Source organism: Amblyomma mixtum, chromosome 1, assembly GCF_055824585.1.
Source record: "Amblyomma mixtum isolate Tamu chromosome 1, ASM5582458v1, whole genome shotgun sequence".
In the NCBI taxonomy this organism is placed as follows: Eukaryota; Metazoa; Arthropoda; class Arachnida; order Ixodida; family Ixodidae; genus Amblyomma; species Amblyomma mixtum.
Window position 1 is genome coordinate 189360943 of NC_143012.1, and position 51029 is coordinate 189411971.

The 51029-nt window shown below is 45.2% G+C and overlaps 1 protein-coding gene across 2 annotated transcripts; it reads left to right on the forward strand.

Moving 5' to 3' along the window:
• The first annotated feature begins 359 nt into the window (after positions 1-359).
• LOC149370289 (alpha-tocopherol transfer protein-like) lies at positions 360-24314 on the forward strand. Of its 2 annotated transcripts, none has more exons than XM_089582956.1 (5): positions 360-676; positions 8791-9033; positions 17354-17547; positions 20159-20269; positions 23196-24314. In XM_089582956.1, the coding sequence occupies exons 1-5, from the start codon at positions 472-474 to the stop codon at positions 23424-23426; spliced, it is 984 nt and encodes a 327-aa protein (XP_089439082.1). In that variant the 5' UTR covers positions 360-471; the 3' UTR covers positions 23427-24314. The 2 variants fall into 2 exon arrangements, with proteins under 2 accessions (XP_089439082.1, XP_089439089.1); XM_089582963.1 differs by lacking the exon at positions 360-676 and adding an exon at positions 7075-7301.
• Positions 24315-51029: the final 26715 nt, after the last annotated feature.

The following is a 51029-nucleotide window of genomic DNA, read 5'->3' on the forward strand; positions in this document are numbered from 1 at the left end:
TTTTTTGATGGGCCGATGCGTACAATAACTCGAAAAATGTGTTTTGGAAAGGCCGCATTGCGTAAACTCGCGTACGTGTGTTGCCACAAATTTTGAAATGACATTTTCTCCATTCTTTTGCTCTCAGCTTTCCGCTGAAATGATGTTTTGAACATCACTCGTTGAACGGTATGAATGCCTTTGAGCCGAGCGACCTTGTCACTTCATTGCGGCTTTTTCAACGTCAAAAAAAAAAAAAAACAGACTGAACGATGATCTGAACGTAGGCTAGCTGGCTCATATCGCAAATATAACAAGAGCCAATGAGGGTCACCACACAAGAAGGAGACACCACGCGCGCGCGACTAACAACGCAGCCGCGTGTCCTGTACTGTGTGGTGTGCCTCAATAACGGTTGTCATATTTGAAAAAAAGTAACTTTTTTCAAGCACACTTGTTGGTCTAATCGTTTCCTCAAAGATACACAGCAAAATGCGCAGCTCCAAAAACGCGGCTCGTGCGATTCCATCGGTCTCTGTTATGATAGGCGCATATACTATGAAGCCCTTGGACGACGTCATCGACACTTCAGAAGGAGCGCTTCCTTTCAAACTTCAACATGCTGCCGAGGAAGAGCTAGGAGAAACTCCAGCGAGAAGAAGGAATTCTCTCGCAAAGCTGCGGCAGCTTCTCTCAGGTAAGAGAATAAGATATTGCGACCGTTTGCTTTGGGTGTTAAGTCTAGCGTGGTTGCCTTATCTTCGCACTCATCCAGTAGGCGCCAAAATTAACAGGATAGCACAAAATCACCAAAGCAAAGATTATTTTGGTTTTCGCCTCAATCGAAATAAAGCCGCCATGGCAGGGATCGAACCCGTGGCATTCGGGTAAGCCGCCGAACTCAATAACCACTGATCCACCAGGCTGTTAACAACAGAAAGAATACTTATTTGTTCATGTCATCTTTTATCTTACCCGACGGAGAAAGTGGAAGGAGAGTGTTTTTTTGCCTCTACTCAAGAAAAGTTAGGCAGCGGTTCAACACTGCCGAACCGAGTCTCACGTAGCGAAATTTGCATAAGCATGATTAAATATGGTTTATCGTTGGAACATTTTTTACTGTGTCTTAACTCCCCCCCCCCCCCCCCCCCCACTTCACAGCCGCTTATTCGACTTCATTGATTGGCTTGATGGATACAAAGACTCATCCATTGTCAGGCCCATACTAAAGACTAAGATTTTGACGCCGTTACCACAGTCCGACTAAGGGAACGTGGATATTGCACGCGCAGGAGGGTTGTTAAGAGCAAACATGAAAGTTTGCATAAGCACATGTGCACACGGCACATACACTGACAAACGGGTTATCGGTAAACTGTTGGTGAAACTATCTCGTAGCCGTGGCACTTACACTTAAACGAATAGCATGATTCCTCTTTCTGTGTGCAACGATGTTACTGTCAGAGTCGGTGGTAGAAGTAGTTGAGACCGATGTGTCACCGATGGCTTGCCTTCGTCGCTTGTCCGCCTATTTAAGCCGTCTTTTGGCAAGTCGCTCTTCTCGTTTTTCTGGAGTTTCTGCTGCTTGTTTAGCCTAGCCAGTCTAACTTTTTCATTAAAGGGCCCACTCCAAGGCGAGCAATGTCTCCCAGTTGGTCAGAAGCGGCTTGCCGCAATGTTAGAAGGTGTAGTTTACTATACGTGCGCTCCTAAGCACGCTATCTTTCCTCCATAGCGTCTAAGGCAAGCTCTGGTTATATATACCCCTTACCAGAGGTCGCAGCGGTGGAGTCGCATGACACAGTGATTACCACGTGGTTTTCTTACTGCATCTGCCGACAACCTGCAAGGTCAAAATTCAAGATCAAAGTTCAAGATACAAGTTTAAGGTAAAATGTCAAGGGCAAAGGTCAGAGTTCAATTTAAAGGGCGGTACACTAAATGGACCACACATGGTTAGGTGTATGTGCATACCAACACTAGCAATGACTTGTCGCAAGGTCGTTTCAAAGTCACTCGGAGGCTCACGATGAAATGCATCTCAGCTTTAGCAGTGTAGCTTTCGCTACAAAACTTTCCGCTTTGCTATCAATGCTCACCAACCCTCCCCCCCCCCCCCATCATGTTAAGAACAGTTCACAGAACAACACAAATAATAACTGCGCGAGGACAAATAATAGCAGTTATGAAAGAATATCGGTCAAAGAAATTAGATTAGATAAGATGGCAAATGCGAGCATATGTCTAAGGCTAAAGAAATGGGCACGGACAGGACATGTGATATACAGAAATGGTTGCAGGTGGCCTGTTGAGAGTATAAGCGGATGACAAGACAAAAGCAACAAAACAGAAGTTGAGGGCCAATCACATGAAGTTACAAGTTTCATAAATTTGCACAATTAATGTATCTCAGCTGGCACAGGAGATGAAAAGTTGCAGGTGATGGGGAAGCGTTTTAGTCTTGAGATGATTGGAACTGACCTTCCGCTGTCGATGTAATGTCGATGAAATGCAGAAGTGCTCGACTAGTGAGATTTTGTTGTTAACAACATAGGCCGCTGTTGTCAACCATTGAAAGACCTTATTTCACTTCACTTTTTCATCCCGTTAAAAACTCAATTCAACCATAAACTGAAAAGGTTTTGCCATTTTAAAGCAGCTTGATTTTCAGAGAATTCTTGCACAATTCGAATCCATCTATTTTCGTTGGCAATAATTGCAATAATTTCCTCTTTAAAGAACACGATCCTTTTATCTCCGGAAAGTAGCGTTATTGTGACAAAATGTGTCATAGCACAAAACGAAAACGGCACCCAAAATTTCGACAGTAACTTTTTCCTTCAATTCACGCCTAGTACATACCACCACATGAGGGCTGAAGGTCAGCTTCTGATGGATTTGTTCAGCCATCCTTCTTTCAAGGATTCTTGGTACAAGAAGTTTATTATGTCTTGGCTTCTTTTCTATATCTTTAGTAAACCTGCCCATCTTTATCTGATTTGATTTGTACTGCCCATGAATTTCCTCATCATATGCCAGGCGTAAAGCCGCCATACTTGCAGGCGCGCCCACGGAAGTACTCGCAGTATCAAAACTGATATGTCGCCGCGAAACCATTACTAAAATAGTTGAATAGTTTTCTTCTCTTCGTGAGCGATAACTTGATTTTTTTACCCGCAGAGCAAGATGGCTGAAAAAAGCCAGCTGTACATCTCAGAAGCTGCGAAATTCGGCTACGATATCAATGCATCGACCTAGCTGGAAGAGCACCAGATTTTTATGGGATCGATTGATCACCACGGCAGCCGGATTTTAGCGGTGGTGAAATGCGAAAACCAACTTACGTTGTGTAAGCTCAGTGCACACAGTGAACCACATGCTATTGAAATAATTCCGCAGCCCAGCACTGGGGCGTCTATCGGGGCCCAATGTGGAGATTAATTACGTTAAAAGCCACGTACAGCATACCAAATGCCTCCGATTGAAAGAGATTCATAAATTATGAATGAAGAAATGTTCCTTTGTTACGCTCCCATCTGGTAAAATGTTTTAGAGGAATCTATCAAGGTGAAGTAAATTTCTAATAAGGGATCAACTTACTGATTGGCATCAACCCATGTGCAGCCCACGGCTACAAAGGAAAGCTATGCAGCTTCCACAAAAAATCCATAGTAAAGAACATTTCGTCCTGGTCCGGGGTTCCAACCCAGGACCACCGCTTCACCGGAGCAGTCACTGGTAAACAAGCTGATATGTAAAGTCTCTTCGATCGAAACAATTCTCCTGGCATTCCCAGTGATTTGCCAAGCTATCACAATGAAAGGTGAGCGTTCACACATCAATTATCTTCACAGTTTAGAAACCTTCGGCATGTAGACTAATATAGTCGACATTAATTGTAAGACAGTAGTGCGGATCTCTTTGAAAGCGGCGGGATCTGATTTTCATGGTGCGAGCATGTGAGTGCGAGCGCAAGCGAAACAATAAGAGAATGTAAAAGTTTTTTTTTTCTTTTACATCGAGAGGCTATTGTAGAGTTGTTACGTCGAATGAACCGCAGGGGCTGTATTCTGTAACGGTCTATTTCTCGTCCATATCGATTTTTTCTCTGTAATTACTCGCTTCTCCAATGAGCCGACGTACAAATCACATACTGCTGGGAGCTGGCATGTAATAGGCGCCATCAGGGGAGTGTGCCGCAAACCGGTCGTCTGATCAGGTGCGATAAGCCGGTCGCGGGAGACTGCAAAGTTGACGTCCCTATTTAGTTCCTTATAAAATATGAAATACATTATAAATTTGTCTTATAAAAAAAGAACCTTGTGAGTACCCGGCCGAAACGATGCATTCCGTGCAAGGGAGAAAGTGAAATGTGATACGCTATGAACACTTGCGCAAAGGTCCTTTAGCGCCTGAGCTGGCGCTTAACGACTTTGAAAGAGGAGTCTTGAGGAAATATGGCGACTTATGGTGGCCACATGCACCACGAATACACCATTGATAGTGATTCCTAACAGGCGTTGAGCTGTGAGAGCAATGTCTTTAAGGCCACCAAGGAGGGGGAGGGGGGAAGGCGGTTGAGCGCCTATATTGCAAACGGAAATAGTTTTAACGTCGCTTCGAATATCAAATGTATTTCTGCGACCTTAGAAACCAACGCACACAAAGAGCAAGAGGACGGGACGTGCTAAGGGGCGGAGTTCAACTCATCGTTTCTTCTCGCCTTTTGGCTATCTTTGTTTATACGCCCGCTAAAACGCATTCTACTTTGAGCTCTCAACTAAAGCGCCTGTCTGTGATAAATAAATCGATAAATAACTCCACGACACTGTGATAGAATGCCTGCGAAGCTTTCAAGTTTCATTTTTGTTAATTTTTTATTAAGTGCCGCTACTCCGCAGCAGCTGCTAGCTGTAATCGCGAGGCGGTTGTCTCCAGTAGGCATTATTAACCCCAGATTCGTCATTTTTCCAGTCATGGCAGCACCGGTCTCTGTTCCATCCATTTAGTGTGAAGATGGCTGTTAACCATGAGTATTGTATTCTCACATCTCTGGGCGAGGATGTTGTGCGTATCACGATTATGAGAATTCTTAGTGGGCGACCGCGAAAACAGAAAGGTATTTACATCCTCTCTATAAGCTTTTATGCAGCACTGCACACTCTATTGTAAGAATTTCTTTTCTTTTTTGTTGTTCATTTCCAATTTTCGCTTAGTTTTCCCTGCGTGCACCGGATTTTTATGCAGAGCTGAAGCGCATTAGGATGACGCTTAACTTTTTGAGGGGCACGCTGGGAGGCAGTATGGAAACAAACACATCACAAAATACAACATCAATAAAACTTCCTGTTGGGCGAGTTGGTAGTTCATCTTGAAGTAGAAATGTTATAGCGCAAACAAAGACAAGGACAGAGAGAGACTTGTGTGTGCGTTTCGTCTGTCTTGTCCGTGTGTTTGTCTGCGCTATAACACTTCTACTTCAAGATACAGCATCAAACGTGCATGAGACTTAGCTGGGTGCTTCACCAAAATTGAGTAAGCTCTTGGATATATGGAGACACTCAATTTGAGGATGGAACATAGCGCGCATTGTCTGGTCAATTAGACATCTTAGAGTGTTTTTCTACCTTAATGCTAATAACAAACTAATTTCATCAACTAACTGGTAATGTTTTGAATTCCGGAGAAGCCTTTAAGCTAGAAAGTTCCGGAGCGTCTTGGCAGCCATTCATTTTAGGAAGCTTGACACATTTGATGCTTTTTTGTCCTGTGTTAAAAAAAAAACCTAGAAAAATATGAAGCTCATGGGGAAACGGCGCATGTCCAGTGCGCGCCCTCATAAAATCAAGTTCGGTTGACTTGGTTTGGTGGGGTTTAAGGGCGTTTAATGTTCCAAACCGACTCAGGGTCAGAGGGACGCCATAGTGGAGGGCTCCGGATAATTTCGTCCGTGTGGGATTCTTTGACGTGCTCTGACATCGTAAAGTACACGGGCCTCTAGCATTGCGCCGCCACCGAAATGCGACCTCTACTGTCGGATTCAACCCGCGGCTTTCGGTTCAGCAGCCGAGCACCATAACCACTGGGTCACCGCATCGGCGCTCAGAAAAGCAGCTCATTATATTTTTTCGCTCTTGGCTTCGTTTGCTGCGCTCGAAACTAGATAGGCCAACGAGGTACTCGCAATTCGTGTAATTGCTGCAGGTAACCCGGTTCACATGCTCCGATTAAAGCAACTCCAGTGACGTATCGCTCAAGCGGTAAGCCAGTGTTTTAGCTAAACCGCCGCACGATGCCGACAGTCTGTGATGGTGCCACTGCTTGGCTCGACCTTACAGTGATGGTGACTCTGGAATTTTTCAAACGGCAAGCACTCAATGCCACAAGAGCAATTCGCTCACGAAGCTGATCATTTGAGAGAGCCGATAAGGCCGTGCGCAAGCCGATTATTACGTGAATATTACTTTATATCTTGCATCCGTTGGCAAAACGCAATTGTTAATTATAACACGATGAAAACTACCAAATTATTAGTCGTTATGCTGGACTATCTACGCCTTTCCAAGCGAGTCTTGCCAAGGCTGAAAACGTCAGCCATTAAGCACCTGAACTTATCTAGCACAAAAATATCATGGTTTCGTCTAGTGAGTAGCGAGCGATTAGATTTACGTTTCATATTTTTTCACTGAATTCGCGTATTTTGGCAATACTTACGTGGGGCAACCAGCATACAAAATATGTCCGCTGGTGCACGCACAGACCGGCAGCTCGAAAGAGAGTTGCACATCGGCAGTCATTTTCGCGCAGTTTGCGCCAAAAGTGTATCTTGCTATTGGATGGCCCGGAGACAATGATTTACTCTCATGACGACTTAGCTAACTAGCCTCAATTTTATTTTTCGCATGCAGCCCATTTTCTCGTAAATGCTGGAAGAATCATTTTCTCATAGACATCAACCACATAGCCAGGCGTAAACAATATGGAGGAAAAAACGGCTTTCGGCTGAGCAATGATGGCATTCTACACGTGTTTTCCCAACGACAGCAAAGAGAGAAAAACGCAGTTGCTTTTGAAGGCCACTCGGTGGGTCCTCCATTACCCGAAGGACGCGAGTGGCGAGCGCTGTACGGGAAGGATACTTCGCACATGTCTATCGTTTTCCGTCATGAGCGGCGTGTATGCTCGGAAGTTCTCTGAGGATGTCTTCGCCATGCCGGAAGGCTTCCTTCCTTTCAAACTGCAACGCATCGCAGAAGATCAGCTCAGAGAAACTCTGGTACGAAGAAGGGAATCGCTTGCAAAACTGCGGGAGTTGTTAACAGGTGAGAGACATGGCAGCATGAAAGTGTGACCGTTCCCGAACAAGTGCTTAGCTGCGTGTTGCCATGGCCTTTTTCAAAATAATTCAGCAGGCGTCGCAAGTGAAGGAGGTGTATTTATTGCTTACCTCAGGACTCTGAACAAATATCTTCCTGTAGCCTTACATAACTGGCAAAGTTAAACGCTAGCTGGGGCAAGCAAACGCTCAGCAATGGGGAGAACGGGCTTTTCATGGAATTGGTATGAGGTGAGCAATGGGACTCTTGTGTTTTTAAGGCGAAAGCCTTTAATGGCTCATACTGTCGTGACCAAGACGTGTTAGCAAATTTATCTGAGTGTCAGATTGGTCGAAATGGTCGTGACGTCACTGCGCGCGAATTTTGATGGGTGTCCACCGAAATATGTGAGACAGTTACTGCGTAATTTCCTTTCCTTTAATACAATTTTCATTTTCTTCATTACGGCCTCTCTTTGCCTTTCTCCTTTCACTCCACTTCCTCCTTTCCTGTACGGTGCGGTTCAGGTGTCCACCGAGATGACAGAGAATTACAGCGCCATTTCTTTTCCTCAAAAAGCGTGGCGTTCAAGGACAACGCATCGCGCCGAACGGGTGGTGGCGTTCCGTGGACACCCTCGCAACGCTACAACACGCTGTCGCGTTCGACTCCTAACGGCAAAAATTAGGCGTCATTATTTCGCAGTTAATTAATGCACCAACAGAATTTGAAGTGAACAATCGCGTAGCAGAATGCAGCACTCAGGCTTTCGCCTTTCGTCACTTTAGCCACTAAAGTTCCTCTTAATTTTTACATTTCAGTGCTCACAAACCCGGAAACTGCAGTGACTTCGGCGCTACTAATGGTCGTGCCATTACCAATCGAGAATTTTTAAGGCTAACTTTAGACAAAAGGACATGAAATGCTTGCGGACAACCAACCCGCGCTGCAATTACTCCTTTTGTTTTTATGATCGTTGAAGAATGACGAGCATTGTATGCGACGGGTGACTCTAAAAGCAGCATTGCGACAAATTCCCTTCAACAGGGGCTGAAGGAGTAAAGCAACCAGAAAAGTGAATGACACGTTTTGGAATGTGGTGACATATTTAGTTAAGAACCGCGCATAAGGACTAGTTTTCTGGCTCGAAGGCGCGCAGTCAATCCCGTCCACCTTCTCCAGGATGTAGAACCCGAGTTCTCGGGATCAGCAGCTGAGAGCGCTAACAAATGATCCACTTAGACGGGCCGGCATCGAGATTCGAGGCACCCTTGAGGCAGTGAGCTCGCAACAGTTCTCGGAATCCTGACGCGATTGAGAAAAGTGTGAAGTGCAGGTGAACAATGCTTTGCCGCATTAAAGCCTGGACGGCCGCATTCTAGCGATAGCGAACAAAATTCACAGTAACCGATCCCATACTACTTTTAAAAACGCACAGACTACCGCTATTGTTAGCAGTAAGCGTAACTAACTACTCGTGCTGTCGCTTTTCTAGAGGAAAGTGAGAGTCTCAATGCGAGAATGGACACCGCCTTCCTTCTGCGCTTCCTACGTACGCGGAAGTACAACGTCCCGGCGGCCATGGACACCATCAAGAACTATTACCGGAACCGAATCGCAACCGGGCCTGTCTACCGAGACTTCTATCCATCGAAGGTGTCGTCAGCAACACGCAAAATCATGATGGTTCTACCGGAGAACGACGTCCATGGTCGGCCCATTTTTCTCTTCAAAATCGGTGGGTACTCTCTAATAGAATTTTCTACTCCCAAGAGCTTAAGAACTGGAGAGAGAGGGACAGAGAAAAGCTTTATAACTGGATCAGCATGCACTTTCATAGTATAAGTATACAATGAAGAGCCTAAGGCAAGACTAAGTAATTAGGGCTGTTTATTTAAATGTATTGACAACCCTGAGAACATTTCACACCAACAAACTTGCTCTAGCTGATTTTTGATTGTGCAAACTAAACTTCATCTACACCTGTGTCTTAAGCAGGCAAAAAAGAGGGGAGGGAAGAGGGGTACAGTTTAGACGAGCGCATCGTTAGCACTTCCTAACAGTGACTTGTCCATTAAAGGGCTGTTGCAAAAGGAGACAGACGACTCCACAAATTCAGTCTATCGTATTCTTGGAATAGTAATTGTATTTATGAGACACTATCAGAACCAGCCTGACGACACCCATTGTAGGGAAGTGACCTCTCTCGTATCTTTTAATTAACCTATCGTGTGCCACCTGAAGTCACCCCATCCCCAGAGATTTCTTAATCTCATCCGCCCACACAACATTCTGGCGCCCTATGCTATGCTTTTCTTCTCTTGAAATACACTCTGTTACCGTTAAAGATCATTGGTTACCTTGCCTTCGCATAACATGCCCTATCCAAGCCCATTTCTTCCTCTTGATCTTCACTAGAAAACCATTGACCCCGTTTTGTACCCTGACCCATTCTTCCCTCTTCCTGTCTCTAAGGTTACATCTGCTATTTTCCTTCCCATAGGACGCTACATTGTCCTCAGTTTCAGCTGAATTCTTTTCGCTAGCCTCCATGTTTCTGCCCCATGTGTGAGTACTGGTAAGGTATTGCTCTTATATACTGGGGGGGGGGGGAGGGGTTAACGTCTCGAAGCAACTCAGACTATGAGGGACGCCGTAGTGAAGGGCTCCGGAAATTTCGACCACCTGAGGTTCTTTAACGTGCACTGACATCGCACAGCACAGGGGCCTATACTTTCCACTTGAGGGATATTGGCAAAGTGTCATACATGATTTGAGATAAGCTGCCATATGAGCTCCATTCTTATTATTCTAGTTATTTCACTCTCCTGATCAGGATCGGCGGTCACTACCTGCCCTAAGCAGACTTATTTCCTTACTACTTCCAGCACCTCGATACCAATTGTAAACTGCTATATAACTTATGATTAAACATACTCGCAACTTATCATACTGAGCCTTCGGAAACCACGGTTCCGTGCCAAGATCATTATAACAGACTTATAAATGTGCTGCAGGGCAATCACTTCTAGAATGGCTTGTGTTCTGTCAAACATACTTAAGCCAGACATGCTCACCATATTCCTGCAATTTTTTTTTGTATGGTAAGTGTCAACCTGCGACGTGTCTCTTACGGTTTAATTTTTTGTCTTTAACTTTATTCTCTTTCCTCGCGTTCTAATTGCATATAACAGAAAGAATGACCAATTTGGTGCTACTCGGCAGGCGCCTGTGCACTTTACCGTTCATTCTCCTGCGGCCACTTGGTAGTAGTAGTAACTGGTACGGTAGGATCAGTTGGCTTTTGTACCACTAATGAGGAATAGTATACATATGCAGACATATGCGTTAAGAGCCACAGTTTAATATCTTTACAGTATATGCACTTCCAAAATTAGACGAAACCTAGTGACGTCACTCCACTCATCCCTCACGCACACGCTCGGACACACAATCGCGCAGATCGGTTCCAGCCCGTTTCTCCCTGCAGCTCTGGGACGCACAGGTGGCGTCCTCGTTTGTATAAAAGCCTGCACTCACGCACTTAGCAAGAAAAAGCATACTCAGACATACAGAAACACGCCCACACCGCCGCAAAAGACTGTTTGCCGCTTGCCATTCTTGTTTCCTTTCACTACCTCTCAGCCATCGGAACACGGTTTCTTGCACGTGTGTCGTCCCATAGGCGGCTGCAGAAGTGCGACGGCACCAGGCTGGTGTCAGTGAAGGTTGCGAAAATTCTCTATATGTACGCACTGTGAAAATTCATAAATTTCACTCCTCTCGAGAGTGAGACACCAAAACACAATCACCCCTTTACACTGAAATTAGAGAAAGGGATCTAATCCGTTCGTCTCCTTATGGCTTATTGCGTCACCTCTGGATTAAGTTTGTTCATTCCGGGTTTATTACCGCGCACTCGCATCGCACAGCAGATGGGCGTTTTTGAATTTCTTCCGTAATGATATGCGGCCACCGTGGACAGCATTAGATAAAGCTGCTTCGAATATGAACGAATTGGCCCCCATCATTGCCACCATCGCTTAAACACCTGTAGTCATTATTATTATCATCATAGAAAAGTTATCCGTGGCTCCTAGGTGTGTCTTCGTTTGGTTAGGAGAAACGCTGCGTGCTCATGATACTCTACCCATAACGTCTCTCGCAAATAGTTTCTTTCTTTATACTCATTTATGCTGGGACAGATTGAACTAGCCTTTGACGTGCAACTCAAGGTATGTTATAATTATCGCAAGTCGTTATATTTAATGTATTCCTTAAACCGCACCCCCGGCAGAACTCCCTACTTTTTTAATACCTACCACAGAGTAGAAGTTTAAGCATTCAAGTTAATGCTGCTAGAATGCCGTGCTTACGTTCATAATGCGCCTCAAAAAATTAAAAAAAACGCGATATTTATCGTGTGCGGACGCTTTTAATACGAGGGGGTACCCAAAAGAAACCGGACTAAATTTTTTGGTCAGCAAAGCTTCTGTGGTGCCGCGTTTTGCCACTAGGAGCGCATAGAACGAACATTCCAGAGTCAGTAAGCCGAGTGCCGTCGTTGAAGGAGGTCAGAATAGTTTAGGCAGAGTTTTAGAGTGACGACTGTTTTGTGCGAATGTCGTTTTTGCAATGGCTGATTTTCGTGAACAGCGTGCGCCGGTGATATTCTGATTTTTGCTCGGAAAAAGTTGAATGGAAACTCTTGAAATATTAAGAAAGACGTACAAGGACGATGCTATGGGGACAACTCAAGTGTTCCTGAATTGAATCCTGAATCAAAGCAACAATCATGCCAATGGAAAACTTCAAATTCACCTCGCCTCAAGAAAGCTCGTCAGGTGAAACCAAACCTCAAAACAATGCTGATTTGTTTTTTCGACGTTAGAGGAGTCGTCCATTGAGAATTTGTTCCGCATGGTCAGACAGTTAGCCAGGCTTTCTACTTGGATGTTTTGAAAAGATTGGGCAACAGTGTGCGGTAGAAGCGGCTAGATTTGTGGCGGTCGGGTGACTGGTTTTTCCATCATGGCAACGCCCCTGCTCACACAGCCCTGTCTCTACGACAATTTTGGACCAAAAATGGCATGGCCCCTATTCCTCAACCCTCATACTCTCCCGACCTTGCCCCGTGCTACTTTCTTTGTTTCCTAGAAGTCAAAAATAGGTGAATGGAAAGCGTTTCGCTGATGTTGCTTAGGTGAAGAAAAAAACGACGGAGGCACTGTCAAGCACCACAAAAGATGAATTTAAACAATGTTTTGAAAAATGGAATGAAGGATTCGACAAGCGTATCATTGCAAGTGGGGAATACTTTGAAGGAGATTGAAGGTCTCTGCTTAAAATGTGAACAAATAAGTTCAAACAAAAATAAGTCCGGTTTCTTTTGGGTACCCCCTCGTAATGCTCCCTACAAAATACATTATTCCCTACGCTATGATTACTATCACGCGCTTCAATAAGCCTTGATGTCGTGACCAAGACAGAGTCATTCGCTCTTCCGCTTTCAGTATTTCATTAGCAACATGAAAGTCTTGCTCAGTAGCAAAAGTGCTTGCCTTCTCCTTGGTCTTCTATATATAATGCTTAAAACTGCAGGAATGTTCTCTATTTAGAGGCTTATTGGCAATCTTTGCAATTATTAATTCAGATTTCTTCGTAAGGCAATTTGAAACAGCGCACTCAACGCTAGGTAAATCATCATCATCATCCTGAGTATGCCCACTGCAGGACAAAGGCCTCTTCCATATCTGGTAAATTAAAACTGTAATGTGCCAGCAGCAGCTACCCTATGCCCAAAACGTCTTAATCTCATCCGTCCATCTACCTTTCTGCCGACCCCTGCTGTGCTTGCCTTCTCTTGGAATCCACTCCGTTACCCTTAAGGACCGTTGGTAATCTAGCCTTTGCATTACATGCCCTGCCCAAGCCCATTTCTTCATCTTTATTTCGACTAGGATGTCCTCAACTCGTGTTTGATCCCTGAACAACTCTGCCTTCTTCTGTCTCTTGAGAGAGAGAGAGAGAAAACTTTATTACAGCAGGAATTCGGGGCACACCCCAGGGTCCCCACACGACCTCACTGCACTCAAGTGTTTATGTTCCTAAGTTTCACAACACTGGCAGCCCGGCCGGTGGCGGTGGTCTGCACGGCCGGGTCCTCCGAGCGCAGCAGGGTCTCCCAGTCCTCCCACGTCTTCAGGTTCTCTAGGTCCTGCGGGGTAGGGTCCGCCGGGCAGGGGGAAAGGATGTGCAGGGAATAGGCTAATGGTTCTGGGCATAGGGTGCATGCCGGATTGGGGAAGGAGGGATGATAGTGGGCTAGAGTAAGGGGTGAGGGGAGAGAGTGTGTCTGTAGTCTGCACCAGAGTGTTGCTTGTTTGTTATCTAGGGAGGGGTGCGGCGGGGGGTAGAGCTGGCGTGAGGCTCTGTAGGCCTGCGTCAGCTCGCTGAATGAGTGCATGCGCTCCTTCGTGAATCCCCGATCCGAGGCCACCTGAGCCTGGTCTAAAGAACCTCGGGCTAAAAGGTTGGCGGCCTCGTTCCCGGGATTCCCGGAGTGCGCAGGCACCCTTGTAAGCTCCACTTGGCGGGGTGGGGGTGCATCGGGTGAGTACAGTATGTCAAAAGCAGGAACATGGAGTCAGCCTCGAGCAAAATTTAGAATCGCAGCTTTAGAGTCACTTAAATAGTACCGGGCTTCCGTGCGGGTGATAGCAAGTGCAATGGCGGCTTCCTCTGCAGCCTCTAGGGAGGTGTCTGGAGGGAGATGTAGTGTGAGGAGGGTGGATAATGTTTCTTGACGTTAAAGCTATTTTTCTTTGCTTAGCTCGCTGAGCAGTCCAACTTAAGCTGAACCCTTTTGTTGCGGAATCAACACTACGCTAGATGTGAGTGATTTCGGAGAGGCCCGGAGAGCTCCAACTTCGCGCATGCGCGAAGAGCGAGTGTCAGACAGTTACTGCGTAATTTCCTTTCCTCAAATACAATTTTCATTTTCTTCATTACTGCCCCCTTTCTCTTTCTTCTTTCACTCCAACTTCCCCCCTTCCTGTACGGTGCGGTTCAGGGGCCCACCGAGATGGCAGAGAATTACTGCGGCATTTCCTTTTCTCAAAAAGTGTTGCGTTCAAAGGGCAAGGCATCGCGCTGAATCGGTGCTGGCGTTCCTTGGATTCCCTGGCAGCCCTACAACGCGCTGTCGTGTTCCACTCCTAAAGGCGAATCTTAAATGTCATTAATTAGCTATTAGCCTTTAGTCAAAAAACAGTGATTAGCCATTAATTAGTAATTTGTCATTACTTAGTAATAAGATACAGCCTGCCCCTTACCTATTTGGAGTAATTTACAGATCTCTGTCACTTAGAATGCTTCATGTAACATGCACTGACAAACAACGGAAGAGGTCCGTTTTGTAGCAGTAGCTGCACTACGCCAGCCGCCTCGTCTCTTCAGCATGGTCGCACTTTGGCCGTGGTCGCACCTCGGTGGACACCCGAACCGCACTGTACGGGAAGGGGGGAAGTGGGAGTGGAACAAAAAAGAGAAAGAAGGGCCGAGAATGAAGAAAATGAGAATTGTATTTGAAGAAAGGAAGTTACACAGTAACTGTCTCACATATCTCGGTGGACACCTGTCATCTGTTTGAAGATGAAGGGAGGAAGAGGGAGTGAAAGAGGAAACAGAAAGAGGGGCCGTAATGAAGAAAATGAATTTGAGGAATGGAAATACGCAGTAGCACAACCACGTCCAGGGACAAACCCGCCGCGGTGGCTCAGTGGTAAGGCGCTCGTCTACCGAGCCGGAGTACCCGCACGCGAACCCGACCGCGGCGGCCGCGTTTCGACGGCGGCGAACCGCAAGGGGCGCCCGTGTGCTGTGCGATGTCAGTGCACGTTAAAGATCCCCAGGTGGCCGAAATTGTTCCGGAGACCTCCACTATGGCACCTCTTTCTCTCCTTCTTCTTTCACTCCCACCTTCCTCTCTTCCCTTACGGCCCGGTTCCGGTGGCCGCCGATATAAGTGAGACAGATACTGCGCCATTTCCTTTCCTCAAAAACCAATTTATTTACTATTACGAATATGAAGAAGGAACGCCCGGCTAAACGCAGTGGCGAAAGATTGACTTTGCTATTCGACTCAGCGAGTTCCACTTGGCCAGCTGTAGCTATCGCGTCACTCCAGGTTTAACTACATTGAATAGATTGGGGCGACCTAGAAGGAAATAAAAATAATAAGCCCCTGCCAGCACCACATACGTACAACAAGCTTAATCCCATTCGAAAATAAAAGAATAGGTCGGTGGGCAAATGGTAATTTTACAGGTTTAACCACAGCTAAAGCACAGTAAACTTATTCTGCCAGTTGGAGATCCAGTACTTGTACGCAAAAGCTTTTAAAAATGAATGGCTGGGTAGCCGCCACTAACTGGTCGTTATTTTCTTCTCACTTATGCCACATGTGGTGGTGGTGAAAACCATTTATCGTGCATTAAATTTTTACAGAGAGGTGATTGGGGTAGGCCCTATTGCCCCTTTCCCCTAACAATACTAGGTGGAGCTCCTATTCCGGGGCCCCATTGGCAAGCACGGCCGCCCGCGTCCGGTGAACCAACGCCTTTTGGGTCTTTAGGTCCTGACAGCCGAGCAGGGCTGCCTCCCAGTCCTCTCTGGTGGGTTGGGGTTGGGGGGGATAGATGTGTTTGATTGATACGCCCAAACCATGTGGAAGGTGTCAGAGACGTCCCCACAGAACTGGCACGTGCCATCAAAGGATGTATTGAAATGTTTAAGTACCGCCGGGCACAGTACAGTGTTAGTCAGAATTTTGATGATGAGGCGCTCGTCAGCGCGATTCAGTCCCTTACAAGGGGCCGGGTAGCGCCGGTGCTCCTCCTTGTAGTAATCGGTGATGTGTTTGAATGTAAGGGCCAGATTGTCTGATTGGGAGTAGGCTTCCAAGGACAGGAAGATAGCCCGGGGAGAGAGTGCGCGGGTGGCCTGATCGGCCTGATCGTATCCTTGGAGTCCAGGGAAGACCATAGCGGTCGTCGCCAGGCGCGCGCGGAAGCGTTGGATCGATACTATGGTAACCACATGTGGAAATCATGGGTTCGGCAACTACCATTACTAATAAATTAAGAAGTAATCTGGCACTGGGTAGCCATGATTTAGAAATGGACGCAATTTTCTGTCTTTGTTTTCTAGCCGTATGGCTGCGCTTGGGTATATGCTAATAAGTAGTTAGTCCGTGATTATTTGTAGTCTTGGGATAATGTGCAAAAATAAGCTACTGCCATCATCGAACAGATATGCCTTTCTGGCCGCCCGCGTGTCGTAGGTGAATCAGATAGTTCTCCGTCTAGCCGTTACCCCCTATCGCTAAGGGCATTGGGCGTAACACCCCGAACTTTGCAGAAAGCTCAAACTTTCCTGTCACGCTGGCGATTTAAGCTGCATTTAGACATGCAAAAATGCCGCCTGAGAATGGAAAAGAATGCGGCCGCTTCCAACCCCCAGGGGGCGGCGCACTCCGTGTTCGTATGTTCCTAGGCTGGGTCCCTGATATATGTGGATTTATCAAACATGCAGTGCAGCTTAATGAAGTAATAGCGGTAAGTTTGGCACCAGGAAATTTCTCCTGCTCTTCGCCGCTGAACATCCCCGTGAAGGGATAGTGTACTGCGCAAGTTTCTTGTCCCCTACCCCCTCCGCATAACCCACCAAACAAATCTGCCAAAACGCATAAGTGGCAACCTCGGCATGGGCTAGGCGGGATGATTTAGTAACCTCATGGCGCAGGTGCCAACAGAGGGTGCGTAACGGGTCAACGCGCCTTGTTTATAGACTGAAGCATGCCTCATACATATTCGTCTTTGAACATATGTCTCATACCTCGCTGCGACTAAGAGGCCAAGCTTCCTCCGAGAGACACGGCTGCTGCCAACTCAGTAAGAAAATCAATCGCAACTTCTAGGAAGCAAGGCTACACAAATTCGGCACCAAGTATTGGTCCGAGACGCAGTTCATTTTTTTTCCTGTATCTTGTTTTTCAGGTTCGTGGGAGCTCACAGAAACTTCGTTTGTCGAAATGCATCGGGCAGTCATGATATGCCTCGAGTACATAGCAAAGGACCCGATAACACAAACACTGGGGATGATCATGTTATTCGACTACGCTGGCTTGACAGCAGAAAATGTGCTGGCCATCGACGTGGGGCTCATCAAAAGAGGCTTCGAGTATTTGCAGGTATGCGTGCGGCCTTTGAATACTTCTGCCCACAGCGCGCTTAGCACATGAAGCGTATTTTGTTATCTTTCGATTAGATTTCCTTTCGCTTGGCAGTGGCGTCAGTAGTGGCGAAAGCAACTGAAGGAAGGCTAGCAAACAACCAAGCAGAGGCAGGGCCTCTCTGGAAGCAGCGGCGCTGCTATAGGCTGTACCACTCCTGCCTCCAGAGCGGCCTTCCCCGCACCGCACAGCCAGGTCACAATCCTGGCTGAATTTCAGCTCACTTTATCGAAAAGGTACATTTACACCATTGAGCTGCTCGGCACGTCGGTGTGAGTAGCAATTCCTTTCGGAAAGCAGCTGAGCGGTAAATTCCCTGGACAAATGGACCGCATCGCGACACTGAATCCTTTATACCGAGAGGAAAGATGACATGGGGCATCGGTGTGGACTTTCGAACAGACGTCGAAAGAAAATACGGGGGGCCTTCATCAGACCTCGCGCCAAGGATTCGAAGAGAATTGGAAAGTTAAAAGCGTAACGGATAAGTTTCGAGTAATTTTGCGCGTACAATATTTTTTTCATTCGAATAACAGGTTAGCAGAATATTCGAAACTCCGTAAGAAATTTTGAATATTCGCACACCCCTAGTACCTGGTGCTTCACTTGAGATTTTAGACATTGTTTAAAAAGGCTTTTCGACTTAGAAGAGCACTTTTTACGGCACAGCATTATCAGTGCTGTAGTACATCAGAATACAGCTAGGGAGTGCTAACTAGCAGGCTGGTTAAATAATACCGAATAATTCAGTTTTCAACTATTACTGTTCGGCTCCTTAATTAGTGAGAGGCGTGTACCCCACCGTTAGCAAATATCCATATCAGTTTTTAGAATTTCGAAGGCGCGATTAGCCTCGGCGCTAGCGCCGTACAAATTTTGGCTATTCCAACGAGTTATGTGGACTGGAGAGGTGGCTTTGCCTGCAAGCGCCTCAAAAGAGCATGTATTTAGGCGCGCTGTAGCCAGAATTTATTGGGCAACACCGCTTAGGGTAACCGTGTTTTCGAAATTCTAAAAACTGATATAGATACCACTTACCCTGGGCGAAACACCTGTCAATAATTAAGGAGCCTAAAAGTAATTGTGAAAAAGTTAACTATTGAACATTAGTTAACCGGCCTGCTAGACAGCATTCATTTGCTGTACTCTGATGTGCTACACCGCTGACAATGCTATGCCGAAATAGCGTTCGTCTAACTCAAAAAGTCAAATTTTAAAATTTGTGTAAAATCTGATGTGAAGCACCCGGTATATGACCCTTGCGAGATTCAGCATAATTTTTCATCCAGCGTACACACCTGTCAATTAACTGTAATGGCATTGCCTTTAATACGTTTGTACGTCTTTACGTGTGTCGAATGGCTCGAATTATGTTGCACACCTTACACGTTTTCTTAAGGAGCTTGTTAACGCAGCGAATTGCCCTTGTCCTCGGCTAGAGGAGTTAAGTCTGAGCTGACGGAGAAAAAAGAGTCGCTTTTGTTCCATCTGCAGCAGCCGCTAGTACAATCCCGCACCGCAAGGTGACAATCCTGGGTGAATTTCAGCTCACCTTAGCAAGAAGGTACATTTACACAATTGAGCTGCTCGGCATGTCGGTGAGAGTAGCAATTCCTTTCGGAAAGCGGAAGAGCGGTAAATTCCCTGCTCATTAGACCCTCCAAACAACTCGTCGGTGAATTGAAAACCACAATACAAAGCGACTATGAGGACCCGAAGTACATGAAATGAGTGTCTTTTCAAGAAAATACACAAAGCGTACCCACTGTGCAAAATTCTGCCATTCTAGCAGCAAATGAACGCTGTCTCTCCCACCACGCGACGACTGCAACGGCGTTACTGTCGGTTGTCGAAAGTATTATCAACGCTGGACGGCCCCGCTACATTTAGTTTCAGATGATGTTATTGCCCTGATAACAGAGGGCATCGTTGCAGCCACAAATCTAATTCGCCATTCTCTGTCTCGTAAGCTGTAGAGACCCCAGATAAAAATATTTTGTGTGTTATTGATTTGTGTGTGTGTGTGTGTGTGTGTGCGTGAGCATGAGTGTGCGTGCGTGTGTGTGCATGTGTTTGCTTGTGCACGCGTGCGTGTGAACGTGCGTGCGTGCGTGGTGTGTGTGCTTGTGCGTGTTTGCGTGCATGGTGTGTGTGCGCGCGTGTGTGTGTGCGTGCGTGGTGTTTGGCGTGTGTGTGTGCGCGCGCTCGCGTGCGTGCATGTGTATGTGCGTGTGTTTCTGGACTATGGCGTAGCAACACCAGTGTGGCCGGCCCCACAAAGTTTAGTTGGTGAAAAAATAATTTCCCTATTTACTCTTTTTGCATCGTAAGAGAACCCGCCTTTCTAGAGAAAATTCCCTTACATTGTTGTCAATGTGGACCTTCTGGTTTGGTGTCTCAATTCACGAAGGTTTCCTGCGCTTGATGCAAACATGTCTACTTCATGCAGCCTTCTTTTGTGATACCCTTAGAACGGCAAACATGCCCACTACAAGGAACGCATTAGGCTGGGCATCTATAATTTCATGTTTGGAGAAAAACCTGCAAAGATCTTTGCTCTTCTTTTCAGGATTGCATGCCCATGCGAATGAAGGGTATGTACGCCGTGAGGCAAGGACTAGCCTTCGACCTGATCTATACACTTGTGAGGCCCTTCCTCAAGAAGAAGCTTTTTGAACGGGTGAGTCACTAAGATGTTGCTAACCGGCCCGATGGTTGTTTCTGCGCCTGATAGAAGCAAACAGCCCGTATATAAAGTGCCCAAGTGTATTTCTCGCTCGCAGGTAAATATTATCGATGTCTTATTTTTGTTCACTAGTGCGAAGGAGATGTTAAGTCAAACTATCTTAGAAAACGTAACCGACATCTTTTTCACAAGTGCAAGAGAAAATGCAGGATGTTTCTGACAGATTGTAGAGGGAACCGCATGTGTACAGTGCCGTCATGTTGAATGCTAACAGTCTCTCTAGTGTTTAAGAGAGCGAGTAAGCGAAATTTGTTCAAGAAGAAAGACTGCGAGAATGCAAATATTAGAGCTAGCACCTGTCGTGAAATTACGCACGCTTTAATCAAAATGTATCAGAAAAAATCTTGCTTGCCTCTCGTTATTTCGGTATATAAGAGGAGTCGAAAGTATGCGTGGCACTGTTATAACAACGAATTTCACTTGACGCCTGTTAGTTCAAGGAACCAGCAACCGGTATAACATAGCGCTTCATAGAACGAGTTTCTTTTGCGCGTTTTCGTATTAGTGGGCTAATACTTCTGCGCTGCTATTGAGTCGTTAGCTGCCAAGCAGTCTTTAGGTTATATTTGTGCTTCACATGCATTCAAAAAGCAAACTAGATAGCTAGCTTAACAGTAGGGCGTTTTAGGCTGAATTTTCCAAGTATTTACTTTCTCTGCTTCACATGTGTCTCCTCTTACGCATTGTGGTTTTCTCCCAGGAACACAACTAACCCTTTTAATGCTTCAGAACGGACTATAGTTTCTTTTAAAAAAGGGGTTTCTAAGTGTACGCCACATAAAACCATAATTACGGCTCACTAAATTTACCAACTTCACTTCTACGTATAGAAAAATTATAACATTGGCAATGAACGCCACAAAATAACTTACAAATCCGGCTTTAGGCACTGCTCCAGTAGCTGCCGTCATGTGCTGTATTATCCTATATTTCTTAAAAAGCTTAAGATTTTCAACTAGAACCGAACCACCCCGAAATCAGTACTCAATAAATAATAACCCAATAGAAGTGGTTTCCCGTTATAAATATCTCGGCGTTTACCTGAATTCAAATCTAATCTGCAATACGCATATAGAGCACATAACTAACAAAGCATTCAAAAACTTGGTCCCCTGAAACGCCGCTTGGCTCTTGTTAACAGCGACACTAGATGTCACGCTTATATAACTCTTGCGAGACCTTCACTTGAATATGCTTCACTGATATGGCACCCTCACAAGCATAATCTCACTAATATTTCCGAATCCGTCCAGAACAAGGCTACAAGGTTTATCGCGTCATGCTACTCGCGTCATCAAAGTGTATCTGCATTGAAACATTCTTCGACGTTCAAACACTAGCCACACGCAGAAACCATGCTCGCGTATCATTTTGTTATCCTTTATATCATGGTGTCCTCTCCTTTTTTCAAGTTATTATCACACCTGCCCCCTATTTTTCATCTCGCTTAAACCATGCTCATAAAATCTGCCCAGTGTTCGCGCGCACAAAAATATACCAAAACTTACCTCTTGTTCTGGCGATAAATGAGTTGAATTCCTTGCAATCTAGCATTGTGTCAATACCGAAACTTGCCACTTTTTCAGTCTACCTTACTAACAATTCTTTCCACCAATAATATATTTAGCTGTTGTTTTTTGTGTTTGATATTAATTGTTGTTCAGTGCTCATTTTGGCATGGTTTGTACTTGTATTCTATATAATTATTTGGAATTTTTCTTGCCCTCTTTGCACGTGTATTTCTGCCTAATGTTTCTGCTCTTTTGTAAAACGTTTGAGCACGTTTGTATGTTTTTCATCACTCCCCCCTATATGTAATGCCCTGCTGGGGCGTTAAGGTATTCTCAATAAATAAATAAATTTATGTATCCGCCTCCAATGCATAGTTATCGAAGGCATAATTTTAAAAGCTTATGCCCACGTATTAGTCATACCATTTCTCACAGTGTCTGAGCGAGAAATTAAATGTAGACAACTTTCGACTACAATAAAACGAAACATGATACGAAACATTATCTGCTCATAACTACGCATGCGACACTCATGAACCCAGTGCTGGAAGCCAGGGGGCATTCGCAACTAAGAAGGGAGATTAAAAAATTGAGAATAACGCTTATAAAATTTCTCCTCTTGCAACGATATTCCTTTTTGTCAACTAAATAAGTAGGAACTAGGAAAACCTGCGCCTTAATCAGTGACGACGAACTAATTTAGAAGCGCAACTTCATAGTCATGCACAGTTTGGTCGTTTATTTATTTGCATATCTTTATACGCCTTTAAATTGTAGAGGGGAGGAGGGAAAAATCAGCAACGAGATCAAAAACGCCAGAGTATAAGATAGGGTGCCTTTTCAAGGAAATGTTGAATACACGTGTAAGAAAAATATTGGAATGGAAATACAAACACAGGAAAGAAACTGACTCATGAAAAATACACAAGAAAAATGCAAATTATTACTGAAAACAGCAACAAAACTTGCCCAAACCATACACAAAACTCAACATTGCGCGAGAAAATTGACTCTACTACTGTGATCTTTGCTCGTTTCGACAAGTGCGAACCGCGAGGGGTATTCAAAAACGTTTTGCGCATAGACTGTAAGTTTTTTGTTCGTCTATGGAAGTGAAAGATGTTTGCTTGGAGCTGGAGTTTTGCAATGTATTCTTTCCCAGAAGCCCACAACCACTTTGAAAGTAATGCGGTCTGTGGAAAGAAGACATTTCCAGACCTTCATTTTTCCATCATCTTCTGATTCTATATCGAATGCTGAGTGCGTAAACAATCCTACATATTAACAATACGTTAAAGACCAGAAGGGTACACTGAACATTTTACACGGGAATATGACTGATTCTGCAGTTTCGACCATACGGCGAAAACTTCGAGGAGCTCCACAAAGAGATACCAAGCCACGCTCTTCCCGAGGAGTACGGGGGAACGGCGCCACCACTCGACTTTGACGGATTCTGGGCCATGCTGGAGACCCACGAGGAAGAGTACCAAGAAGACAACAGCTACGGCTTTGTTAATACGAACAGCCTTGATTTCGCCACGCAAGAAGAGATTGACAAGGAAGTCACGTTTCTTTAATTGGTATCACAATATGGAGCACACGTGTTAAGAGAGCTTACTAGGTGCACCTAATGGCTACATTGATCATTTCCACGTCCGTATTTTTTAAATAAAAGCGTCATTATTAAGTATAGGACAATCAGTAATAACCGAGCAGACCCTGTGCATAGGGTACGAAATAAGGCAGTTTTTGGAAAGGTCTTAAATAAATAGTTACACTGGTACGCACGCTATCAGTTGACTGATAATGAACAATGTGCACAAAGTGCATAGACAGAAAGAACGTACGAGAACCAAAAAAGAATTACTCACGATCGCACCCACCACGCTGTTTTCATGCAGAACACAAGATGGCATCTCTCATCTTATTGCGCATTATCTTCTTACCTTTATCTGCATAAACTACATCGATACTCCATTCACTTTGCTTTGGGTTCCATAAAACTCACTCAACGTACTCCATCTAGGTTCGTCACTGCTTAAAGGCACCTTTTTTACCACCGCACCTGCTGCACGGAAGAAGCCGAAGTAAAACAGAATAGCATAGGGAGCCTGAACGAATGCAAAATTAAAATGTAATACCTATTTTCACTCAGATATGTTTTAAAGAGGTGTCTGTGGTGAACATGCCCGGCAACCGTGCGGTGGCTGCATTATTAGATACAAAAATAATGCGAAAACATCTAGTCCTATTAGACTAAAGGCGGCATCCATCGAGTCCATTGCACGATATTTGGATTATGTCAGAACGCCGGCGTAAGGGGTCACAACACACTAAAGCGAACGTACGTAGTCATGGGCGATGAAACGTGACCTATGAAGGTTATCGCTCATCACTCGTACTCAATCTACTTTGCAAGTAACCTAACATAAGCTGTTTACAGTTTGCACAAAGTATGCATATTCAGTCGTTGCGCAACCAAGCACACTCAACACTTTAACGCGTTGGCATTCACACGAGGAAGCAGTTTTACGTGTTTCTTCGGAATTTTAAACACATTTCATAGGCTCGTACTCAAAATAGAAATAAATTTCAGGAACAGATAGAATTAGGCACACAAAACCAATAGAAAAATTAAAGCCCTTCCGTTCCATTCCCCATAGAGACCGTCGAAGAGTGTTTCTACCAGTCTTCTTAACAAAGAGAAAGCCAATAACTGAGAATTTGTCTCTAAGGTTCCCCGTTCCGGCTTCTATATTGTGGCCGCGGTGATGTTATGTGTATTTTCTTTTGAAGTAATTGCTCGAAACACGCTGACTGACCGCTCGTTTTCAGCTGTGCTATTCCACAGTCTCTGCTGGCGACTTTTATAAAATCGACGTTACGCTTTGGCGGCGCCGCGCGCTAGACTAAAGGCGCGTTCACAGTTAAGCATTCGGCTGCGAGTGCCAGTGAAATCCACCGCCTCTGGACAAATTGCGTCCAAATACTCAGCGGAAAACCCGATTGGGTGCAGGACCGATTACTTCCGCTGAATGCTATCGGCCAATACGACAGCGAGTAGGAAGCTGCACTCCCGCAGTGACAAACATGGTGGCGCCCATCGAAGCGAACCCAATGCTTCGGACTCAATTCGCCGTTTTTGCAGTGCGTTCAATCGCCATAAATAGGGCACCATTATTTGTCTCATCTCCTCTATAAAGAAACGTATCAGGGATGCATTCAGTTTATTTTCGTTTCGATTGACGATTCAGCTGCTTCTAGGCTGAAGAGGGCCGTTGGTTAACTGATAAAAATTTTGGTGATGTTCTAATGCAGTTGGACAGAAGCTGCCGAGTGGAAGGTCTATTTTGCTTGGTTTATATTAGTTTACAGAAGTATGACGCGACGCACTTTACTTCGCCTGTTATGACCCCTTCTCTTCCGTCCTCTTTCGTCTGCGCGGCGAACTTCAAATGGTCTATAGGGTTTTAACGGACTTGCACAGAAGTTGTGTACCAACAGGTCTGTTTTGCTTAGTTTATCTTGGTTGACCTCGGTTTAGTTTTCTAGTTAGGTAGTAATCACTCAGCAGTAATCTTTATACGCATGCTACATTCGTCTACGATATCAGTTCATAGGAATATTAGTTGATAAAAACGGCGACAGGCAATGCATGACGCGAGAATGCCTTCCTGTTTAATGAGAGGCAAAGTTGTTTACTAAAAGTCGTATTGTCTTACTACCGAAAACTGACGATAAGTAAAAATTACGATTTGTAGATGGCTACAAACCTATCACTCTGAGTAATGTTGATTATAAGGTCTTCGATAAAGTCCTCTCAAATTAGCTACAGGTTGCAATTGCTACTTTGATTCGACCTCATCAAACACGTGGCTTGGACGACGTTAAATGCAATCTAATCTGCATATAGCGCGTACAGTGTTGCAGTACTGCAGTGACGCTCATGAACAATTAGCACCGCTGGAAATTGACTTGGCAAAGGCGTTCGACCGGGTTCAGAATTTTTTGTGGTTTATCAGCTTTTCGTCCGCGCTGATATGTGTATTCATCGGAGGTTCTCAACACGCCAAATACACATTTCGAAAGGCGGATAGATTCTTGTGACTGACCGGTTGTGAATGGGCTCTGCCTGGTGTCCATCATTCCCCACAATTCTCCCCTCTCGCTTGCGCTTCCCACACGTGGGTTTCGGCGCTCGCCGTGTTTTTTGATGTTCGTTTTTTTTTCAGACTCTGATCGTGTAGTCATACGCTTTCGGTTCTGATTGTAGATGGAAACCGAACGGGACACAGACTGAGCGTGATAAAAATCGTGGGTGGCGAGAGATACCAAGGGGCGTTGTGATGTGTGCGTCAGCACGAGCTTCATAAGGCACATGGCTTTCGTGGGTGTAGTTCTGAACATTGCAAGTCTACAAACATGAAATGTCATTTTTGCATTTTGTACCAGACGTCCCATGAAAACGTTGGTTTTTGTAGCCCTCTTTATTTTTTGTAAACATTGTTAATGTTTTTTGTTCTCAATAAATTTGCTTCGGAATCGCCTGGGCGGACTTGTTTTTTTCGACACACCTACTTTCTCAATTGTTTCTGATCATATGTCTCTATCAGTTACCTTCTGTCTGCATGTGCCATTGATACTGATGCAGTTGCAAATGGGTACTTTCTCTTGGTTTAGAAATACAGCCACACGAAGGCCGGACGGACAAAATTTGTGGGTAAAGAAAGGTGAAAATATAACCAGTTAATGTATTCCTACATTATAAACCATTTAACATTCTGGCATCGCTCACGTATTACGTTTGTGTCTGACGGTACATCTACGTCGGCTGGGAAAGAAAGGAATCTTTACTCGAGTAGGCATTCTCTAGCCGGTTATTCTGCACTTGCCGTCGCACAGCGGAGAGTTTATAACAAATGCGGGAAGAGGATAAGAAAGCGCCAAGGTGCCCCCGACACGTTTTCTAGCATTGTGATAATCCCACCATAGAATCCCTGGATAAAACGAATGCTGCAGTACCGTGAAGGATTCCTTCTCATGAGGTCATAACCTGGAGAATGAATTACGACTACTCCAAGGGAACGAAGGAACATGTGTGTTTGCTCTGCTCCTGGTTATAATACTGCGCAAAGCTTGATCCTGAATGACTGACTAAAAATGCGCGTTCTTGCAGCTGCCGGAGTCGACAGACAGCTGGCATCCTTCAGAGCTTGCGAGTGCGTGCGGCCTAGGGACATTGAACGTCGGGCCCCATCCAAAGTAAACTGCACGCCTCCTCTCTGGAGTACTTGGAAATTTTAATCGAAAGCGGGAACCTGGGGCGCTATGCCGGAAGGCCCGAGTTTGGCGCTCGCCCGAGTTTCATCCGAGTTTGCGGTGACGGCAGTCAGTGAACGAAGATAGCGCGGAACGTGCGCAGGCAGCGGACAGTAAAATGTAGAGATAAAGCCACGTAAAGGTGATACAAGCGCACCCTGCGCGCTCGTTTCACACTTCAAACACAATACACTGCGCAATACCAGGCCGCAGCGCTACCTGAAGTTATCAGCGCCATGTCAGCAATCGCGAAATTGTGACTTCTCTCCTATATATCTGCACACTCACCGCTAGCTGTTTGACACGCCTTTTCGGGGGCGTCAAAGGCGTGTCTTCTCTTTCAGGCTCTGTCTGTCTCTCCATTTCCGAAGACGAACAATGCGCACTAGGTGCACTCTTGTATCAACCCTTTCTCTTCTCTCGAATACGTTAAAAGGCAACAGATAATATTACGAACATTTTGTTCATTTAAAATTTATTTTAAAATCTGAATCCAATGAAGTGTTGTTGAAAAGTTTAGCTTTAGGAAATTAACAAAGATTTGACACTTTCTGCCGCTAGTGGCGATACTGAGACCATTGCTTGCAGCGTGGCTTGCATACGAACTAGAGCGGCAGCCGGCCGTGCCGAAAACGAGAGCTCCTGCGCTCACACGCCGCCGGTAGCGCTGCCTTCGACTGGAAAGACTGGACAACTACTAGACGTGGAATCTGACTTATTTTTCGGCCATTGCGATAATATATTTTATTGTGTCGTATATCAAAATATAACAGTCATGCATCTTCTGGCTTGCATAATACACAACAACAAAACACTGAACTGCATTGCACCCCCCGCGTCACTGCTGCTCTCTGCAGTGACCTCAGGTGGAGTTCTCCGCTGCTACGGCCGCTGCCGCAGCCCCCTATGGCCAACCATTGCTTTTAGTACGCTCTTGGCGAATCTCAGCGGCAGAAATTGGCCGTGCGAGCGGCTGTGATGCGGTGTGAGAAAAAAATTGTTGTTTGGCTGTATTCAATGATCCATTACGTATGCCTGTTGTGTGTGACGCCTCTTTAGTGCGCTGCGGATGCGAAGAGCGTGCTACCCAGCGACACAACTCATCCTATGTCATCAGACGCTGACTAAAAGCTCTGAAGGTGGTGGCGCGCGTATCTGCGTAGTATTTGTTTACATCGTGCACTTCAAGGTTTCGCGGGCTGGTTTTGTCACTAACGTCGATCTTCGTTGTATAGACCTTTGCAGTAAGGGCTCCCTGGGCGCTGCCGTATTGTTCACTGGACTGTCGTGAGCACCTCGCGCTAGCACGGTGGAAGCGGCGGTGCAACCGGTTTCCGACAGTCCAGAGAGGAGGAGTTTCGACAACTCCCTCACCCGATGCAAAGGTCTATACCGCAGTGACATCGCAATAATATCGTTCGGGCAGATGAGGGATCCTGTTTGTAATAATGGAATCGGACTTAGAACAGAGAAAGGTGTTACGGTTGTGAAGTACGCAGTGCTTGCGTGCTGGAAATTGCAAACTCTTTATTGCACTGGGTCTAGAACAGCGACCGTTTGTCGATCCCGGATGTGTTTGACACATTGATGCTGAGCTTTATCACCGATGAAAGCACGGCCAAGCCAAACACCTGTGGCGCATGTTGTTGGAGTAGGACGTGCTCCAAGCACCGTTTCGTCATCGCGGTCCGTGTTTGACGCCTTGCAAGCAGGTGTGACGCGCCGTCAGCGTTGTGCTTTGTCTTACGTGGTTGCAACAGGCTATAGTGTTGTGCAATCTTGGTATGCGAGCGAAGAAATCGGCGGCTGTCGCCACGTTGCGTGTCCTTCCCAGAGGTGGTTAGATTAATCAGCGAGGACGTGCGTTCTGCCTGTTATATTTCGATGGTCAACGTCGTCGATGTCTGTCAGCAATCAGCACAGCCGCGCAGCATACCTGTAGCCAGCAAGGATGTTGGGAGTGGCCCACCCAAAGCGCGTACGCCTATAATTTATGTACGGCACGCCGGGGGCGTGAACAATGGTTTTGATTGACAGGTGAACTCGGAGCTAAACTCGTGAACGGTGAAGTGCCCCGAATTCATCTCGGGACTGTCATGGCGGCAGCAGCAGCAGCCTGGGTCATCGCTTCCACTGACGGCAAATGTCAGTACGGCCGGCTGGACCCGTTTACTGCCATGGCCGACGACGAATTCCAGTGACATTTTCGCCTCTCCAAAACATCGGTACGATGGTTGCGTAAAGAGTTAGGCGGCGATCCACGCCTACGGAGAGTGCGTACCGGGCCTCATTCGCTTTCGGTCGAAGAGCAAGTCCTCTGCGCCCTCCGGTTGTTCGCGACCGGGAGCTTCCAGGGGAGCGTCGGCGCAGACCGCTTTATTGGACGCCAATAAAGCACTGTGAGCCGCTGTGTGAAGGACGTCTCCGACGCGCTTATCGACGCGGTTGTGCAGAAGCGGTGTGTTGCTTTCCCCACGACTGCGGCCGAGCGTGCGTATGTTAAGGAGCGTTTCCTTCTGCGCGGCGGCATCACAGACGTCGTGGGATGCGTCGACAGGACCTACATTGGCGTAAAGGCCCCTTCGAAGTCCAGCTCTGACGTGGTGAAGGCCTACTTTTTCACGAGGAATGCACATTATGTATTGAACACAATAAGAATGCTCTGTTTTTGCTTTCATGCATGTCACGGTTAATGGAATGTTCTCCCATTTATTAGTGATAGTGGTCCGTGTACTGTGCAGTGTCAGTGGATGTTAAGGAACCCCATATGGTTGAAGTTATCCCTTAGCGAAAAGAGGATATGCTAAAAATGCATTTCAAACGTATTGTATTAATTTCATATTTATTTCGCATTTTTTTGTCCCTATGCTTAAACAGCAATACGAATGCTTTCTAAGTATACTAGGAATAATATTTTAAACGTTCTTAAAAATACGTGAAAAGTACATTTTTGCCCGCTTAGCATATTTATAATGCATTAAAAATATAATAAAAATATACATTAGAAATATACTAAAAATATACATTTAATACATTAAAAATGTGTTTACTCGGGCTTAAAAAAAAGTCTACTGGGCGGCTCCATGGAATGACACGGGTTAAATCATCAACTGGAGAACAAATCGTACACGGGTATTTATCATTAATCAACAGGAGTCTGATATTATAACGTCACGTGATTGAATGGGAACGGCAGATACCTACATACAGCATACCAAGACGACAGCGACACAGCAAACAACAAATCCTACGACAAGCGCTATACTTGGCTTGCCGTATATATACCCAGCGAAAGCGACGCACTATTTTGCACGGTGATACCTTTTTTTGCGCAAATACTGTGGGCTTCCAAATTATCGCAGAAGTACCCTACTGGTCGCGTTCGAATCTGGGATTAATTGAGAACGGAATTGCTAGTTGAAACTTGCGTCAGGCACAGGTCAGGAGTCGAACTGTCAACCAACAGATACATGGGCGTGTAAGGGAGGCGGTCTGCCCTGTCACACGGGGTCCTTTCCGCTGGCTTATTCGGACCCAGAAGTACCCAAGGCGCTTTTGCTGGTATAATGCTATCAAGTTCTCACACGGAAATGTTCGAATGACATTGAGTGGAATGGCATTCGAGAATAGGAATGACATTCGGACTCGATGGACTGCCGCGGTGCTGCACGACACTTTCGAAACGCATTCGAAAGCCTCAGCTCGTTTTCAGTGTACAGCGACGACGACGACGGCGGTCACACTAGTCCGACAACGACAGTATATATCACGCTGAACAACAGCATGTAATTATAGTGAAATATCTAGTTTACTATAATATGATTCTAGAGGGACACGTTTTTCAGGCCAACGACACCGACAAATCCGGTCGGCGGACGGTCAGCCTTGTCGGCGGCTGAGCGAGAGCACGGTGATGAGGCGGCGGTGTGTGCATGCTCGCGCTTCTAAATGAGCGAAACGAACGGCTATATTTCACGTGTGCATACCTGAACACTCACCAGCGATAAGCGCTTGCCAAATCAGTTTCAATCGACGACGGCTCTGTTCCCTTCCGCGACGACTAGGCCCAGCGAGTTCGCAGGGTTGGATCTGTGATTTCGGCGGTTGTGAAGAGCGAATCACAAGCTTTAGCGAATGCAAATGGTCACCAGGTGTAGTTTTGGAAACAGTGACCTGAAATCAACTATTGCTTACATCGCAGGGCACGCGTACGATGAACGGGAATCGCCGGTGTGACCCAGACTGCCGAGCCGTGCTTTACGGCCAGCAGCAGTCGTCGCCGTCGCTAGCTTGTGGATAACAAGTTAGGCCGTTTCAGTTAAAGCGAACAGTCGCCATACATACTTCTGGATAAAGTAGTTTAAAAAAAAGTACTGGTCACGTCGGAGAAAGCCGGGACAAGAAGCGAGAAGCGCCAGTCCTGCGCGATGCCAACAACCCGGCTTTCTCAGGCGTGCGATCGCATCATCGCTTCCCACACATTGTAGCACTGCGTAAACAATCACGAGTACAACCAGTAAAAAAGAAAACAGATTGTTTATTAGAACCAAAGCGCAGATTGCGTTTTATGTTATGTAAACAAGCGATGTAAACAACAGTATGAGTGCAGTCGTCCTCATCGGCGCACTCCCGGGGAAATTTCATGCTGACGCGGTTAATATTCATTGGCGTAATATTATCTTCAAGCACTCCCTTAGACAGAACACATGTAGCATCGTTAGATGACATTCGGCTGGAAGGCATTCGAAGCGCCCGTGTAGCAGGGGTATAAGTGGTGATCACCTTCCTGCTAGAAGTTACCATAAACGAAAGGATGACAAGAAAGGGAAAGTTTTCACTCTTCGCTGAAACGTCATTTCGAGCCCTAGATTGTTCCACGGTAGCTTGAAGTGTAATGCAAATATGTTTACGCGGACAACCCATTTGTTACAATTTAAATATACTTCAGACGGAATAATTGCGTATTTACGAAAGTACACTTTAAATAGATGGCCAGCACCAAAATGCGATGTCCCGAAACTCGATTTTGAGCATTAGATTGTTCAACGACAGCTTGTAGTGCGCTGCAAATATGCTAATGCGGACTGCCAATTTGCTAGAATTTCAGTGTTCTTTGGACGAATTAATTACGTATTTACGGAAGTACACTTCAAATACATTGACGACACGCAAATGCCATTTTCCGAAACACGATTTCGAGCACTCGACTGTTCATGGCAGCTAGAAGTGTGCAAAGACGTTTAAAAGGACTGCCCGTTTGTTAGGATTGAAATATATTTCGGATGAATTAATTTCATATTTACGAAAGTTCACTTTTAATACATTGACCAGATGCTAAAACTGCATACATATACGTTTACAAGGGCTGCCCGTTTTCTAGAATTGAAGTATACTTTCGATGAATTAATTTCATATTTCCGAAAATACACTTTTAATACACTGACAAGATGCTAAAACTGCATGCATATTTTTTCATGTATTTGAAAAGTGCTCGAAGTATGCTTTAAGTGAGGTATTTTTGGCACATTTTAAAAATATATTTCGAATACCAAGCATGAAATTTCAGAAACGTATTTCCTACATATTTTTAGTGCATTCATGGATACAAAATATGTTTAAAATACATTTTAAATAGACCTCCGTATATTCCAAACGTATTAGTTTTTGCTAAGGGATTGGCAGCCCTTCACCATGGCATGCCTCCTCGCTTGAGTTACTTTGGGGTATTAAACCTCAAAAACAGCTTCCGTTTATCAGTAACTGACCAGGTTTACACTCAGTGTAGATAATTTTTTTTTACCTCATGTTTGCGCACGTAATAGGTGCATGGATTTTTCCGGCTATTTCATGCATGCATTTTAATGGGTTTTTAAACGGTAGCATTTGCGTCACTTGGCAGATTGCATTCTTATGCAGTATTCATAATCGTAAGTCGCAATAAATGTTTCACTTTGGCTGAAGTGGAAAAGCTCCTGCCGGAAGCACTGGCGTCTGTAAGCCAGGAAAACTGGCATAACTGTTGTGTTCATGTGGAGCAAGTTGAGGCTGAAGCATGGCAACGCGATATGATTGTTGACGCTGAAATTGAACCGGTTGTCTTCAGCATTTCCGACTCGTGCAACTCCTCCTCTGATGAGTCGAGCACCGATTCCAGTGATGAAGATTTGAGTGGCATCGAGGAACTTGTCCGACTTCGAATTGATGTGTAATACATATGCTACCGAGCAAAGAGAGAGGACTCATCGGCTTGCTGTGATCACCTTTGTGCGTGTGTGGGTGGAAATGTGAAATATCTGTGTATGTGGGTGTGTGTGTCGATCAGTCTACCGAGGAAATTGTAACATTTCCATCAAATCATTGCATCATTGCAATTCGTTGCTTCAAATTGCATTGGGCAGTAACTTGTAGTGTAGGTGTTGACGTGGTCATGTTAATAGTGTCTGTAGAGAAGTAGAATTTGTAAGGGAGTGCAAATAGTACTTTTCCAATTAGAATACGTATACTGGTACACGTCGTCAATGTGTGCAGTTTTTGGAAGTTTAATTGCAGAAAAATATGGAGGAGCTTAATGAAGCGTTGTGTCAATTGTTTGGAAAGTATATGAAAATTTGAGAGTAAATTGGATTCATTTAAAATAATTTTGAACATATACTGTTTAATTCATTCGACTAACTGAACAGAAATTTATTCAATTATGCTGTCCAAAAAGTTCGAACATTCACAAACCCCTAGGCATTGGCCTCATTTTGTGTGTGAGGGTTGGGAATGGTATGTATGGGTGTCTGATCTTCATGTCCTGAAAAGGATTTCCTGGTTTGGTGCTGTCTTGCATTACCGTCAATCTTTGGTCGTTTTGACATGTTATGCAGTGCCAGTGTTGAGGTAGCCAGTACTGTATGTTTTGTCCTTAATTTTTCGGAGGTGTGAATGATTTCAAGCTGGCTCTTGCTGAGTTGAGTGTGAATTTGTTTCGAGTCACGTCTTTGTTAGTACATTGGTCAGGTTTTCGTTTTATCAAATAGTGTTGTTCGATGGCTCCACATTTTTTTCAGTTTTGGAGCACTTGACTGATTGTGTGTTGGTGTACATCTACTGCACGTGTCCTTTAATTTGTGTGCACTGTGATCCATGCCACTGGCTGTTTCCAGAATAAACCATTTCTCGCAAACACTGCAGGGTCAGCATTCTTTATTGTCCTCTCTAATTTATTGTTTGCTCTTTTGAAAAATTTTTCCTAGCGTTGTACAACTTTTTCTGCATTCTTAATTGTCGCTCCCACAGCTTGGAACTCTTTGTACCTGACTGCATGAAAATCCTGCCTGAGCAGCTTCTGCTCTTCTAGGAGTGCAGGGAAATCGAGCCAAGCTGACTCTTGAGGCAGTACTATTTGCTGTCACTGTAGAAATCAATACTATGTTCAAAATTTAACACTTAACACGGGAAAACAGGCCATATCGAGGTGGTGTATGCATGGTGTATGGTGTATGCAGTATGCATCAAATGAACAGATGCATCCTGTTCCTTTCAGAACACGGAATAATATTCAAGCGATTCTGAACAAAACGAGTTTTCTCATTCAAGTCACACGAAATTCAACTTGCGATGAAAAAAAATAAATGTGGGAAAAAGAAGTTTAACTATGCGGGATTCGAACCCACGCACTCCCATTGCCTGTCGACCCTCCGGAGCGACGCGTTAGACCACACGGCCACAAAACAACGTACAGCGATACACCTCTCTTTATTTTATTTGCGGACTACTTCCGTAGCCTTCACAGCGTTGCTAGCCCTAGCGTTGCACATGATGTAGCGTTGGTAGCGTTCCCTCGCGGTACAAAGGAAAATTTAATAATGTATGAATCACTCTAGAGCTCTTTAAATCCAAATCTTGCACACTATAAAATGCTTACAAAGGTGTACTAAGTGCATTATAAAATGCAACAAACCTCGTTTGTTGAATTGCACACGCAATGCACTTGGTGGAGCGACAGACAAATGAAAATTGCACCGGCGGTTGGCTCACGTGACCCGTTCTTTGTAGACCGCCCAAGAAGACCATGAGGTGGCGCCGATGCGATGATAAAGCACGGAATATATCCCGATAACCCAATGAAGCTGGAGGCGTGACGAGGGTGGGATTTTGTCTTGCTACCATTAGTTCACTCATCTGAGGGCGTCGCCAGAACTCGGGAAGATTCCGAGTTTCAGCAAACTCGGGCCTTCCAGCATAGCGCCCCTGGCTTTGTTAGGTAGACTCTGCACATTTATAAAAACGAAATAGGTTCTGGATATCTGGCAAATCCAAAGAATAGAGCGCATTGCGGAGTTTAAATAACAAGGTATCACAACGACGTCCTGCTTGGAGATTCTAAATCAATTACCCGAGCGGGCTGTTCGGTGCAATCCTGTGCTTCGTCATTCTGATGTGATAGGTAACCAATGTTTAAAACTTCTCTGTTTTTGGTAAGTCTACAGTGCTTGTCAAGAGCTTGACAAGCGGCCCTTTTGTGGATTTCTACACCGGCCTCCAGCGTGCGCATGTCGAGAGGCGCGACCAGGACTGCGCTTCGGATGTCACGTTCCTGAAGTTCCTCTAGAGCGGTTTGTATTCGCCGGCGAAGTAGCCTCGAAAAAGCGGTTCACTACTCAAAGCTTTTCTGCTCACCTAATTTATTCACGGATAGCCACGATGTTGGGCGTGTACCGAAAAAAGTCAACCGAAGACACTTACGACACCTCTGAAGAAGCACTTCCTTTTCATCTACAACGCATTGCCGAAGACGACCTTGGCGAAACTCCTATTAGGAGAAAAGAGTCACTAGAAAAACTTGAGAAGCTTTAATCAGGTGAGTCGCAGAAAGTATCAGCAGTCATGAGGTTTAGTATTTTTCTTTTCCTCTCTCTTTCCTTCTCTACTCGCTACTCAAAAGATCTTAACGGTGAGCTGGTCTGAGAGCCTGTTCACTCTTGCGTGCAGTTAACAAGTCTGTTGCGCGTTGAAAAGCATAATGCCGCAAGTGATTAACGGCTGGAGTGAAAAAATAGCGCTACGTTCTGGTACGATACCACAAATCGAGGTAGAAGCTAGCCAGGACGTTCCTCCTTTTTTCGGAGACGGGGGGCGGGGGAGGGTGGTGCCTACCGACTGATAGCACTCCTTTGCAGAAATACTTGGAGAGTGGTCCGTCTTGTCCATGTTCGTTATTCGTTCATCGTGTCCCCTCTTGCGCCTTGTACCATCGAATCATGCACCAACAAGCCCAGTAGTCAATTATTCTCAAGTGCGCTTCACGTGTTGTAAGGTCGCATGTGAAATAGCGCTACGGTGGCGATAAATTCTTGCGCATTTCGTGGTAAGACATAAATAGATTCTTCTGTCGCCGTGCGCTGGCACTGCCACGCATAACTCTTGCCTGTACTCGTATTATTAATTGTCCCGGACCACCAAATACTGTCCAAAAGAGTAGACGCCCTTGATTCCAACAAGGAATCAAGGTAAGAACTTCTGAGCATAGCTATGCGTCGTTTGCCAGCTACTGGCTCACAGCAGCGATGCTACAATGCGCTGTAGCGTGAGGCTCTATTATGAATGGTGCGGCAAAACAGCGCTGACGGACGGGACGGAAGAAGAGACAGACACATGTGCTTTGCCGTACCATTCAACATGAACCAACCAGACCTACTCACCTCTCTCCTTAGGCTCTATTATAGCTACCTCTCCAGTGCTCAAATAAAGGGCGAATAAAAAAAATTGAGAGGATACCTAAGCTTCGCCTTAAGGGCATGACTCGGTAGTGTAGTGGGTTAGACTTTCTATTCTGAGCAGTTTGACACATTTTAACGCATTTTTCATTTTTTTATTGTTTCAGTTGATTATTTGTTCAATTACACACTCGAAACTTTCTTAAGTAGCATTATCAAGAACTGGATTTTAATTCTGAGCATTCTGACTTATTTCAACCCCTTTCTCATTTTTTTTTCATTTTTCAACTAAGTACAAGGATTTCATTAACTCGTCATCACCTATCACACTCCAAATAGCCATCAATCACTAGAGCTACAAGTTACTATGATATCACTTTTTTTTACGCAGCCCCGATTATTTCCCAAACGCGGTGCCGACGGCTTTTCGACCGAACAAGCTGTATAGGCCATCGGGTGATATGCCTCTCACTCTCGTCACCTGTTCGGCCCAACGACAGGAACATTTCGAGTCGCTTGGTTGCGGGACCCGCCGAGCCTGGATTATTAAAGTGTATTTTCGTGCTTACTGTACGTAAACAGAACCAGCCGTAAAGAGAAAAATTGTGAACATTGTGCGCGAAAATTTCAGTAGAGAAGCCTCTTCCATTGCTCTCTCATATTTCAAACCCAGTAAGAGCGGCAAAGTTTTCAGAAGGCTTCAGAGAACGTTCCATGACGGTCAAAGAGCAGTGAACACTAAGCAAAGGCCTCACGTCCGAGAAATTTTTGTGTATAAGCAACAAATACTATGGAACGTTATTTCCAACCAGGGTGACGCAAAACAAAGAAAATTAACGACAGCTTCAAAGCCAGCCTTTGGAACTGCTACAAACTTAATCAGTTGTTACATTGTTTCCTGAGGTTTAATTTTATTTCCTGGTTGCCATAGCTATATTGTAGCGCAGGATTTGAAGATATATGTGCGTTTTAGGTGGGACCACATTCAAATCGGCACATCTTTAATCCATTCTTTCAAGCTGTGGCTTTTATTACTGAATACCTGGTGGATCTAATTCTGTTTCCACAGATAGAATTAGCTACATATTCTATCATTATTAATAATTAACAAAGCACCATCCACTTGACAGAATAATTATTACATTTTGTTATGGTGCGCAATAAACTAGTGAAACTTCAGTAAGTTCGCGTTATTGGGAAAAGGACATGCGCAATTTTGAAAATTTATTATGCATAGAACACAAGATCAGAGTGTCTCAGAAAGACAAAATGCTAAAAATTCAGCAAGTGTGCAGACTTACCTTGATGGGACAATTTTATAATGGTAACATAATGAATTACTCAACACTAGCCAGCTTTACAAACCAATACCAAACAGGACCCCCGCGTGACACACGACACAGAGAATTCAGGCAAATGATACGAGCTATATTATAAACTATGGGCTTCAAATACTTCACCACATCTTACCAGCACCCTTGAACTCTTTAAAAACATTAGGCTTAAATATCCCTAGCATAACACTCATACAAATCAAATCATTTTCACGTGCAAATTTTCAACCTTCGATTTTTGTAGAAATTAGTCACTCCCATGATTTAAAACTCTGTATTAATTTCATTTGTATATGAGCATGTGTTTTAGAAAGGCATCCAGAAAAAATCAGTGTTACGCTTCAGACTCTACCTGTGGGTTAATTTCACTAATGTGTGTGTAGTTTTTAAAAGTTTTCATGTGGATAAAAAAGCATTCTCGTCATCGCGGCACAGATTGTGTGCGTTGCTTGTACAGGCGCCCACGAACTTGACACGAATGACAGAAAGAATGGGCTGAACTGCCGCCAGCGGCATTAAACGATAGTCATCGGGTGCGAGATAATGCGGTCCGCATGTGTACGGCGGCTGACGACAGCTGGTGCACAACTCGCTTTGACTGCTTTTTCAACATTGCCTGGCCGCCGCCTACACAGCGCGCTCGTTACGTAGGCGCTTCTCCGCGTTTTGATTGCAGATGCGCGTCCGTACACACACTGTATTTTTTTTTAGCGGCAAACCCGAAATTGCGCACTAAGCTTCCTCAGCTCACGCGCCTCGATAGTTTGGCCAGAAGGCTGCTGATCAAACGAAAAGTTTCGAGCAGTACAGTGTGCTTCCAAGTGCATCCGTGTATGCCGAAACTTCCGACAGCGCTGCACACTGCTCACACTATTTATTTTGTTAGGTCGGCAGCCTTCGAACAAAATCAACAAGGCGCAGTAGTTGAGGCAGCTTAACGCACACTTTAGGGTTCCAGAGATAAGAAAACTTCAACGCGTTGCTCGGGCGTGCGAGGCAACATCCGTGAGCAACATGCGGAGAAACCATGCGAAACCACCCCGTAAAGAGTACGCTTTCGACGCGCCGGTCAGCAGAGGCGAAAAAAATGGTTGCAGTTTAGTTGAGGTAAGCCTAATTTAGCGGAATAGTCCCGACGACGTAGATCACTCCTCGCTCCGTCTATAGCGAGAAGTGCGATGCGAATGGCGCGAGGTAGAAATGTAAAATTTCAAGAAATTTTGAATGGCATGAAAAAAAACGTTTTTTCCAGGGTTTATTTCATGAAAAATTAGATATTTTGCAAAACGCGACAAAAACAGATTTATTTTATATAAGTGAATTGCGCAACAACTTAGACAGGGCACAGAAAGAACCACATACAACAGTTCACGAGCGCACTAGCCCGTCAACACGCTCTTCTGAACAGATTTATTTCAACAGCACAACGATCAATAATAATGCTCTGAAGTTCAGTCGAATATTCAGTTATAGATGTCATATTGTGATACGAACTTCTTTTTCTATTGCACCGAGAAAGTAAATAATTTTACACTTCAGGCGATTATGAAGATATAGATATCATTCGTGGAAGTGGAACGAACTTCTTGTTCTATTGCACCGAGAAAGGGAACATGAAAACTTATCTATGAGCCACTCCATATCGGACTCAGAGTCCCTGTCGCTGGATGCGGCACTACGCGCAGCAGCATGGATTGAAGCTGTGTCCAAAGCTAGGTTCGACTGCACATACACAAGCTTTCGAACGCGTTCCCCTGGAAGCCTGTTGCGAATCCTTGTATGGGCGTTTCCAAAACGGGACTAGTCTCATTCGCAGCGGGCGGATGATGGTGGTATCTGCAGCAGTCGGCAAGCCAGACGAGTTAGCGGCTTGTTGGTGCAAAGGCCTTGCCCCAAGGTAGATGGGGCCACGTGCATCGCTGAAGACCGCTGTCCTGGGCCGAATTCCTGCGGATATCCTGTACTCTGCTACGTTGGAAATCAAGAAGCTAGTCTTGCATTTGGCTAAAACCGCTTACGTGCACAGCAGCCTATGTTATTTATGCCATGTATGTAGCGCTGTAGAATTTTCAGCCATTTTGTTCTACTTCAGCCGTGAGTTCAAGTATTAGTGTGCTTTTAAGTCAAGCCTGGATCTTATATGTGACCTGGCCTTCAACCCACGTACTCGCAGCACGAACGTTTTAAAAGCACTACCTGGCACCGGCGATGATGGCTGCTCTCCAATCGTTCTACAATGCACGCTGTAACGGTTTTGAAAGCAAAAACAAAAACCTAAACTAAAAGCAAGCAATCATAAATTCTTGAAATCGCATTGTGAAATTTTCGACGTTTCTTTACATTTTTTCTCGTCCGAAAAAAAACAACCAAAAAACCGTTTTTTTTTCGAAAATTGCAGTGTTGTTTTCAGGCTTTCACATCTCTACGCGGTGAGAGTGGCGCCGGCTCTTTTCACTAGCGTGGGGAGAGCCCCGTGGTCAGTCACGTGACCACACCTGCCAAGGTGGCGGCAGCGGTAGCCATGGCGACGGCGCGTGGTTGCAGCTGCGGCGAGTGACGTGGTTACGTCATGTGGCTGTCACACCACCGCTCCTCCACTTGGAGGTCAAATTGCAGCGCCGCTTACCTTTGCTTGGATCGGCCAGTAAAGATTCCTCTTTAAAAGCAGTCAGAGCGGTCTGCGCACCAGCTATCGTCAGCCGCCGTAAACATACCGACAGCATTATCACGCATCCGAGGACTATCGCTTCGCGGCGCTGGCGACAGGCCAAGGCACGCTTTATGTCATTCGTTTTAAGTCTGTGGGCACCTGCACAGGAGTTTCAGGCTCGTCAAGCTGCCCCAAGTATCGATTTCCCTCGGCCTCGTCGATAAGAATATATGCAAAAATTCAGTTGAATTGAAACTGAAATAGCCTGAAACACTAAAACAACAATTCGTTTAAGTGGGGACACAGTAGCCCGCGCCGCGACAACATGGTCCCCAAGTTGTTGAAGGTGCCACAAGGTGCCTCTTCGCTGAGCGGACTATTTTCGCGCATAATTTGAGCGTGTTGCCAAGAGCCGGCGCCTTGATAACAAAGCGGTAACTCTCGCCTGGTGTTCTCAAGGAATTTTGTTGCTTCATCCATTGACGGCTTGCTCGTACATCACCGTGCCACACTCATGCCATTGCTCGCATTCTTGAGCCCGGATTCCGAAAAAAGAAACAAAGACGCTTATGCATTGTATGGCGTGGCGACGCTGATCGGTGGCCTACTAATCGGTCTCCAAGAAACAAGAGGCGAGCGAAACTATAGCAACTAGATAGTTCATATAGTTTTTTTTTCTGCCAGTGAAGTTTTAGTCCTCGGTTAATGAGGACACTGCTATCACAGGATTGGTTTGAAGGCCCGTTGGGGCACGATCTCTGGCCGCGGGCAATTGTTGCGTTTCGCGTGTTCTGTCCTCGCCTGTATATATTATGCTGATGTTGTGAATTAACATTACACGCAGAGGAGCCCCATCTGGATTCAAGGAAGGACACCGAATTCCTTCTTCGTTTCCTGAGAGTGAGGAAGTTCAACGTAGAGGCCGCCTTGCAGACCATCAGAAACTACTACTACAACCGTTGCACCTGCAGTTCGGTGTATCGCGAGTTTTTACCGTCTAAGGTGACACCGAATGCAAGGAAATTGGCCATGGTGATGCCGGGAAAGGACGTACATGGGCGTCCGATCTTGTTCATCAACTTAGGCAAGTGGTTCCTGCTCACACTTCGTGGGGTGAACTGCGCGTGCGGGTGACCTAAATTTACTGCGTATCAAAACGTACTTAATTAAGGGCGCCTCACATGGATACTGCTTTGACGTGCAGCTGCAGCGGCCGAGGGCAAGAGCCAAGCGCCGTACTCGCTTTGTCACATGCGCCGCTACATCTCTATTTGCCGTTGCTTACGTTGATCACATGACAGGTATTCGGGGGAAATTATTTTCTGGACACGTGGCGCTGCCTGTACAAATGCGAAAATAAAATTGCAGAAGGGGAAGGTAAAATAAGCAGAAGCAAAAATTGTTTTCAAGAATTGCTGCGTGCCAGTCGCTAACGCCACTGTCAGGAGCCCAGTATGATTGCGAGCTCTTAATGCGCCCGCCACTGTTGGACCGCGCATCATCTTTAGACAGTGAACCCGTAAAGGTTGCACTATGAATTTACGTGGCAAATCTATGCCAGTCAGCCACCGCGGTGGCTCATTGGTTATGGTGCTCGGCTGCTGACCCAAAAGACGCGGGTTCGATCCCTGCCGCGGCGGTTGAATTTCTTTGGAGAAATTCTAGAGGCCCGTGTACTGTGCGATGTCAGTGCACGTTAAAGAACCCCAGGTGGTCGAAATTTCCGGAGCCCTCCACTACGGCGTCTCTCATAGCCTTAGTCGCTTTGGGACGTTAAACCCCATAAACCAACCAACCAACCAACCAACCAACCAACCAACCAACCATACCAGTCACATCGATCCTTCAGCGAGTGACATGGTGAATATGTTTCGGGCCATGTGACTCTTGTATCACCTTATTTCTTCCTCACTGTTGCTTTATTCCTGCGAACATTTCACAGGATACAATTTCTGAGGATGATTTCCGTGGCTTACAGATAAATTATACACGTGCGTGCTTGGCATGCCCTGCGACCATGGGCGAGAGGTATGCAGGTAGGCGTGGGACATCCGAGCTCTGGATTTAGCGCCGACCAGACGCGGGCTTATGCTGCGTAAAGATACTTCCGTGCTAAAAGGAACTCTGAGCAGCAATAGAATCTGGTCTGCACCGAGAGGGTACCGCGTTCCAACTCCAATGATGCCACTCTCCCCACAAAAAATATGTGCTTGAAAAGACGAAAAGAAACAAAACAGAGCTGTTTCTATCACCGGCCGATTTTCCAAATGAAATGAGTGCGTCGAAACCGAATTTCTGCGCCCCCTTCTCACCGCCGCTACAACAGCGCGCTTCGCCTCCTCGCGCACCGTTTGACCTTTCGTTGCAGCCGCGTGTTGCCCGCGTCGCAGCCGGCAACCCTCCTCTCCGAATTCCTGCGGGCAGTTTTAACCGCGCCGACTATCGTTTCTTCCTCCGCCTCCGTGGAGTTAGTGCGTGGACGGCCGTCAAACCAAGGATAACTGAAGCTGTTCGCTGAATAACCAGGCTTAACCAGAGCTAAGCCACTGCCTATTTTTTTTTTCTGAGAACCATTATTTGGTTGAGTTGAACTTCGTTACTCTATGATTTATGGCTGCGACCTCAAAACGCTGGCAGGTTGCGAGTATGTGCAACCTGGCGACACTCAAAATTTGGATGCGACGAGCCAACATCACCTAAAAGAACTTGAGATATTTCAGACAAAAGCAGCAAGGCTGTCAGCACCCAAACTGCTAAGGCCTCCCACCGCCAACGTGATGTCAAGAAAGTGAGATATGCACCCCATTCCATTACTGGGCACGTGCCCTTTCTGACTAGAACACGTGGGCATGCTCGAGCCGGCTGGTTCCTCGTGATAACCCCTACTCATGACCGCGGGGGTTGGAGAGAGTGGCCCGTCTGTGCTTGCACACAAATATCCGCCAACAAATACTTTGTCTCAGAATTCATCCTTCCACCGGCACGCGGACGTGGGTCGGTTCTGTTCGCCCAGCAATCTTCAGTCTCTGGCTTCCAGTAACCCCGGGAGCAGGAGCGGACAGTCCACAAGGTTAACGGCTGGATCAGTGGCTGGAGGGACAGCTGGCACATTCACCCCGCAGTAATAGCAGACAGGCGATTTCCCTCAAGGGTATGCTCAAGGGAGAACCGCCACAAAGGGATACCTTTATCGCGTGCCTTAGTAGCTTGGGTGCTGGACAACCATTTCTACAGCATTGCCAACACGTCTTTAAATTATTTTATGCAGCGTCCTATTCTACAGTAAATGAACCAGGGAATCAAATTGTGGGGTAACACCAGATAGACGCATTTGAAGGAACGCCTAACGTTTTTAGCATATAAACAGTACAAGCGGCTTAAGATATCGATGCAAAGTCCTTTCTAACGTGCTGGGGATGATTGTTTCAAATTCAACCGCCTTTTTTACCATAAAGTTAGCTACGAGTTCATTTCTGTTTTGTGAAGACTGCAAATGAACGTACAAATCCTTGTACGGCTAGAGTTCTCCGCTAGTGTGTGTGTGTGTTTTTTCATCTTTCTGTGTCCTGTTTTAGCCATCGGTTGCAGCTCCAGCATTGCCAGTCCCCATCCTCACTGATATCCTGCTAGTCACCGTCTTTTTCTTAGCTTACGGCGCTGGTCATTCTTCGTTTTCGATGTCTTTTTTTTGCGTAGGATGCCCACAAGACACTGTGGTGACTAAGTGGCTGCTGGCAACAAATCTGCGAAATCAATACTTGCGCCAGTGGCCGCACATTCATGGGAGCGATGTGCAAAGACGCCTATATACTGACGTTACCTTGCACGTTAATGATGCCCACGCGGTAGAAACTAATCCGTAGACGTCAACTACACCGCACCTCATTACACAAAGTGTTCCTTTGGAAGATGAACATCCATACAACAATCGAATCAGTGGAGCTCAGTGGCAACGAATGTAAGAATGGAAGTTAAATGACCCTGAGATATGGCGCTCTCTCAAGGTACATTGGACACGTGGCGCTTTGGTGTTCTCATTATCATGGAGGGTTTGATAGACGGTGCTGTCGCAAGAAAGGCGCGATAATACTAAGGTCCCCTCAGCTTAGATGTAAATCGTAAACTGTATTATCATGTGGTGCGGAAAATGAATTTCGCAGATGTCTTTTACTAACTACATTAGCTTACTACGGTATGCGATCAAAGGCGCGGCGGAGGTATGTCCATCGCACCCTCGAATGATTTATTTTTTCTTGCATCATTCAAGTGAGCACGCCATGAAAGCCAGCTACTCAAAAGAAACAATACACATTGACGCTGTTCCTCATTCTTTATCCCTTTCAGGTTCTTGGTCGGCGAGACAGACTTCGCACGCACTATTTCACAATGCCTGCCTGATGTGCCTGGAACACATTACGTCAACCCCAGCAGCCCAGACTATGGGTATTGTCCTGCTAATGGACTGCAACAAGTTCGCGGTAGAAAACGCACTTGCTTTGAAACCAGGAGTAATTAAAGCAGGGCTGGAGTACGTCCAGGTAAAATATACCGTGAACGCCGTTTAAAATACAACGCAGTAACGCAATAGCTGCTCCGAGAGCTCAAAACAGTGAAATCAAGCTAAGAATACAAAATAGAATTCACAAGCCCCATTGCATTTTGGGTGGCAGGATAAAGTAGTTGGAAATCTATAAGCTTAGTCAAGCACAAATTCACTCTTACGAACATCCATACGTAACCAAAAATGTGCTTTATTGAAAAACTTTTTCGTTCATCATTCATTTGGTTAATTGTTTATTCATTTATATCGTGTTCCTTCATGGCCAACGGCATGAAAGAGAAAAGTGGTTGCAAATGTAGAAAGTAAAACATAAGAACAAAACCTGAATGGGGCTCTCTTATTGAAACTATTTCGGGTGTGTCGGCTTTTACCGTGGTAGCCGAAGCTTTTATGAAAAGCTGCTAGTCTTTTATGGTTACTGTCAGTGCACGTAGGTGATATAAGTCTGCGGTTTTACGTCACGAAACGACTGAAAAAAATCGGTAGTTCTGCATTATGGGCTACCCACTGTGTAGGCGTGGTATCGCGATAACAGGTTATACGGAAGATGGACGAATTCACGTCGCAAATCTCGATGATAAATTATCTCCAGGAAGAGACCTATGCAACATATATTGCCACACGAACGTATGGATATCAGTTTAAGGTAGACCTCCTTGTATATACGAATGATAGTGGTTTTGATATAATAAGAAAGAGTGAAATAGAGTGTATTTTGTTGCGCCATTTACAAGTAATGTTTTCTGGCTGAGGGTCCCAGATGCTGCGTATTTGGTTCGTAACTTCTGACCTATTCTACAATAACAGTTTGTAGGATGAAAGCACTTGAGAGAAATTACAATAGATTTACCACGGGATAAAATTTGCATTTTTTTATGATTTATGCGATATTTCAAAGGAAATGAAGGTTCGTGTGTTGTGTACATGAAAGTTCTTTTACGAAGGAACGGAGACTGAGGGGACGTGATTTACAACTAAAAAGGGGTATATTTTTAAGTTCTGGACACGCGCAGAAATGCACGCTTGTTGATATTAAGATCCGTTAGCTGTATTTCGAACCACAAACAAATGTCAATGGTATCTAAGCGCAGATAGTTAACGAATCACAGCTTTTTATTTCCCCTAAAATGATCCAATTAGCGGCAAATAACTAGGTTGTAGAGGAGGCAGAAAAAGGAAAATTTTCTCTCGTCCCTGGATTCCTCGTCCTAGTCGTCGGCGTAGTCGGCATAACACGCCTCCTGACAACCATAGCAGGTAGCAGCACAGCGACATGCCACCTTCCAAAAGAGAGGGAGGATGAATGGACAACTGGAAGGTTGCTTCCAAGGGAAGATCTCGAAGGGTGGCTGTAATATAAGAACAACACCTTCTGGTTCCTAGCGTAGAGTAGGCTCCAACTAAACATATTTAGAAACCTCCCTCTGAATTTCTGTACCTCAGGATATCGCAAAACTGAACTAAGTGAAGAGCTGCGCTTAATTTCGCATTACCGGCCACCATAATCGTCTGTGAATTTTTAATATCAATTAGAAAACGATAAAAAAGAACACAGCATTTTGGGATCGCCGAGATACAAATGGTTTCAGCAAAATTTGAGATTGTTACTGGAAATGTACTGTGAACGTATTCTAAAAAAACGCTCATCCTGTTGAAATGTTCTGGATTCATGTCCACGATACGCAGTTTATGAAGTAACAGTTTACGACACACTTTACAGAAAGCTTTGAAATAACTCAAAATCATACAACCTCCTTATTAACGGTTATAAAGAATCGCGTTTATCTTGTGTGGCCAGAACGTAGATCGAATTGCACATAAAAACCTTATTGGAAAACATTCTGTGAGCTTTAGTAAACGAATGTTTCTTTAGAGAGTTCACAACACAAAAAAAGTTAAGCGGACATTCAAGCTCCGCCTTTAAGTGTATGAAGCGAGAGCGTTAATGGCATCACTGATGCGCACAAACTTTTCTTTGTTCATATTCTCACATTTATTGCGATTATCGCAACGCAGTTTCCACACTCTTCCTTTTGAACTTTTCCACACGACAGTTTAGGTACGTAATCTTGCTTCCATATACATGCACTGATTACTACTCACTGCACTGCACGCACAATCACGTGGTCAGAAAGAAGCTCGCCACTCGGAAGCATATTCCGCGCTCAGAAAACTTCATATTGCTCGCGCGCCACCTATTGCGGCCGCGTCGTACATCAGATCGCGGAGGCTTCCTGATAGTCGCCACGTGCCAACGTTGCTTTGCCACATGATGCAAAGTGGATAAGAATTGGGTTTTTCGACGCCGACCGCGCCTTTTCATTTCATTGCTGCGTAATCACTATGAGTGCCATAAAGCGAAAATGTGAGCGTGTGCACCTGCGTGGTCACCGCGTGATGCCTACGATGCCTCGTAGGGCTGAGCACAAGAATTGCTTTCGGACGAGAGCCTAGAAGGAAAATGAGCACTTGCGGAGGCGGGAAAGGCAGAAACAGTGCACCTCCAAGTGCGCGGCGAGTGCGGAGAGAAGGAAAGTGGCACCGAATGGGAGCGCGCGTTGGCGTATCACGTCAGCAGAACCATTAGCGAGACATAAAACTTTCTAACTAGAACGTACCTTGGTAGTGATGATATGGTGTAGTGCGTAGCGAAAGATTGAAGGGCACAGGAAGTTTGAGCTGAGTGCTTCTTTAACAGCAGACGGGATCTTCATGCAAAATATAGGAGTTCTGAGAGTTGTACACATCGCTTATAATTGCGTCATCTTCTTATTTGATGACCTGCAGATCTTTTATTCAAGATTTCTTGCATCAGTAGAAAGATGCGGCATAACCAGTTCTCCCAAGTGTTCTTCACCGCTGATATCTAATCGCAGAAAGCTGATTTCGAGTAGTCCAACGCGCCTCATTTGAAGACCGCTTGGCTGATCTTGTACTTTTGCTTCTTAGAATTTGGTAGGCTTCTTATGCTCGCATTGCACCAAGGAGCGTCCGGCTTGTTAGTCATATCGTAGATTGGAATACACATGTTTGTTAGGAGAGCAGTCGTGCGTGAGAACAGAGCCAAATTAGTCTCTACTGCGCGGCTTTAAACGTCTAGCAGCGATATGTCGAAAAACGCAATTCCCTCGTAATAGTGCCAGTCTGTGGGTTCTTGTAATTGCGCATTCTTACTCACTCTTTTCGGGCACAATTCAGTTGTCAGAGATTTAAGTGCAGGCTACTGAGTGATCGCGCAGTCGGGGGCGGCGACTGATCCAGGAATTAAAGTCATGCTCTCAAGCGACTCCGAAGCCAGCTCTGTCAGAAACATACTGTGCTGTTCTCGTGGACTCCGGGCCAAGATATTAGAAAGAAGAAAAGATTAAAAAATATCTAAAATTGCACACTTAGCAGGAAATTCCGCTCCATTGCAGGAGAGACGTAGGGGCATTTTATCCTACGAATAATAAAATACCAAACAAATAGTGGTGGACCATTTTGACACTGAGAAGAATGAAATTTCAGTACATCATAAATGTCAATAACAAAGTTCTATATGAGCACAGGGGCGCTGGAAACACACCAACAACAACATTCATCTGTTTTAAACGACGTATATCCAAGTAAGCTATAAAGGAGCATTAATATGCATGCAGAGTAGAGCGAGAATTTTCCAGATTAGTATGAAAATATAGCCTCGTGGTCACACAATGCGATCGCAGCAGTGGTTAGAGAAGTTATCACCGAGAGGAGGAATTTTGTGGGAAGGATTATCTGAGGGCAACCAGAGTTCGACGTTGGGGCAGAAAATATTTCAGGAAGTCAGCATGTAGATTCCTCGCGACCCTGAATTAAATTGAACTGAGTTTAATTTCCCAGCGTCATTTGGAGAGGGCGGAGGAAAAAAGCTGCGAGAGCAGCTTGACGAGTCTATCGACCCCTACAGTGCGTGGCGGCAGACGCCAATGCAGAAAAATGAGTACTAATACAAAGACCGAGATAGGTTAGTCGCCACTGCAGTGTGGGGCAGATAAAAATAAATATGAAGAAACATATCTACACCCAAGCAAACAAAATCAGTGGTAGAGCAGTTCCAGCTAACTAGAGGAGGTGGATCAGTTTTAAAAGTTATTTGTGCAAAATTTCAGACATGATCACATATACAACATTGAGCGCGTTCAAAGTGGGGGGGAATGTGTTTTAATTACTGTGTGTACCATATGTAGTACGACATGTTTAAACATAAGAGTACTGAGGGTGTCTGCTGTGAAAGTGCCCAGTGTTAGTACGAAGGACTCTGAAATGGCGGAGGTTGTTGTTATCTTTAATTAGGTCATTTCAGTATCCGTCGAGCTGTCTTGAGTGGCAAAGGTTGATATTTTTACCATATTACACTACTTGACCATAGTACTACATAACTATACTATAGTATGGCAGAAACACTTCAGATTCATATCATATTGCCTACGCGGCATCGATCCACTAATGCATAACCGAAATTTTTAGTTCGTGCCCTGAAACTAAAATAGGAGGCCATTTAAGCCCTAAATACCGATGGACCCTTCATTCAATACAGTATGGTTTTATGTTTTTTTGTGTGTGATTTTTGGAATGCGAAAGAGTGCAGTAATATAAAGTGCCAGGGCTATTTAGATTCGGTCACTGGGTGTGTAAAAGAAACAGGTTGCTGTTCTGTGAAAGCACGCCATTTGACGAAACGGTACTGTCCGTACTTCGGTCACGGACCCATATTTGAATCGCAGCAATTTTCTTACCTACTATACGCTTCTTTCCTTGATCTCCCCCCCCCCCCCCCCCCCAGAAAATCGAGTTAGCAAGACGTTAAGCTGGATTTATAAACTTGACAAAGACGTGCAAACATTCTTCCAATCTTGCGCGCTTAGTTGCCTGCTATTTTGCAATTCATTTCTTTCTTTTTTACATTTTATCAAAGGAGTTTCTGCTACTGCCTTTTGATGCAGACACGCTTGAAAAGCCTTTGGTCTCGTAAGTCTGAAGTCCTGAGAAGCGAAATCAGGAGCTGTTTCTCCGTAATAAGCGAAATGACCGAGTGCCTTTGCTGGAATATTTGTCACGCACAGGAGGAGCGGCGAAATAAGACAGAAATGGCGCGTGCTCTAATAGCGACTCGTCGTTACAATGAACGCTGTCGACTACACAAGAAAACATCCACAGAAAGTAATGCACAGCTATCAAGAACCGAAGTAGAAATTCGCGTGCTAATGAATGCAAAGGTTTAAGAAAAATAAAAGATGAAAAAAATAGTTCCAACAGCAACGAAAATCGCTACATCTTTAGGAATAATGTACCTTAAAAATCTTTAAAAGCCTCCAAGTTATCCAACGAGAATTTTCACAAAATTTCAGAGATGTACACGCGCGGCCATAAGTAAACGGAGCATGCTATTGCGTTCGAAGTGCAATCACGCTTTCTCCATTCGTAATGAAGAAGCGTTGCTTGTCTACAAGAAAGCCCACCAATCTCCTCTACCAGCATGCGCGTACCACTGCTGGAAATTTCAATTAGGTGACGCGTGAAAAATATTCGAAGACAGTTGCGTGCTCCGTTTACTTTTGTCCGCGCCTGTACGTATGCTTACTGGACAATAATTT

Bases quoted from the DNA above. Each gene is read 5' to 3' on its own strand.
- LOC149370289 (XM_089582956.1), top strand. From the start codon at position 472: ATGCGCAGCTCCAAAAACGCGGCTCGTGCGATTCCATCGGTCTCTGTT. The intron at 677-8,790 runs GTAAGAGAATAA...TCGCTTTTCTAG, and splicing joins GCTGCGGCAGCTTCTCTCAG to AGGAAAGTGAGAGTCTCAAT. The intron at 20,270-23,195 runs GTGAGTCACTAA...CTGATTCTGCAG, and splicing joins AGAAGAAGCTTTTTGAACGG to TTTCGACCATACGGCGAAAA.